The sequence below is a fragment of the Chenopodium album genome, chromosome 2 (assembly GCF_948465745.1).
Source record: "Chenopodium album chromosome 2, dcCheAlbu1.1, whole genome shotgun sequence".
Lineage (NCBI taxonomy): Eukaryota > Viridiplantae > Streptophyta > Magnoliopsida > Caryophyllales > Amaranthaceae > Chenopodium > Chenopodium album.
The window spans coordinates 72,810,334-72,882,422 of NC_137835.1; the positions used below are offsets into that span (position 1 = coordinate 72,810,334).

General features: G+C 36.3%; 2 protein-coding genes and 1 non-coding gene across 3 annotated transcripts; all 3 read left to right on the plus strand.

Annotated features, from left to right (window-relative positions):
• The first annotated feature begins 8,063 nt into the window (after positions 1-8,063).
• Positions 8,064-18,766, plus strand: LOC145587279 (sialyltransferase-like protein 2). The gene is made up of 12 exons (XM_081644017.1): positions 8,064-8,306; positions 8,392-8,465; positions 15,022-15,111; positions 15,230-15,307; positions 15,586-15,686; positions 16,235-16,427; positions 16,504-16,594; positions 16,667-16,731; positions 17,111-17,265; positions 17,374-17,455; positions 17,799-17,908; positions 18,129-18,766. The coding sequence occupies exons 1-12, from the start codon at positions 8,216-8,218 to the stop codon at positions 18,316-18,318; spliced, it is 1,320 nt and encodes a 439-aa protein (XP_081500143.1). The 5' UTR covers positions 8,064-8,215; the 3' UTR covers positions 18,319-18,766.
• A 3,213-nt stretch (positions 18,767-21,979) lies between these two features.
• Positions 21,980-26,429, plus strand: LOC145575355 (uncharacterized). The gene is made up of 6 exons (XM_081633237.1): positions 21,980-22,823; positions 23,012-23,229; positions 23,368-23,577; positions 24,180-24,843; positions 24,916-25,664; positions 26,010-26,429. The coding sequence occupies exons 1-6, from the start codon at positions 21,980-21,982 to the stop codon at positions 26,427-26,429; spliced, it is 3,105 nt and encodes a 1,034-aa protein (XP_081489363.1).
• A 34,800-nt stretch (positions 26,430-61,229) lies between these two features.
• LOC145607711 (small nucleolar RNA R71) lies at positions 61,230-61,336 on the plus strand. Its single transcript, XR_014105614.1, has one exon. It is a non-coding gene; the product is annotated as a small nucleolar RNA R71 (small nucleolar RNA).
• The last annotated feature ends 10,753 nt before the right edge of the window (positions 61,337-72,089 follow it).

The following is a 72,089-nucleotide window of genomic DNA, read 5'->3' on the forward strand; positions in this document are numbered from 1 at the left end:
AATAACGTATTAAAAACTCCGTTTTCATTCACCAATTCTTACGAATTCGCATCAACAATCAATTTTAATTAATTCTCACCTACAATCAGTTTTCATTGGCAATCATTAATTCTCCAATTCTCTTATTCATCCATCTTTCTCCTTCATTCATCTCTCTCTCTTTTCTAACCTTGCTTTTACATACAAAATTCCGCATTCACAAGATTTAGAAACACCTAGCCATATTCGAAGTTGCCTTCGCCCTAGACGTGAAAGGTTTAATTTCTGAGGGTTTGGTCTCAAATCTCTATTTCAATTATTTAATTTAATTGTTTTGATTATTATTTTCCTTGAAGTTACTAACGTGTGTATTTTGTTATTATAAAGAGGTACGAGGCATCAAAGTAAGTACTTTAATGTTTTTATTGATTTTATGATGTAGACATCATGTTTATATTGTTATTATGATATTCCTAGTATCATGTCTAGGGTAATTTTAATATTAAATATGATTGTTATGATGCTTCCTATGTTCTTCCTAATATTTATGATTGTTAGTATCATGTTAGGGTTAAAGATTTGATTTTTATTGCTTAGTGACATGCTAGGGCTTGTTATTAATCTTGTTAGTATCATGCCTAGGATCTTGCTATTATTATGCTTTAATATTAACATGAACATGATTATAATTGTTAGTATTATGATTATGAATATTATTATTATTATTATTATTATTATTATTATTATTATTATTATTATTATTATTATTATTATTATTATTATTATTATTATTATTATTATTATTATTATTATTATTATTATTATTATTATTATTATTCATGATATTGATGATTTATTATGTTGCTTGATGATATTTATTGTTATTGCTTGATCACACCTTTTATTGCATGTTTAAAGGGAATTTGTATTTGTAATTGCGCTTAATAAGATAATTAATAATCTTGTTTAGGGTTAATGTGATTATAATTTCAAGTGATCGCCAATAATAGTTTATTTGTGCATAATATTCAACCAACATAGATAAACAGGTTTATGGTTAATCCTATTGATTGCATGTTAATTAGAAAGCGCACATGAATACGATCAGAATAAAGTAAAGGCCTATTATTAGGGCAGGTTCAATCTCTTTTAGGTTGGATTTGTACCTTCATCCCCGAACCCTTATTTGGTTCAAGACCTTATGGAGTTGACGATCTCTTGGATCGTTAAGGGGTGTAATCTTCATCCTATGAACGGTTTACAAGTTCCTAAAACTTGTTGGCGACTCTTTTGCTCTATCTTCTTCCCTTTTGGGCGCCACCGTACTTTAGTGTATGATCACAGTGGGGTTCAAGCTAGGGGGATTAACGCTTGAAATTATTCCCTACAGATAAAATTTTACAATTATAAATATATATATTTAGACCATAATTTTTGTCAGTATATTAGATTATTATATGATATTTTTATAGTTGTACAGAATAGTAACGGATAAACCTACCTCTATAAAAGGCAGCCCGATTTCACAACAAATTCCTTATCCCTTCCTACTTTTTATCCAAAAATCACCTAAAATTTTTTCATCCCCTTCTTCTCCGATATGTTCCCCGCCGATGGCAACCAAAACACGCACACCTTCACTTTTGAGGAAGATTTAATGAAGATAAAACAATATTTTCTTCTAATTACGAGGCTTGTAGTTTTACTGTAGCAATTTTAATTTTTGTCATTATGTATAAGTAAAACTCACTTATTTTGTCGTTTTAGTATATTAAAAGCTTGGTTTTGTTTTATTTTGTTGGCTTGTTGTTATTAATCATCATTGTATAATATTACCGTTATCATTATAATTATTGTTACGACTATTATTGTTGTCATTTTGCTTTTTTTTTTTTTTTTTTTTTTTTTTTTTTTTTTGCAACTAGCATGATTGATTTTTGCTTAATCATATAATTACTCACAATAATAAACCAAAGGGGAGAAAATAAAAAAAAAAAATTATTTATGGTTTATTATTGATAAATTTAATTATTACTTATTTTATTAACCTAACCATAATTATGGAAGGACTAAACATATGTGTTGTACATAAAATTTGTTATTATAAACTAATTATCACTTAATTTATTGTAGCTAAAATGGGAGAACTTATGATTAGACAATTCAGCATCTTAGATTTACCTAGAAAGAAATTTCTGGAATGAAAAGTGGATGCAATGATGAATTTGAAAGCTCAAGGCTTGGAGCACACAGTTAAAGGAAATAAAATTCCCTCCGGTCAAACAACTGATGCTACCACTTTTGCAATGACGGTTCTAAAACCTATTACTAAACAAGATAAGGCAAAAGCCTTGGTGTTGTTAAGGCATAATTTACATGAATGCCTTAAAACTGAGTACATGATGGTTGAAGATCCCAAAGAATTATGGGATTGCCTTAATGAAAGATTTGGACACCACAAAAGGGTGCTCTTTCCTAAGGCATTATTTAACTGGACAAATTTCTGATTCCAGGATTTCAAATGATCTGTAATTGATTATAATACAACTATACATGAGATAGTATCTATATTGAGATACTGTGATCATCCAGTCATGGATGAACAGATCATTGAAAAAACACTCACTACCTTTCATGCAAGCAACATACTGTAGCAAGAACAATATCGTGAAAGAGGTTTCAAAAAGTTTAATGAATAAATGAGTGTATTGCTTGTTGCGGAATAAAATAGTGAACTTTTGTTGAAAAATCATAATCTTAGATCAACTGGGTCTTTGGCCACTCATCATGAGGCAAATGCAACAAATTCTTATCCACCCGAGTCAAATGCTACACGAAGAGGTGGACGTGGAAATTACAATGGTTGTGGAAATTATTGCAGCCGTGGGCATGTCGTGGTCGTGGTAGAAACAATTTTCAAAGAAACAATAATTTTGAAAATTTTGAAAAACAGAAGGGACAATCATTTGGAAGCCACAAACAAACTCCTTCGAAAGGAAAATACACATGCTACAGATGTGGCATGGCAGGGCATTGGGGACGTACTTGTCGTACGACCAAACATTTGGTGGACATTTACCAAGCTTCTGTAAAAGGCAAAGAGAAAAATGCAGAAGCAAATTATGTCAACGAAGAAAATGCTCCTTGTCCCAGCCTTAATGTATCTGATTATTTCATGGATAATGCTGAAATGGGAAATGATTTCATCCTTGGAGAAAATAATAATGCTTAGGTTTTCCATCTACTAATGTAACATATATTATGTTTTAATGTATTTTCTTTATGTCCTGTATTTTAAATTTCTAGTCATGTACTTTTAATCCCTATCATCAATAAAACTTTGTATGATATTATTCTAAACTAATTAATCTCAAATTTATTTTATGAAGATATGGATCTGCCTCAAGTTAGTTCCGAATATCAATGCCTTGTGGACAGTGGAACAACACATACTATCTTGAAGGATAGAATATTTTTCACAATTAAAGTTGTTTCAAGCAAATGTAAACACTATTTCCAGGTCAGCTAAATTAATTGAAGGATCTGAAAGGCTTGTATAATGCTTCCAAATGGAACAAAATTAATAATCAATAATGCTTTATATTCGAGTAAATCTCGAAGAAATCTCATAAGCTTTAAAGATGTACGCCAAAATGACTATCATCTAGAAACAATGACAATATATCAAAAAGAGTATATATGCCTCACGGCAGAAAAACATGGCAAGAAAATATATATGAGAAATTGCCAGCATATTCTTCGGGGTTATATCGTATAAACATACAACCCGTGTGAATCAATATGGTATCTAACCAGAAGTTAGATGACAAAAATTTGATTATTTTATGGCATGATCGTTTGGGGCATCCAACAACTAGGATGACGCAAAGAATAATAACACATTCAGTTGGACATTCAATAAGAAATGTCGAAATTCCTCGATCAGATGAATTAACATGCTTTGCATGTTCACTAGGTAAATTAATAATAAGGCCATCTATGAACAAAATTGCTACTAAATCTCCAAAATTCTTGGAAAGAATTCATGGAGATATATGTGGACCAATTAATCCGGCATGTGGACCATTTCGATATTTCATGGTTTTAATTGATGCTTCTACACGATGGTCACATGCCAGTATGCTTTCAAGTACAAATGTTGCCTTTGCAAAATTACTTGCCCAAATTATCAAATTAAGAGCACAATTCCCATATCATACAATACAGAAAATAAGGCTTGACAATGCTGGAGAATTTACATTCCAAACATTTGATGATTATTGTATATCAATTGGAATTGATGTTGAACACCCAGTAGCTCATGTTCATACACAAAATGGTCTAGCTGAATCACTAATTAAGAGATTACAATTGATTGCAAGGCCATTATTAATGAGGTCAAAATTGCTATCATCTGCTTGGGGACATGCTATAATACATGCAGCAACGCTAATTAGATTGAGACCTACGTACATCTTATCATAAATTCTCAACACTTTATATTGTTTGTGGTCGAGAACCAAGTATCTCACATCTAAAAATCTTTGGTTGTGATGTATATGTTCCCATTGCTCCACCCCAACGAACAAAAATGGGTCCACAAAGAAGGTTGGGAATTTATGTCGGGTTTGAATCCCCCTTTATGATTAAATATCTTGAACCATTGACTGGGGTGACTTATTTACGGCTAGATTTGCCGACTGTCACTTTAATGAAACAATATTCCCAACCTTAGGGGGAGAGAAAGCGGACCCACGTAAGAAAGAAATTGAACTTATTTGGAATGTAACACAACAGTTGATGTTAGACCCACGAACAAATATGTGTGAACAAGAAGTTAAGAAAATTGTTCATTTACAAAGTGTTGCAAATCAATTGCCTTATGCATTTGTAGACACGAAGAAGGTGACAAAATCACATATACCAGCAGAAAATTCCCCTGCACGTATTGAAATCCCAACTGGTAATAAGGCCATAGAAAATGAATCTCAAGCACGCAGAAAGCGTGGGAGACCACTTGGTTCAAAAGATTCTAAGCCAAGGAAATTGAAAAGATTGGATGAAATAGAAAATGAGACTAATGATGTTCCCCCGTTAGAAGGTCAAGAAAGACCAAATGTGGATGAAAGTAAAGAAAATGATGATAATCTAAAAGGGCACGAACAAAAAGACAACCCTACGGGAATGAACAAGACGTTCAAAACATCGATAACAATGAAATTTTAATGAATTACGTCTCTAACAAGACTCAATGGAATAGGAAAAATGTTACCATGAATGAAATATTTGCAAATTCAATCACAATCGACATTGTGTCTGATGAAAATGATGTTAAACCAAGAACAGCAGAAGAATGTCGACGTAGGAGTGATTGGCCAAAGTGGAATGAGGCAATGCTGGCTGAGTTGAACTCACTTGAAAAAAGAGAAGTTTTTGGAAAAATAACCCTTACACCAGCAGGTGTAAAACCTGTTGGATACAAATGGGTATTTGTGAGAAAATGTAATGAGAAAAATGAGATAGTTAGATACAAGCTAAGACTTGTAGCCCAAGGATTTTCTCAAATTCCAGGGATTGATTATGAAGAAACAAATTCTCCAGTAGTTGATGCAACTACATTAAGATTTCTGGTAAGTTTGACAGTCACAAAAGAACTGCAAATGCGATTAATGGATGTAGTGACTGCGTATTTGTATGGGTCACTCGATACAGACATTTACATGAAAGTCCTCGAAGGGCTAAAACTACCAGAAAACCACAAGCCGAGACAATTGCTTTCCATAAAACTAAAAAGGTCACTTTATGGATTGAAACAATATGGAAGGATGTGGTATAACTGTCTCAGTGAATACCTTATGGGAGAAGGATTCAAGAACAACCAAGTTAGTCCTTGTGTTTTCATAAAGCAATCACAATCAGGATTCGCTACCATTGTAGTTTTTATGTTGATGATTTGAATATCATTGGAACCCCAAATGAACTCGAGAAAACTGCAAAACGCTTGATGAAAGAATTTGAGATGAAAGACCTTGGGAAAACTAAATTTTTCCTTGGACTGCAAATTGAGCACTTGAGTCATGGTATTTTTGTCCATCAATCAAACTATACAGAAAGAGTTTTGAAAAGATTCTTCATGGACAAAGCAACTCCAACCAACTTCCCAATGGTTGTTCGTTCTTTGAATATGAAAAATGATCCATTCAGACCCCGAGAAGAAAATGAAAATATTCTGGGTCCAGAAGTATCGTACTTAAGTGCAATTGGAGCCTTAATGTACTTAGCTAACAACACTAGACCCGACATAGCTTTCTCTGTGAACTTGTTAGCCAGGCATAGCAATGCACCAACATATTGGCATTAATTGGAAGGGGGTTTGACACTTACTCCGGTACCTACGAGGGACACAAGACCTTGGTTTATATTATCAACCGAAACAAGATGCTGCTCTCATTGGGTACGCATGCGCTGGATACTTATCGGATCCTCAAAATGCCAAGTCACAAAATGGATATGTGTTCACTTATGGCGGCACTGCAATATCATGGAAATCAACAAAGCAGACATTGACCGCGACATCCTCAAATCATGCAGAATTGATACCCCTATATGAAGCAGGACGAGAATGTGTATGGCTGAGGTCGATGATCAGTAATATCCAAAAGGAGTGTGGAATGAACACAATAACAGAAGACCCAACCATCATATTTGAAGACAATACAACATGCATTGCTCAAGTAACTGAAGGATATATTAAGGGAGATAAAACAAAACATATTGCCCCAAAACTATTCTTCACACATGATCTGCAAAAGGACGAGAAAATAGATATCCAGCAAATTCAGTCTTATGACAATCTTGCCGACCTGTTCACCAAATCACTTCCTTCGAAGAAATTTGAGCAGTTAGTTCACAGAATCGAAATGCGACATCTTCGCAAATTATGCTGAAATCAGGGGGAGTATTATATGTACTGTACTCTTTTCCCCTTTGATTAGGTTTTTACCCCACTGGGTTTTTCTTGACAAGGTTTTTAACGAGGCAGTATACCAAAACATATAATAAAATATGATTGTACTCTTTTCCTAGGTATGGCTGTCATCCCATAAGGTTTTACCTATCAAGGTTTTTAATAAGGAAACAAATACCTTTTTATGTATAAGTATGGACATTCAAGGGGGAGTGTTAGAAGATAATGAATGCCAATTATTGATTTGATGTTATAATGGTCATATGAGTCCAAACCCTTGTGAACTCATATGGCTATATGTATGTAATTATTGTACTCCTAATTGAACACTCATGCTATATAAAGAGTGTCATGCAATTGTAAATGACACAAGAAAATTTACCGGAGCAACACTACCAATTTCTCTTAATAAAACTTGGGTATTTCTATATAGTAACCCTGTTTTTTTTTTTTTTTTTTTTTTTTTTTTTTTTTTTTTCACTTTTCTACGTTGTGCCCCAACATATATCACTTTCTACACTGTAACCCCAATATATTTTTTGTTTCCATACGGTAACCTTGCTGTTATCCTGCCGTTAAAAAATTCCATTAGTGGGGCCCACTCTCTATTATTAGTATTTTTTTATCGATTTGCGCGTTGAAAAATATTTCGTCAAAGGTTTCGGGGGCTGTTTTGGATCTTAGGGAACCAAATTGAGCTCAGATTTGGCAAAAAAATAACGTAAATGGCTCGTTTTGCTTATTAAGAAATGTCTCGATTTACGTGTTTATATTTTAACACACAAAACGAGGCATTTATGTTATTTTTTTTTTACCAAATCTGAGCTCAATTTGGACTCCTAAGAACCAAAATAGCCCTCAAAACCTTTGATGGAATATTTTTCAACTCGCAAATCGATAAAATAATGGAGAGTAGACCCCACTAATGGAATTTTTTAACGGTAAGATAACGACAAGGTTACCGTATGGAAACAAAAAATATGTTAGGATTACAGTGTAGAAAGTGATATATGTTGAGGCACAAAAGTGAAAAAAAACAGAGTTACTATACAGAAAAACCCATAAAACTTTCTATCGGTTAATATTTAACATTTATTTTGTACTATTAAAAATTCCATTTGCGTACCAGCGAAACAAGAAAGCCGAAGACTGGCCGATCTACCATCGACAAGCGCTCACTTCCTCGCTCACTCTACTCACTCAAATTCCAGAAAATCATCAATCAATTTTCAAACAAACAATTTCATCGAAAATTTTCAAGTTAATTTAATGATGAGGGTTCTGCCCTTTGGGTTACTGCTAGTTTTAGCTTCTGGGTTGTCAATCATTCTCATTTACATCAATGGAATCTCCAATATTGGTACTCCCTTTTTCTCTCTCCTCTCTTCTTCAATTTTCAATTGCAAGTTTGAAATTTGATTTTTAAATTCTGGGTATTTTTTTAGATTCAAAATCACGGCTTTCTGATAAGGATTTGGAGGCATTACTTGCTCTTCAGAATAGTTTTCAACAGTGTGTGGTAAGCTTCTTACTGTTTTATATACTGGCTTTTCGTTAAACTATGTTAATTCAAATCATTGTACTATGAATTGCATTTTCTTTTTGGGTTTTGCTTTGCCAAATCTTTCTGTTGCATTTAATGTCTTGAATGAATTAATTGTTGTTGAATAGTTGATAGTATAATTTGAACTAATTAAAATACGGATGAAGGTTGTATGAAATATATGGATATAGTTGGACGGTAGTATGATTATTATAAACTTGGTATAATGTGTATTAACTGGATGTTTTTCGCGTAAATGTGAGTGTCCCATTTTATGTTGGAGTGTTGAGTGTTAGGGTGTTTGTGGTGCTGTGATGTGCTATTGAATCGTACAACTTGTCCAATTAGGCTTTCTATTTTTTGTTTCCATCAAAACTAAGATAGACTACCTTGCTTCAACAACTTGTCTCAACAACTTTTCCATGATTGTTGGCAATAATTATATGTTTTCAATGGGGTACTAATTGTTGATTCGCACAATGTGTTGTGATCTGGCCTATTGCCTATCTTCTAAGGTTGATGTCAAAGTCATGTTGCTCAGCGTCATCAGAAAGTACTTGCTTTGATAAAAAAGAAGTTAGATTCATTGTCCACTTGTCCAGTTATTATGAACATATGTTTATAAATATGTGCCTATGCAGAGTATAATTTTGGGGGAAGAAGGTGGATAAAGCTTGGTACAAAGAGTAAAGAAAAAGATGCAACATCATGGACATAAGAAACCCCATCTGACAGACTATTAAAATATGCCTTGAATATGTTATTAGTTGTGAACGAGCAAGATTAGGGGAATGACGTACGTAAGGTTGAAGCTATAATTCGTGAGAGAGTGAGCTATCGTTCAGAGAGCCATTTTAGATTTGCAGTGGTGGATATATAATTATAGTCGAGTGAGCTATAGCTCTTGCATGCACATGGCACCAAAGAGTCATAATGATGGCTAATCTAACTATCTAAGATAGTGCTTTGAGTCTCTAGTGATCATCCATCTTTTGATCATTGATCATTCCAATCTGTTGATCATTCTGTTTAATCTATTGAGTGTTCTGGATCAAGTATGTAACTTGTATTTCCTTAAGAATATCTATGTCGTACAGTCTTGGATTTGTAGGTGTCTGATTTGGTGTCGGATCCTTTGACGCTCTAGATTTTATTATATTTCATATAAGACCACTATATATTTGGATGTCATGTCGTGACACTCTACGTACAATCGGGTGATAGAGAAACATAGATTAAGACCAATAAAACTTTTCTTGTGGACGTAGCCAACATGTTGGTGAACCACGTAATATGTGTGTTTCTTATTGATTTTGCTCATCTTTCTTACATCCGTTGTACCAAATTGTATAAAGAGCTAGGGTTTTTATTCTGGTGAAAAATTTGAAGATCGACAAGTTCATAGGGAGGAATGGTTTTTGTTTGTGGCAAATCAAGATGCAAGACAATCTTAATAATTATAGTGTCTCGCAGATTAAATCATTACCTAGGTTTTGTAGGAGGAAACCCCATTAGGTCTATGTATATGACGAAGTCTTTCACCAACAAGTTGTTTATGAATCAGTGTCTATTTAGTTTGCAAATGTTTGAAGGTACTCCTCTTAAGAAATACCTAGATCAATTACAATTTTAATTAGAATTGTATAATACTTTTGTTTCGTAATATTTGCAACACTTTTTTTTTTTAAAAAGCGTTCTGCCTTTTAATCAATCAATAAATCATAGCCTTAATCCCATAAGGGGGGTTTGCTTCATGAACCAATAATGATTATTTCGTTTAGTCAGCCTTATTTTTTAAAAAATATTTCTCTCCTCTACTAACAATTAAATGTATCCCTATTAACTAATTCCTTTTAATACTTGCAACACTTCCATAACACAGTAATGTCACAATACTTGCAACACTTCCATAACACAGTAATGTCACAATACTTGCAACACATTACAATTGGAAAGTTTTTTTTTTTGGTTTTTTTTTTTTTGTTGAAAGTTGTACTATAACCCTTATTTTAATCTCATGATCCACTAAATTATACACCTAACAATCTCTCACCCTTGTTTTAAGCGTATTAAAAAAGTGTGTTACAAATGTTAAAAAATGGAGGAAATATATACTATAAAATTTCCACTTTGGTCTCTTCTCATAATTTAAGTAAAACTTTGTGCAATATTTAGTGTTGTGATTATTACGAACGGAGGGAGTAGGCAGAGTACTGATGTTAGAGTCGAGGACAAGGATGCTGCCTTAATTATCTTTGTATCTATACCATTGTCATATGAGAATTTTGTGTAGTCTTGTATGATTGGTAAAGATAAAGTGACTCTAGAAAAGGAGGCTAGGTCTAGTTTTCATATTGTGAATCTAGCTATAAAATGTTTGGTTATAAGGTATAAAAGTGGAGGCAATGGAGAGGAGATTTTGGGGTGTAAATTCAAGAAACCATTTTTTAAGGGTTTTAGACCTAATAATGTTTGTAATGATTGTAAGGAGAAGGACATTAGAAATCTAATTGTCTTAAGAAGAGACCATAATATAATAAGCACCAATTTAGACAATGGTTGCTGATACACATCACTTCATTGTGTAGATGGGTGTCTTATTATATGTGTTTTGTGCAAAGAGTGCTTTATTGACTATGAGAGGTAAATGGAGATAGTGTTTACATGGCCAACATAAGTATGCAAGATAGATGGTATAGGTTTACTTAGAATATATGGACATATGATGGTAAATTTTGCATGTTTAATTGTGCTAGGCTATGTTACTCGTATTTGGGTACCCATTCCCTATACGGGTACGTGTCTAAGTGTCCGACTTGGTTATTTTGTGAAAATATTTCATGATTTCGAACTAAAATGAAGTATTTTAGTGTCCTACCTATATCCAAGTTTCGTGGGCCTAACAAAAATGATTAGCCCGTGTAAGGTTTAACATAGGTTTTAGGCTTGTTTCGCTCATGACAAAGGAGCTAATATCACTCAATCTATAAGACAATAAGGGATTCAGCTTAAGAGGTGAACATGGAGTGTTGTATGTCTGTTAGTGCTGAAAGGTCTTACCAGGAGACCAAGGGTCTACTTTTTTGGTCTACCGTTGTCTAGTGTTTGAAAAATGTGCGCCTAGGCTTCAAAGGTCATGCGCTTTTTATGGTATAGCCGTATATGCAAGGCGATTTCGATAAAGCGCACCGAGTAAGGCGCATTGAGGTGCACAAATGTTTTTTTTTTTTTTTTTTTTTTTTTTTTTCAAAATTTGTATTATAATTTATTATAAGTGCCTCATTTCAATGAGGAGGCGTGCCTTAGGCGCAAGGAACTTGGAAACGCCTATGGTGTGCCTTTCAGACTTTTTATACATTGATGTTGTCACATCGTAAGTCTTGTGGAGCAACTAGTCACTCATTCTCACATCAAGAGTGATGAGCCAGGAAGAAGTTAGTTATCACTTCCTAAAGGTACGATTGTGTAGACATGGTGGCTTTTGCACTACGTATTGATGAAGAGGTGGATAATTCTTAGTTGTTCAAGGGAGTTATTTTATATACTATATGCTCAATGGCTTGCCGCAATGGGAGATGATATGGAGTCACCTCATAGTGATTCGACTTGAGAACTTGTTTTAAGACTTTTAGAGAAAAAGATAGTCCCGTGTAGATGGGTGTCATGGGTCTTCAAAGGAAGGATTTAACCAAGTATAGTGCTTGCGTAATTGCAAGAAGGGTTCTTTAGAAAAGGGAATAGACTACAAGGAGATTATCTCACCGGTGGCTAGACATATTTCCGTCATGGTGCGACTAGTAATGCACATCAAAGTTTGGAGCTTAAGCAACTAGTCACAAAGTTCAACTACAACAGGAGTTCGTATAATTTTTTGTGTGTATTACAACAAGTTGAAAGGTGTGTTGTAGCTCGGTGACTCGGTGTATGCTAAGCTTTGCGCTAAGTCTATCCAATGTTACAAGGTACGTGGTTCGATTCGAAAGTGGTACGGAAACGGATACGTGAAACTTTACTCTTAGTGAATCCGGAACGATTGGATACGAAATAAATAATTAATATTATATTTTTAAGTAATTTTTTATTAACCAATAAGGGATAAGAACAAAATATATTTTAAGATATTATTTTTTAAAAATTTTTATTTTATAATTATTAATTAAATTTAAGGCTTTTTGGTCCAATTGACAGCCTCTGATCTAGTCCTATAAATTCGAATTTCACTAAAAAAAATATATTAAAGTACACTACACAGCTGTATAATACGGAGTACTAAATTAAAAGGTAAGATAAGAGGTCTAGAAAAGTACACGTGGGGTTGTTTAGGCCCACCCACTATCCCCACCTACCCAAAAGAAGATTTTTTAATAAAAAAAACGCTGCCAGCTGATGACCAACCCACTATCTCTCTCCTCTCACCTGCACAATTAGTTTCTCTCTCCTATTTCAAGAACTCTATCGATTTTAATGGAGGTTTCTCCATTTTTTCCCTTAAAAAGCTATGAAATCGGTTCGTGGACTCTAGCGACTCGAATCGCGACCTCCAGCACCTGAGTCGCGTTTGTACCGTGTTCCGGTACGAACGAACCAGGTCGCGGTTCGGGCCAACGTACCGCGAACCTTGTAACCCTGAGTCTATCCTTCCATATGCTTGGAAGGAACATTGACAAACTATGTGGTACCTTAACGGTACATTTAATGAATGTTCGAATTTAGAGTAAGTTCCAATGTTATTTAAACTCGCTAAATATTCGAAGATATTAGTTACCCTTTAGGATTCCTGCATTATAGAGTACTATATATACTTGGGTTTATCCCTAGCTGTCATGTTTTGGGAAAAATCTTGTAATCTTACTATTTCGCGATCATTTGTTGATCATTCAGAGTATGTTGATTATTCATTTGTTGGTAATTCTAGATATATTCTGTAATAAAATACGAAGGGAGTATAAAAAAACAAATGTTATTGTATAATACGTTGGATTTATCATAATGTATAATTTCATAATATCAATTTTTCTATAGTTTTACTAATAGTAGGGTTGAGCATAACAGGGTAGGGGTGAGCACAACAGGACCCTGTTGAAATTCCGGGAACTGGAACCGAACCTGTTGCAACAGGTTGGTGGAAACTGGAACCGGAACCTACAGGTTCCGGTTCCAATTCAGGGTACCCTGTCTTTCAATATATTATGTATTTTTTTGCAAAATTATTTCAAAATAAATTGGAAGGTCATAAACATACAACTCTTACAACTTGCAAATACATCAAACCAAATATATATAATTACCAAATTTAATACATATATTTATGACAATTGTTTATTTATTAGTTTATAAAAATCTGGACTTAATTTGATACATGATTTGGGTTTAAATAATACTTTTAATAGGTTACAGGGTACTCTACAGGTTCCGGTTCCCAAAAATCGAGAACCTGAACCGAAACCCCTTGCAAAGGGTTCCCCATTTTACTACCCGAAACCGGAAACTCTTGTACAGGTCCCGTTTTACGGAACCTGTGGTTCCTAACAGGTTTTGGTTCCGATTCAGTGTACCCTGATTTTCTGCTCACCCGTAACTAACGGGTAATTAGATAAATTAATGGAAAAGTTGTGTCTCAACATACGTGTTTGGTCAAAGTGTAATACTTCAAAAAACACTGATAGTGTAAATTGTTGCAAGTAAAAAAAAAAAACAAAGGAGGAAGTATATATTGTTTAAATATTGGGCTTGTATTAATTGGGCTTAATCGGCAATTTTGGTTTCAAGTACTCATAACCGGAGCCCGTATTTACAGCGTACCGAACCAAAATCGGAACCGGAACCAATTGCAACAGGTGCCCAATTTTATTACTCGAAATCAAAACTTGCTTTTAAAACCGGAACCTAATTAGGTTTTGGTTCTCATTCAGGGTACCCTAAATTCCCCCCCCCCCCAAAAAAAAAAAAAAACCCCAATGGTGAACCAAGTTTGTGTCCATTATAGCACAAACTTTGTAACTTTTCTTTTGTGTCGTATACTATTCTTCTATGCGAGTTTGTCTTGTTGACTGAAAGATGGGGTTAGTGTTTTCTGTAGGCCCTTCCTTTACACTTTGTTTGGATTGAAGGAAATAGAGGGAAAGGAAGGGAAGAGAAATTGAGGGATAGATAATCTCTCATTTGGATAGCAAATGAGGAACGAAGAGAATTGGAGGGGAAAGAAATGGAGGGATAGAATGGCAAGAAATTGATCTCTCCAAAAATGGAGAGATTTGGAAGGAAAACTCTTCATTCTTCCCTCCCCTCCCCTTCCCTTCCCTTCCCACCCCTTCTCCTCCCTCCCATTCTTTTCCTTCCCCTTAATCTATCCAAACACACTGTTAAGGTCGAATTCCTGAACTTGTAAAGCGCCCAAGTTGTCTTAATGAAAATAAACCTTGTTTAAATGGACCAGCATGGCTTACTTTACTATGTTTAAGACTCTTAGAATTGATGCCTTCAATTGCTGATTTTTCATAATTAATTTTGTGTCTGCTCTTTATTGTTGCAGAGTGCAAATGGCTTGGGTTTGAGAGCTGTATTTGAAAAACATAGTTGCAAAGTTACAATGAAATTTCCTGATGAAACTGTCTCCAAATGGGTAATTCTATTTAGTTGCTTTATGGGGCTGAAAATTTGTTTTATGTCCACATCATCTTCCCCATGTTATAATTCTTTAATTAAGTCTTGCTGCTAAAATGGCCTATAATTTTGTACAGAATGACCCTAAAACAGGAGAGGCTGAAGGCTTGTCTCATGAATTCAATCTTTGTGAAGCTGTGGCAACCTGGGAACAGGTTAGCTGACTTTTTCTTGTATCATTTATTCTTAAAACAGTAAGGAGGTAAAGAAAAATATTATGCACAATGTTGATTTAGAAGTTGTCATTCAAAAATTTCAATATTATATTGTTTCCCTGCTACAAGGAGGAGAAAGAAATGAAAAAAAAAAAAAAAACAAAGGTTCACAATCTTGTTTATGAATCATTTCAATGGTTGTTTTGTGGAGAACTTTCAGTCATTATTTAATTCGATGCTCTTCATTGATCTGTTATTTAGTGAGCTGAATTTCTCAGGTTAGAAATAGTACAACAGTCTTGACAAAAGAGTACATCGATGCTCTGCCTAATGGCTGGGAGGATTATGCATGGAAAAGGATCAACAAGGGAATCCAGCTGTAAGTTTTTTTTTACACTGAGAGATGCCATTGCCATCCTGATGTACTTATTATTGCAAAGTATATCACAGAAGATATATTGCCTTACCCTTTGGATTGAAGGAAATGGAGGGAAAGGAAGGGAGTTGGAGGAGGGATGGAGTATCTTTCATTTGTATAACAAATGAGGAAGGAAGGGAATTGGGGGGGGGGGGGGGGGGGGAGAGAGAGAGAGAAGTAGAGGAATTAAAATGTAAGAAATTGATTCTCCAACAGTGGAGAGATTAGGAAGGAATACTCATCATTCGTCCCTTCCCTTTCTCGACTTCTTTTCCTTGCCCATTCTTTATCCAAACAAACTTGTGATGATTAATTGCTAATGTCTCAAGTATGGACATTGTCTATTGAATGGAGTATAAGCAAGACATATCTGACTATTGTGGGGGGTTGGGGGCAGGAGAAGGGAATATATCAAATGTTCATTAATCAATTTGTGTCATGCAGTACCTGATATGCCTGATTGCCTTTCTGTAAAACCGCCAGTCCAACATGATTTTTTTGAGTGGCAGAAATAATTGTCGAAACAAGGCCCTTTGCATGGAGAAACTCTCTCTGGTTCTTCCTCTTACACCTCCTTATTATCCGAAGCAGTTTCACCGTTGTGCTGTGGTAGGGAATTCTGCAGATCTTCTGAAAACCAAGTTTGGCCAAGAGATAGACTCTTTTGATGCTGTTTTCCGACAGAATGGTGCACCTATTCAGGTCTTAAATCTTCTATAAAATGTACTTGATGTGCAATTATTCACTTCTAATTATTGGTTTCTTGGATATGCAACAGAATTATTCTGAATATGTAGGCTCAAAGAGTACATTCCGTCTTCTGAATAGAGGGTCTGCCAAAGCTCTAGATAAAGTTGCTGAGCTGTATGGTACAAACTTTACTTGACTTCTTTGAGGTTTAATCAATATGCTTTAGAGTATCTGATAGGAACGTCTTGCAGATGCTGGAAAGGAGGCCTTGATAGTTAAAACAACTATTCATGACATAATGAGAAAAATGATCCGGGTTTGTATTCATTCCCTTATTTCTTTTATTTGCCCCTTGGTTTAAGCGCAGTGATTTTTCCTTTAGTCAGTTGTAATTTGAGCCGACGCCCATCTCTTTCAGTCTAATTATACATACTTGGGAAATGGATACTTTATCCAATGGCTTTTCCCTTCATTTTAATTTTTGAAATTGCGAATTTGGTATGTAAAAGGGGGTGTGCTTTACAATAATAGTAGTGGAACTGTTTATAACAAACTCAAATTGATTTAAAAATGCTCATGATATCTGTGATTTTTTTGTTTCTTTGATTAACTATCACTGGTAGTGTGTTCTTGCTGTCCCTGAGCTATCTACACCTACTTTATTGCACTAAATTTGTTTTTCCTCCCTTTTGCAGGAAATTCCTATTCTCAATCCTGTATATCTCATGTTAGGTACATCCTTTGGCTCATCTGCTAAAGGAACGGGACTTAAAGCATTGGAGTTTGCACTTTCTATATGTGACACAGTGGATATCTATGGCTTTACTGTTGATCCGGGTTACGAAGAATGGTAATACTGAATAATGCTGTCATAATTATGAGCTTCCATTTTGCTTCATAAATCAGTAATTAAAGTGTATTAGCTCTTTTTCTGATTGACAATTGTTGACAATCTCAGGACTAGGTATTTTTCTGAATCCCGTGGAGGTCATACTCCTTTACATGGTCGAGCATACTACCAGATGATGGAGTGCTTGGGTGTGAGTGTCACATGCGATTTTCTTCTTATTATTTTTTTCTGCGCTCCATTCTCTTTCTTTCATTCTGAAGACTGTATTTATCAGACAAGAGAGCATTAGCCACTTTGATCTCCCTTAACATGAAAGTTACCTAAATTATTGTTTACATCCAATCTGAAGACAGTCCATTTTGTCACGTGGAAAATACAGTTGTGCTATGTTTCTCAGCTATTCAAAAACTGCATCTTTGTGCAGCTAGTATTAGTAATTCAGGCCAAGCTAAGATAATAAGAAATGACTTTCTTTCACCGACTTTATAAGAAAAAGAACGGTCGTTGACATTTTTGTTTTTTTCATTTTGTAGCTGATCAAAATTCATTCTCCCATGCGTGCTGACCCAAATCGTGCTGTGAAGTCGCTTCCCAGCCGCCGCATTATTGCTGCTGCAAGGATTGCATCTGAGAAGATATTGGCGTAAGTAATCTTGAAGGCATTTGCCTCTTCTATCTGCACTAAGATTTAAATCTAAGCTTGTTCCTTGGGCATATCTGCGTATTATTTGATGTCACATTGTCACCCTTGAAATTAATTTTAAAGTAAATGAAGGCTGAAGCTGAAGCATATGGATGCTTATGTTACTTGATGCTTAATATTGAGAAGTTCTCCCCCACATAACAGTTTCAATCCTTTACAGGAGAGTTGGAGCTGGCTCGACCGATCCACTAAGCCAATGTTCCATGATAAAGAAGCAGCAATTTGATCGGAAGCCTAAAACAACCCTCCGGAAGGCAGCTCTTGAGCACCAAAAATATGTCAAAGGGGCAACAATGTATCCTGTGGAGCATAATCCTGGCCATGGCTTGCTTTGCACAGTACCCCAGTAATTAGTTTTGCTCTGACCATGTTTTGAACAGACAAGACAGTAATTCTGTTTAAAACCAAAAAAAAAAAAAAAAAAAAAAAAAAACTAACCTGGTGGATTTATGGGCAATTGAGTTTTTTTGGACCACTATTTTTATAACCTGGTGAGGTATAAGGGACCACATTTTTTGTCATTGATTTCACTGTACTTAAGCTGTAATACTGTAATTGTTTTTAATACATAGAAACAATGCGTGGCCTGGACAATGCTTTAGGTTTTTACTTAGAACAATTGTTGGATAGACATTCATTTTTTTTTTTTTTTTTTTCCAATCTATTTACTTGTAGCTTTTCATTTTACCTATGAATATATTTATATATTAGCTTAGCTTGTGAATTGTATGAATTTAAATAATTATCCTCGTCTTTTTGGAGGTTGTCTATTTATGGAGAATATATACGTTCACTGTCTTGATGTGATTCAAGTATGTTCAATCGTTATTAATTATCGGATAATATGTTGTAATGTACAATGATCTATATTTTGGAATCAAAGACAATAATCAAAATAAATGAAAAGCAAAATTGTTTTACAATAATATTTAAGTTGTCTTCTATATGTAACTGGATTTACTTTGATAAATATTAGAAAATATGACGTAATTTAATTGATTTAAAAAAATATCTCAAATTAAATGTTTTTTAATCCATATATAAAAGTATATACTACCGCCATTTCGTAGTGATCAATACAATTTGGCTTTTGCACTATTTATGTGTTTTTTTTTTTTTTTTTTTTTTTTTTTTTTTTTTTTTTATTGTTCTTTTTACCAATGTATGATAAACATATATTGCCATGTAATTATTTTTGGACTAGTCATAACGTATATTTTCATTATACTAGCCCTTTATATTTTTAAATAGTTATGCATTGACACATTTGTTATTCAATGTGTTGTGACTATTATGAATCAGAACGGAGGGAGTATATATGAGTCCAGTATAAAATCATGATGCCCTTGGGAGAATCAGTAGTAAATTAAGCAAACATTATAAAAAGTAAAGAAATTTGATTTTAAAAAAAAAAAACCATAAAGCATATTATAGTTTATACACATAAATAAAAGAAATCAATAGACAATGAACATAGTTATCAGTTATCACAAAATAAAACAACACATTATATTATACAATGGGAAATTCCAAGTTTATCTTCATGATTAACGTTTTTTGTCACTCTAAGGGTATATATGGTATTTCACCTACATTAGTTGAGGATATTCTTGTCAATTCCTTGTGCTGATTGGATAAACTTGGAATGACTAAGCTTCCAGCATGTGCACAAAGAAGCCTTGTTGGACTTAACGGCACATGCCCCACGCCTTGTTGGATTTCACGGAATCCATCAAGGATTTTCTTCCGTCAGTGATTCATCCTCTTCATTAGTTTCATGCAAGTTTGTTGACATGTAATTACCCCACAAGTGGCAGAATATGATTTTGCAAGAATATGTGCAGAATATTATTTATTTGTATATTTGCTTTTCTTCATTTGTATGACTTCAGTAAAATTGTAAATAATGTGTTATAGAAAATTTGATATGGTAATTCGGTTACTTTCTTTATTTGTATAAATCAGCATCTTTCCAAAGTATAGTTACTTTCTTTATTTGTATAAATCAATATCTAAATTAATATTGTAGTTAAATTTGTAAGGTGTTATAATTATCATTTAAAAAAAAACGTAATATACTGACATCCAGCCACGTTAATCTTCAACATGTGACTGGGCTGCTGACATGACTGCTGACTGGACTTCCTCAAAGCCATCATGCTGACGTGGCTGTGAAGATTGACAAAAAACGTTAATCATGAAGATTAACTGGGCAGCCCTCTAATACAATAGTAATAAGGGACACTAAACCACGTACAACGTACAACAACACATGCATGAATTAATTAATTAAAAGCAGTAAATATAGAGTATGTGAAATGACCATAAAAGATGGTTCAAAACAAACATACAAGATATTCTACTATGATAAAGTAGGACGTACTACTACAAAAGTAGCTTATTTAACTAACATACAAGCATACATGCATATAGCTAGGTTGATCAATCTACGAGTCTACGACACACATGTACCGCTGAAGTAGCGGTTGCAGGTTGAGCCGGAACAACACCAATTATTTGGTAGAATATCACAGGCTTCTCCGGCTGCTGCGCACGACAATGGTACGCTCTGGGCAGCCGCACCATAGGCCATCATCAAAATGATGGCCATAGTAAGCAGCAAGAGAGCCTCAACACATTTCTTTGTATTCATCTTTATTTTATTATATCATATATTGATGTGTCTTTTAATTTGTTTACTTTTTGGTGCTATTTTGCATCCTTTTTATAGCCGTTCATAACAAAATGTCCTACTTCTTATAACGATGTCACTTGTAATAATGAATGCAATCAAAATCCACTATTCAACATGTGTTTAACATCGCTCGTCATTGCTACTGCTAGATGCTCTTCTTTGAAGTCGGTAATGTTCAATAATTATTATTATTAGATTATTATTACTAATTAATGACTTTGTTAGGATGGTCAGATTTGTTTAATGAAGCGTAATTTTGTTAGCTACTCTAATTTATTTAAATAATAACTAGGGCGGCTAATGCAAATGCGAGCGGCAAAACTAGCCATTTCTTTTTTTTTTTTTTTTTTTTTTTTTTTTTTTTGGTATTATATGACCTTATATTAGCTTCAAAATCTTCTTAAAGTATATTGAACATTGATAATGCATCAATTTTCAATTAAAAATAGTCAATAAAATGGGGATAATCATGACTTGGCCGTGATGTTTTGTTAATTTATAAGTCCCCAAATATTTTCTCCAGCTCATCTACCATACAACCAATTGTTCCCTACAAGGGACAACCGATGACAAATGGGTGAATACTGAAATTTTTATGGTAAGGCATGGTGCACCTAGAAATATGAATATTTTAAAGAACATGGACAAAAAAAAAAAAAAAAAAAAAGAATAATATAGACATTTATAAAGCACGCGAGCATAATTGTTATTTGAGTTTGATCATTATGTTCTTTGAGTTTGAGCTATATGTTCTTTACATTATACAATATGACCACTTAAGTAATCATGAAAAAAACATGTTTTCTAATGTATTATCATGTTCTTTGTATTGCCATGTTTTTTATCAAACACAAACATGTTCTTTTGTCAAACACATATTTATTCATTTTCATACACTAGTATGTTCTTTTTGCCTTTTTAAGTTCTACCGGTTGCACTATGCATACCTGGGTGCACAGATCAAACACTATTGAGGAAAATAGGATATATTTTCCAAATATCTTAGGATATCTTTGATAGCATATTTTAGGTAGTTAATAATATCTTTTGATACTTTCCTAGTTCTATCTTGATTGGGATTGTTTTAGCTTGTATTATATATTTTTTTTTGGTGTTTAGAGAGCCACAAGGGAGGGGGTGAGAATTGATCCCAGGATCTCCTAGAATCGGGAGGGAAGCTCTAACCACTTGAGCTATCCATCACTCTCAGCTTGTATTATATATGGTGGTTCTCTGAGAAATAATATTCAAGCTTTCTGTTTCATTAATTCTACATGGTATAAGAGCCAGAGTTTTTTTTCTCATAAAATTTAGCCATGCCCGGTGATGATACACCACCACCACCGCCACCACAAAAAATAGAAGCTAATTCACCATTCTATCTAGGGGCGCATGATAGACCTGGTGACTTTATCACTCCAATTCGGTTAAAACTTGACAATTTTGATTTGTGGTCTCATGCAATCTTTGTTGCTCTTTCGTCTCGGAGGAAGTTTGGGTTTTTGGATGGTACTATCACTGATTGTGTGCCGCCTGCAACCAAGGAGGATTGGGTTGTGGTGCACTGTATGCTCGTTTCATGGCTCATGAACACGATTGATCCGGAGGTAAAATCTATGCTTTCTAATTATGATAATGCAAAAATTTTGTGGGATGATTTGCATGAAAGATTTTGTGTTGTTAATGGTCCTCGTATTCAAAATTTGAAGGCTCAAATAAATAGATGTGAGCAAACTAAAAATATGTCAGTGGCTATTTACTTTGGCAAATTAAAAGTTTTGTGGGATGAACTTGCTAAACTTGAACCATTAATTAATTGCAAGTGTGGGAAGTGTACATGTAATGTTGGTAGGCAACATGAGAAAAGGCGTGAAGATGATAGGCTCCAACAATTTTTATTAGGTCTTTGTTCTGATTATTTTGCTCAAACTAGATCTAATATATTGGCACAAGACCCTCTGCCCACATTAAATAAAGCTTATCAACAAGTCTCACAAGATGAGCTTGTACGAGGCCTTGATAGGGTTCGAGAGGAACCGCAACAGGCTGTCGGTTTTGCTGTTCGTGGAGGTGGTGCTCGAGGTCGTGAAGGGTCTGATCGCACCTCTAGTGGTTCAGTGTGTGCTAAGTGCAAGAAGGGTGGTCATGAGACTTCTCGGTGTTGGTCAGATAAAATATGCAATCATTGCAAAAAAAGGGGGCACATAGAGAGCAAGTGCTTCGAGCTTCATGGGTATCCCCCAGGCACGAGTGATAGTAGCCAGGGGGGACAGCCTCGGCTGGTCGTAGTCAAGGCTCGGCACGGGCTAATGCAATCTTGGGTTCGGATGCTCCTTCTCATGGTCAAGCTTTCACATTTGAGCAATGGAAGGCGATCACGGGTTTATTTGGTAAAGCCAATGAAAATCGTTTGAATGGTAAGTTTGATGTTACTTCATGGATTATTGACACCGGAGCCACTCACCATGTCACCGGCAAAGACTCTTGGTTGTTTGATACTCGTTCTTTTGAGTGTCCTGTTGGATTACCTAACGGGGACACAGTGGTTGCCTCTTTAGTTGGTTCCGTTCGTTTATCGGACAAGATCACCCTCACCGGTGTTCTTTATGTCCCCTATTTGAGTTGTAATTTGATTTCAGTATCTCAACTTACTGATGAGCTTAATTGTTTTGTCCAATTTAATTCTTATATGTGTGCTATACAGGACCAAGCGAAGGAGCTGATTGGAATGGGAGCTAGGAGAGACGGACTATATTATTTTAGCAATTCGGATTCGGTGCATCTTGTAGGCGTTGTTGAAGCATCATCAGATTTGGAGTTGTGGCATCGTCGAATGGGTCATCCTTCCGAGAAAGTAGTTAAGTTACTTCCTCATGTTAGTAGCAATAAAGCTTGTTTAGATAAAGGGTGTGAAGTATGTATGCGTGCTAAACATCCTCGAAATAAATTTCCTTTAAGTGATAGTAGAGCTTCTAGGATTTTGAGAAAGTACATTGTGATTTGTGGGGTCCATATCGACATGTTTCGTCGTGTGGAGCTCGGTATTTTTTTACTATTGTGGATGATTATTCTCGGGCAGTTTGGATTTATTTATTAATTGATAAAACTGATCAGGTTTTAAGAACTTTTTTGGCTTTTGTTGCAATGGTGGATAGACAATTTTCCCAAACCATAAAAATTGTGCAGAGTGACAATGGTACAAAATTTAATTGTTTGTTTGATTATTTTCGTGCCACTGGAATTATTTTTCAAACCTCTTGTGTGGGTACTCCTCAGCAAAATGGAAGGGTTGAGCGTAAACACAAACACATTCTTGAAGTTGGGAGAGCATTAAGGTTTCAAGCCAAATTGCCTATTTCTTTTTGGGGGGAGTGTGTTCTTGCCGCAGCTCACCTAATTAACCGTACTCCCACTCCCTTGCTTCAAAATAAAACACCTTTCGAACTATTATTTGATAAACCACCCTTGTTTGATGCAATTCGTACCTTTGGTTGTCTTTGTTTTGCTCATAATCAGAAAACTAATGGAGACAAATTTGCGAGTCAGAGTAGAAAATGTGTGTTTTTGGGTTATCCTTTTGGGAAGAAGGGATGGAAGTTGTATGATCTTGAGTCGAAATTTTTTTTTGTCTCTCGAGATGTGAAGTTTGTTGAGGATGTGTTTCCTTTTGGTACTCCGGAAGATGTGAACATAGTGCCGGAATTAATTGACACAAATATTGAAGTTCATGGGGATTTTTTGGAGTACGAGATATTTGATGATGAAAATGGTGATATTGATGGCTTCAATGAGGAAGAGCAAGCTGCCCCGGGTCAGCCACACTCAGGGCAGCCTGCTAGAGAGGCTACGACAGTTCACCCCGCAGCCAGGCCGCAGCCACAGGACACAGCCCGCAGCCAGGCCGCAGAGCAGTCTGCTGCACACCCAGACGCTGCCTGGCAGACCCCTGTCAGGCCACATAGCAGCAGCAACATGACTGCCGAGCCTCACAGCAGCAGCAGCAGCATGGGTGCCGAGCAGCACCATGCTTCTCCTGAGCATCTTGAGGTGCGTGAACATGAGGAGTTAGGTCGCGGTTTTCGTGAAAAAATTCCATCTGTCAAGCTTCGTGATTATGTGACTCACTCCGTTTTTGCTAATAGTCCGTCTCTGTCCACTCCATCCTCCAACGCTCCTTCAGGTACTCCTTATCCTTTAGCACATTATATAAATTGTGACAAATTTTCTGTGAATTATCGCAAGTTTCTTGCAGCCATTGTTCATGACAAAGAACCTAAGTCTTTCAAAGAGGCTATGAAGTATGAGGGGTGGAAGCAATCCATGAAAGAAGAAATAAAAGCTTTAGAAGATAATGGCACATGGACTTTAGAACATCTTCCTCCAGGGAAGAAAGCTTTAGGAAGTCAATGGGTGTACAAGACAAAATTTTTGTCTAATGGTCAAGTTGAGCGACTCAAGTCTCGCTTAGTTGTTTTTGGTAATCATCAGCAGGAAGGCATCGATTATGGTGAAACTTTTGCTCCCGTGGCTAAGATGACTACAATTCGAGCTTTTCTTGCAATAGCGGCTTCTAAAAATTGGGATCTTCATCAGATGAATGTTCACAATGCCTTCTTACATGGTGATCTCGATGAGGAGGTGTACATGAAATTGCCCCCCGGGTTTGAGAGTTCTGATCCATCCTTGGTGTGTCGTTTGAGGAAGTCGTTGTATGGGTTGAAACAGGCTCCGCGGTGTTGGTTTGCAAAGCTAACGACGGCTTTAAAAGGGTATGGTTTCATTCAATCCTACTCTGATTACTCTCTTTTTACATACACTAGAGGCAATGTTCAGATTAATGTCTTGGTGTACGTAGATGATCTTATTCTTTCTGGGAACGATTCCGCTGCATTGACTGTGTTTAAAGCTTACCTTGGTGACTGTTTTAAGATGAAGGACCTTGATCCCTTGAAGTATTTTTTGGGTATAGAAGTGGCTCGTTGGATATTATTTCTGAAGCAGGTTTGTTAGGGGCAAAGCCGAGTGGTTTTCCTATTCCACAAAACCATAAGCTCGGCCTTGCTAATGGTGAATTGCTCAAGGACCCTGCATCCTATCGAAGATTAGTGGGAAGATTGATTTATCTTTCGGTTACACGACCGGAATTGGCTTATTCAGTGCATGTTTTGTCTCAATTTATGCAAGAGCCGCGTCTTGAGCACTGGGAAGCGGCCTTGCGTGTGGTTCGATATTTGAAAGGTACCCCGGGTCAAGGAATTCTGTTGAGTGAAACTAGTGATCTAACCTTGCAGGGTTGGTGTGATTCGGATTGGGCGGCATGTCCTCTCACTCGTCGTTCATTGACAGGATGGCTTGTTTTTTCTTGGTCATTCTCCAATTTCTTGGAAAACCAAGAAGCAACCTACGGTGGCTACTTCATCGTCTGAGGCAGAGTATAGATCCATGTGTTCCGCTACGTTGGAGTTGAAATGGTTAAAGTCCTTGTTATTGAGTTTAAGGATTGAACATCCTCAGGCAATCAAGTTGTTTTGTGATAGTCAATCGGCCCTTCATATTGCTAAAAATCCAGTGTTTCATGAACGCACCAAACACATTGAAGTTGACTGTCATTTTGTCCGTGATGCAATCAATGAAGGGTTAATATCTCCATCCTATGTGCCTACTTCTTTCCAGTTAGCAGATATATTCACCAAGGGACTTGGGAAATCACAGTTTGATTTTCTTCTTTCCAAGTTGGGCATCTTTGATCCGAGTGCTCCAACTTGAGGGGGGGTATTGAGGAAAATAGGATATATTTTCCAAATATCTTAGGATATCTTTGATAGCATATTTTAGGTAGTTAATAATATCTTTTGATACTTTCCTAATTCTATCTTGATTGGGATTGTTTTAGCTTGTATTATATATGGTGGTTCGCTGAGAAATAATATTCAAGCTTTCTGTTTCATTAATTCTACAAACACTCAGTGAATACTACATATAAGCAAACTGTGCATAACTTGAAATAATTATGAACTAAAATTTAATTTTATTATTTCTTTATAATTGTAAATGAGTAAAATAATGCCTATACATGGAAATTGAGAGTAATTGTTTAGGTTAATTTTTTGTCATTGTTATTGCCTTTGTTTGGAATGATACTGAAATCACGTGTGTATTCATGGCTCATATTTAGAGTGGAGAGATTGGAAGAAGGGTATGGACAAATGAGCTCAATTACAGCAAATGACTAAATGAGCAAAACAAAATATGTGATCATCTTCTACAATTTTACAGAAAAAATCTTTACTTTGTTTTGCTCCTCAAAATTCTCATTTAGGTATTCAATTTCAAAATATTAAGATAACTAACAGCAAAAGTAAAGAAAAAAAAAAAGGTAAAATAGAAGGAATTAAAGGGAAAAAAAAATCCAAACATGGTGGATGGAGTTTTATAGTAAAAAAAAAAAAAGAAAAAGACTAAAATAACTTTAGAATTTTTTTGTCAATTACCACTAGAGCTGTCAAAAACTGACCTGACTCGAGAACACGGCCTGGACTGGTAATGACCCAAACCTTACCTTTACTCGAACAATAGGGTGAAACTAGTGACCTGTAACCCGACCTGAACCTGACCCGATCTTAACCGAAAACCGATTTGATCCAATACTTTATGACCTGAACCCGAACCTGCACCCGACCTAATAGTAACCGTCAACTGATTTAATCCGACCCGACAACAATCCGAACCCAAACTAGTACCCGACCCAATTAAAACCTGTACCCGAGTCATGGAAGCTAAGGTTTAATAAAATTTTATATACCTTTTGTTCAGCTTATATACTGGTACAATTCTGTAAACCCTCAATCCGGTTTAATAAAATCTTTTGTTTAGCTTATATACCTTTTGTTCTCTATTACTCATATATAGGTTTAATATAATCTTGATGATGCTTGATCAATTTATGAAAAGGCGTAATTATGTAGTTCAACTTAATTGACCACATCGATATTTATTAGAATTGAACTTGAACCAAAATCCGACTCAACACTAACCCGAACCCGAATGTACCATCTTATTAACCCATCCAAACCCGACTCAACACAGTACAAACCGAACCTGAAATTGAACCCGATCTGAATTTGACTCGAATTGAACCCGACCTATATCCAAAAAGATAAACAACCCGTTATAACCTGAACTGAAATTGACCTGACATGAACCCGGACCTGATCTGAAGCTAGATTGACCCGACAACACTTAATCTTGATTTAACCCGAAACCTGATTTGACCCGACCCAAATCCGACTTGGATACCCGAATTGACAGCTCTAATTACCACCTACAATTGTTGTTGTTTTAACAATTACCCTCTATAATTTTTTTATATAAAAAAAATTTATCACCTAATATTTTTTATAACATCAAAATTTTCCAACTATTTGGTTCTGAATTGAATTGTAATGTCATGTGGGGCATACTAAGGACTTGTTCTCATTGACTGAACTCAGCTGAACTGAACTGAACTGAACTGAACTAAACTAAGCTGAACTGAACTAAACTGAACTGAACTGAACTGAACTGAATATTTTATAAGAGAAGGAAATTAGGAGTTGAGCTGAACTGAATTTCAACGTAAGAGAACAGGCCCTAACTACCTTACCCTATTTCCCTCCTTTTCTTTCTTTCTTTCTCAAAATTGGGGAAAAATTTTAAATTAAATTACATATTCATGTTAATTATTTCACAAATTGAACTTTTTCCCCAATTTAAAGAGGTGTACAATGGAATAAGAAATCAAGTGAGAAAGAAAGAAAATGAGGGAAAAAGGGTTGGAAGGTAGTTAGTGGGCCCCACATGACGTCACATTTGAGTTGATAGCCAAGTAGGTGAGAATTTTTTGATGTTTAAAAAAAAGTAGGTTTGGTGAAATTCAAAAAAATAAAATAAAAAAATGTAAGTGGTAATTGCTAAAATAGCAGTAATTGTAGGTGATAATTATCAAATTTTCTATAATTTTATAATTAAAAAGAAAGACATTAGAGAAATACTACTCTTATGAATTTAAATTTATTAGGGTTTGTTCACATTTACTGAACTGAGCTGAACTGAACTGAATTGAATAGAGCTGAAATGAATATTTTATAAGAGAAAGAAATTAAAAGCTAAAGTGAACTGAACTGAAATGAAATGAGGTGTGCCACATCTATTACGCTACCGAGGCTTATCCGAGGCTTTTTTCATCTCCACACACCTTTGTGAATTACTTATTACTATTCTACTAAGGTGTGCCTAAAGATGGGCACGGGCCGTGTCGGAGGTGCCGGCACGGGTGGCACGACTCCGGCACGACACGACCACTGGCACGACACTGCACGGCACGACGACCCATTTGTGGGCCGTAGGCCGTGCTGTGAACACAAATGTTGAAAATTGGCATGGCATGATCGTCGGCACGCCGACACGACCCGCCAGCAGGTTATTTTTATAATATATTATATAATCGTGGTGGCCGTAGCCCGGCACGACACGACTCGCTAGGCACGTGAGTCGTGTCGTGCCATGGGCTGGGGTGTGCCAAAACTTGGCACGACACGACACGCCGCCAAGCCGGCATGGCACGAGCCCCACCCCAGCCCGGCCCAGGCACAGCCTGAAATGACACGGTAGAACACGACATGATGCCCATCTTTAGGTGTGCCACATCTGTTACGCTACGAACACTTGTTAGAATTATCGTATTCTAAGAGGACTACACGTTACCTTAATTTACCGATAGACTCAAATTGAATTGGAGATACTTACCATCTCCATGCAAATCCCCCCGTTAAAATTATAGCTGTAAAAAATTGACCCGACCCGAAATACCGATCCGAACCTGATTATTAACCGACCCATCTGAATCCGAAAAAATGGTGACCCAAACTTGACCTGACCCGACCTGAATCCAATCCTAGACTCGATTTGACTCGAGTATGTGAGACCCGAACCCGAACCCAAACATGAACCTACCTGGAGATGACCGACCCGAATGTAACCCGTAAATTATTAACCTGAACCGAACCCGATTTGAACTAAAATTGACCCAAAACTGTTTTAACCTGTCAAAACCCGAATTAAACCCGACTTGTTACTAACCCGACCTAAATTCAACCCGACCCTTTCCTAACTCAACTCGAATTTAACCCGACCTATTACAAACCTAACCCGAAATCGATCAACCTGACTTGTTATTGACCCGACCCAATTCAACCCAACTTGTTATTGACCCGACCCAAATATTACCCGAACTATTACTAACCCGACCCAAAACTTCAACCCGATCGTTCACTAACCCGACTCGAAATCAACACGACTTGTCACGTTATTGACCCGACCTAAATTCAACCCTTTGTTCTTGACCCGATTTCAAATCACCTTAAATTCAATTTAGACCACCTTATTATTGTTGATCAAAGTATTTTGTCTAGGGAGATCAAGTCGGTCCAGGCCAGCAAAAGAAAGGAGCATCATCCCCAAATTTAAGTGTTAAATATAGTATATATTTATTTTATGGTCAAAGGAGATAATTATCTTCCTATATTATAGACTATAGTTCATTAGCATGTTGCCACATACGAAGTATATTATAGTCAAAGGAAATAATTAGCTTTATAAAAATGATAATTATCTATTTATAATTAGTTGAAACCGAATATGACCCGACTTAGAAATGACCCGACCTGATTGTAACCCGCAAATTATTGACTTGAACATAACCCAATTTAAACCCGAGAATGACCCGACTTGGAAATGACCTAACCTAATTATAACCCGCAAATTATTGACTTGAACTGAACCCGAGAATTACGCCTTGAAAATGACCCGACCTTATTATAATCCGTAAATTATTGACTTGAACCGAACCCGACTCAACTCGAGAATGACTCGACCTGATTCTAACACGCAAATTATTGACTCGAACTGAACCTGACTCGAACCCGAGAATTGCCCTAACACGTTTTAACCCGTGAAAACATGAATTAAACCCGACCTATTATTGACCCAACCCAAATAACCCGACATGTTATTAACCCAACTTAAACCTGACCCAAATCCGGTAAGATGTATGACCCGACGTGACCCGACTCAAGCATGACCCAACCCGAACCGACCCACATAGGTTACGACATTAACCCGAATTGACCCGACCCAAGATGACCCCACCCACTCTTATCCGACCCAAATCCGACCCGTTTACCCAAATTGACAGCTCTGGTTAAAATCTCAAATTAATGTTAAGGTCAAAATATGGCAACTAAAAAAATACAAAGACGGTATCATATGATAACTACTCCGTATTGAATTCTTCTGACTTTGGCTTAAAACAATGCTTCTTTAAAGATAATTGACCATCCCAACAAAGTCGTTAATTAGTAATAATAATCTAATTAATACGAAGTAATAATATTTGAACGTAGGCAACCCTAAAGAAGAGCATCTAATTAGACACCTCGAAGAGTGGACTTTGATGCATTATTCAGAAGTGACATCGTTATAAGACGTAGGACATTTTGTTTTCAGGGTTATAAAAAGGGACTTAAATCAGCTCCAAAAAGTAAACAATAGACACTTATCATACAATCAAATAATAAATATGAATACAAAGAAATGTGTTGAGGTTCTCTTGCTTCTTACTATTGCCATCATTTTTATGATGGCCTCTTGTGCGACTGCCCAGCAGGAAGCCTGCTCAGCAGCCGGGGAGTCTTGTAACATAGTACCGGGCTATTGGTGTTGCGCCGGCTCATCCTGCAACCGCTTCTTTAGCGGTACATGTGTGTCGTAGATCAACCTATTGGATGCTACACCACCATGCATGCGGCCATACATGCATGCCTTTATGCTAAGTTTGTCTATCTATCAAAATAAATAAGCTACCTTTGTAGTTTTGTAGTACTACTTATCATAGTAGGAGATCTAGTATGTGGTTTTGAACCATCTTTTATGCTCTTTTATATGCTATATATTTACTGCTTCTAATTAATTCATGTACAAGTATATTGTTGTGATTCAATATACGTCCATACCGTGAGTCTGTGTTTCATACCATATTATTATTATTGTATCATGTGCTGTTTGATTTTGTGATATAATACGTATACTATTGGTTAATCATTTTTTGTCATGGACGAAACATATTATTGTTGTTAATCTATTTTTTAAATCTTTCAAGAATTTAAGCAGAACCATGCATTAACAACAATGAACGTTAGTTTACAACCATATACCGTTATTACCTACCAATTTAAGTACCTTGGTTCTTGTAAGGGACTTGAAAGTTAAGTTAAAATTTATACTCGTAAGTTAAAGTGTGAAAAAAAGGGGAATGTCAACGCATCTGGAAAAAAACGATTGATTTGTATTAATGTACAGGCTAAAGACCCAAACCATAAAGTACTTAGGACCGGTGCCACGGAAAGGTATATATGTTTTGAAATCTCGTACGAGACAACAAATTGAGAATGTGCCGAATTGTTATATTTATGTATTAGGATTCTTATTTAGCTCTTCTCCGGTTAATTCTTATTTGATTTTGTTAAATATATTTTCATTATTGTTAATTGTAGTTGTTGTATGACTTTAATTGATGAAATCTAATGTCCTTTAAAAAAAATTTCGTTGTTTCCTCGTTATAATTTCTATGCAACTTTAGTCAACAAGTACTTTGTACAGATTCGTAAATTTATAATAAATCATCTTTAAATAATTTTAAGTTTCTTTATATTTCTTTTGGTTAAACAAATAAAAAAATAAAAAAAATAAAAAACCTTGCCTCTATACATTGCTAGTTTTTATAGTGTTATCAGGTCATACTCCAAGTTTACCATTCTAAATGTATCTTTAGAGAGGTTTAGAGTAGCAATAAGTCCTGTGTAAGACGGGTGTATATTAATTTAATTTTAAGACGGTCAGTTTGAGCCTTTGAGGGTAACTTTAACTATTTTTTATAATTTTAACCCCTTAAAGGCTAACTTTTATTTTATAGTTGCTTTGAATTTTATTTTAATGTGTAATTTCTTACAAAGTCATGATTACATACTATAAAGGCTAATGTGATTATTCTGTTACATTATAAGTTTTTGCAAGTTAAAATTTATTATTAGAAAAATAATAACACTTGTAGTATAAAAGGTAACTTTAAATATTAATAAAATAATTTTAACCCATCTTACAATAAATTAACGTACACTCGCCGTTTTAGTGAATTTGTGGTCGATTAGACTTTGGAAATGAAGTATAATACTACTTTATGGATAAAAACGGGAGATTCTAAAATATTTTAGGTATGAAACAATTTATGTATTCAAATATCAGTGGTTTTTGTCAAATTATAAGATGTTTGTAATTCGTCCATTCAATTTGAAAATGCTAGCTCTGCCACTACTCCTAATAATATAAAATATATTACACAAATACTTTTAAATATTGATTTTATCTCATATCTCTAATAGTATTTGTTGTAAAAAATATTGATTAATATGTGATATATAATTAGAGGGCTCCCAAATTAAAGCATATCAACCGCACGAGGTGTGAATCCCTTGCATTTGTAATGAGACAAAATATTGACATGGATCGCATCATCTGACATGGGTATGTGAAGAGGTGTCAAAACCGAACCGACTCGAAAAAAATTATCCGTTTCAAACTGTAACCGATTTGATTTGATCCGAGAAAATCAAGACCCAAATCCGATCTGCAATCGAATTGAACTCGATCCGAATCCGAACTTGACTCGATTTGAACTTAACCCGGCACCGATTTGATCCAAGCTAAACACAATCCGAATCCGATTTGACTCAACCTGAACTCAAATCGAATCGATTTGATCCGACCCGAGCTTAACCCGATCAGAAATTGACCCGAAAAATAACTGATTTAATCCGATCTATTTTGACATGAATTGATATCAATCCGACCCGATTTTAGCTCGATTTGATTTTTATCCGATTCGAATTTAACCCGACCATAATTAATTATCGTCCTTTTTATTCCAGTTCTTATACTACTATATTTACTAATTATCAAGGAAAATCTAATTATAATAATCCAACCTTTGCACAGTCCTATTTTATTAATCCGACCTTTTGAATATTCCACAATAATTCAAGCTTTAGAGGGTGTTCTATTCTATTAGGCCAAAGTAACCTACAACCGTTATTCACGTAAATATTTTTAATTAAAAAATAACAAAATTGAATAGCAGCTTTCCTCCATGGATTCCTGCCAACCTCTCCTCCTTCCCTCTCTTTCCATCATTCCGGCGAGCCAATTCCTTGCCGCCCTCCCTCCCAACCATCTCCTTGCCCCCCAACCACAACCACAACCACCCTACCCCTTAACCAATCACCACCATAACTCGTCCCGACACCCTCAAAATCGTTACGATAACCACTCCAAAACCCAAAAATCGACGGTGGGGTGGGGATTTTCGATGGTTTCGAGCAAGGTTTTGAGGGAGGTCTCGCACCATTAGGGGTGTCCGTTCGGTTTTCGGTTTGGATTTAGTCCAAATCCGATCCAATCCGAAATATAATTCGGTTTTCAATTTTCCAATCCGATCCGATCCGAATTTCTCTCTTGATCCAATCCAATCCAATCCGAATTAAAATTCGGTTATTTGGATCCGATCCGAAAATCCGAATTATAATACATTATTTTTTAGCGCCTAATACAATTATAAAAATAAAGCTTTACTATAAATAAAAGTCTTCAAAATCATGATTAAAATAAATAGTTCAACGTCAATATGTAGTAGTAAGTATTTAAGCTAAACTTCAAAATATACAAAAATCCATATTTATACAAGCTTAATTTTATAATTCGGTTTTCGGTTTGGATTGGATCCAATTAGGGTCAATCCGATCCAATCCGAAAATCCGAATTTCCAAAAAATCTCAATCCGATCCGATCTGATTTAAAGTTTGGATCCAATCCGAATAAATAATTCGATTTGGATTAGATTGGATTTCGGTTTTTATCCGAATTATGGACACCCCTACGCACCATGGTGGATGGGGGTTTCTTGGTTCGAGGGCCTGGTTTTAACAGAGATGGTGGCTGGGGTTTCTGGGTTCGAGGTTTGGGTTTCAACGAAGGTGGAGATGTGGAATTCCATTATACCGTGTTTTGACGGTGGTGGGGGTGGTGGCTGGCCTGGTTGGGTAGGATTCCTTGCTGCCGAAGGTGGAGGGATTGTGGGCGGATGTCTGGCGGAAATGGAAGCCATTCATGGAGTAGCGACACGTGGCAGGTGACCTATTGTTTTAGATTAAGTGACCTGCTTGACCAGAAGAATAGAACACCCCCCAAAGCTTGGATTATTGTGGAATAATCAAAAGGTCGGAATAATAAAATTGGACCATGCAGAGGGTTGATTATTAGAATCAAAATTTCCAATTATTAATAAGTTAATTTATTTTACTACAAAGAAATAATTCGGAGTAACAAGTTTACTTCATGTACATACCAATTATATAAAATTACTTTCTAAGCTTCATATTCGTCTCATCTAAAAGATGACATTGAAGATTTATAATAACCTTAAAAAGATAGACATTTTTATTTGTTTATATCACCATATGTAACTATCATTTGTCAATATATCACTAGTTCATTAAGATAAAAAAATTTCATAACTTGATCAAAAGAGAAAACTAAAACTTCATACTTCATAATTAATGATCAAAAGATAAAAATATATGATATGACTTGATATTAACCCAACAATAAGGTAAAAACTCAATAATAACTCTAGTTTAAAAATTACCTTATTTGGATATGAATTTGGTCAATTCGACCAAAATCCAGCTACACAGAAAGGAATTGAATCGAAATTGACCAATTAATGAATCAATGGATCAACTTTATCTTAATCAAACCAAACTTGACCGAATCGAAATCATCCGAACTGAATCAACCTGACCTAAATCCATTCGACTTGAAATTAACGTGGTCAAACCCGTTTTGAACTCGATCCGAATTTATCCGAACCGAAAGTGAACCGATCTGGAGTTAATCTGACCCGACCCATATCCAACCTGGAATTGATAGATCATGACCCGAATTCGACCCCACCTGACCCGATCCGAGTTAAAAGAATAATTTTGACCCAAACATATCCGATCCAAATATACCCGATTCGAATAGACCCGATCCAAACTCTATCTGGTTATTCAAATTGACACCTCTAGGTATGTGTCCATTTGTTCAACTATGCTATTTTGCTTGTTGCAAGGATTTCACTTTGGATAAAAAAAAGTGAGTGAATTAGGGTAAATGGTTTGTTATGTTGAGCTTAAAAATAAAACTGCTTAGAGTAGGAAAGGACATAGATTGCTTAAGAAATCGATCAAACGCCATTCAATCTCCTTGCCTAGCTTAGTACTCAAAAATAAATTGTTCATGAAAAATAATTATAGAGCAAAACATAATATACACTTAAGATTTATACGCAACTGAAAAAAAGATAAGCACGCACTAGGCACACTTTAACTCATAAAATTAAACAATACTTTGTATGTGTTGGTAAAAATACCTGTTGATTCCAATAACAAAAATGGAGAAGATGAAAGGGAAAAAACTTGATTGAAGATTTCAACTCACAGTCGCGCCGTGGAACAATAATCCACTGCCTTAGAAGCGAAATACGCCACCACCGGTACAGGTTTCCTGATGACGCACGCCCCCCAAGTTTAACGCAACTCTCCTTTGTAATTCGTGTACCCGAACCCGAAGCGTGGAATTACTCAAGAACTGTTCAGATCTCAAAGGGTAGGTTTTGTTTTGTGTTTAGGTTCCAGAGATAACAAAACTGTGTATATCTCAATTTGAGGGTTTAGGAGGCTATATATATATGTGTACAAAAGAAAGGATATAAACGAAGCAAACAAGGCCTCCACAATAAGCCCACGAGCAACCGAGCTCTCGCTCTCATATGAGCGAGCTATCGCTCGGCCCTGCCGTAAGCAATAAACGTAGTGAGCTAGCACGCGAGCTATAGCTCGCATCTACCGCAAGCAACAAGTGCAGCGAGCTAGCATGCGAGCTATAGCTCGCACCTGCCATAAGCAGAGCGACCATACGAGCTACCATCCGAGCTATAGCTCGGACTTGCAGTAGCTCATATGCCATGTGAGCTATAGCTCTAACGCTAGCTCGACCTTGCGTAGTCTACTTGCCATGCCATCTATAGCTCTCTCGCTAGCTCCATTGCTAGCTCGGTCTCGCGCAACTCACTAACTTGCTTGACACAACACTCCATCATCAACTCCTTGCACACTCACTTGGTAAACCTCCGATTTGCATTACTAGAATTGTAAAAACTCCAACAATCCCCCACTAATGCAAAACGGACATGAGATCATGAAATCTGAACAGTAAAATGAAAGGTTAGGTACTTAAGCACTAGTATCCATAAGGTTTGAACTAACACCTTAGTGACACAGGTATTCAACACTCTTCTGGTGAGTATCCAAAGGTTTGAACTCCCAGGAGCGAGCAAGGAACATGTATCACATACTTCACCTTTTGAACTTGAGCAACTCCGCCAATCTTGGCCTACACCTTGGGCTCTCATGAGTACTTCAGGAAAATTACACCACAATTTTCCCTTGAAGGAGGCCACCCCTCGTACTCACGTAGGTGTTCCGTCTGTGTATAAAATACACATTCCCAGCACATCTAGAGTCTTTCCATGCAGTCTTAAAACACATTCAAGAACCTTGCAAACCTAAGATTTTCTGTGCAATGGAATAAGAACATTAAGAACAAAAAGTTCAACCCTATCAACTCGACGGTGTATCTATCAATCCACTGCTCAATGAGCTCTTAGGCTAGATGCATTAAGGGATACTCCCAACCTCAGTCATTCGGTACCACTATCGTTCCCTACTCGAGAAGTATCAGGGCTAGTGATTCTAATTTATTTAAGAATCACTATCGTTCCCACCTCTCAAGCAACTGGGCTAGTGGTATTAAGAGCAAGTAATGCTCAACCTTCCACTTTCGGTGTCATTATCAATCCTAATTTAAGAGCCACTGGGCTAATGGTCTTAAATCCACTTAAGAACCATTATCAATCCTTGCTCAAAGAATAACTGGACAAATGACATTAAGAGACACGCTCAACCTTACTGAATCTAACTACCTGGTCAACAGACCATAAAAAGAGTTATAGATTCAATAAACATATATGGTGTAAATCCAGCAATGAGTCAACCAAAACAAGGCTCCAGACCCATTCCGAACAAAAGTTCAATAAATTAAAATACTTTGGTGTGTCCATGTAAGCTGTCTCAATTGACCACCCAATCTGGGTTATGGACATAACAACCTGCAACATCAAGCAACAAGTCTACCAAAGTATCTCATAACCATATAAATTAGAGGGTTATTAAGCCAGATCACTTCATGATGTAGACTCAGTTTTTAAACTTCGTCACTAGAATAATTTTAAAATACCCCACAGGATCTTAAATATATTCTCTTAGACAATCAAGCACTTACCTGTGCTTCATCCTAGTATAGGGACCTGCTTGATTCTTCTTTGCTTTCACGTACTCTAACATGAGTACATCTCCACAAGATCTGTCTAACTTTGTCACTACATCTGTAGTTCCTGACAACATACATAGACACTTGTGAAAAATAATGTAGAGAACATGAGGATCAACTTACCCCCACAATGGACAAACTTCCAGAGATTAATTTTTGCAACAATCATCTTCTTGACCATGTCATCCAATCTAATGAACATTTGCTTCATAATGGATAGTGTACAACAATTTGTTTTGTAGCTCACTCGAAAAAGAGCACCACCCTTCATCATGTAAAAATCATACACTGAAGAGGTTCAACTAATCATCGTTGTTCATTCAATCATTGTCTCTTATAATTTACCGGATAGGTACTTGAGAAACTTTCTCACTTTAACCTTCATCCCTGTACTAACTGAAACTCAAACAATAATTGAGTAATTCTCTCTTGACAAACAGAATGAACAATATAGTTTACAACAAAACCACTACACGTCAAGAATAGTTTGTTCATCATTTAGATTGCAAATCATTAGCACATTTGAATCAAACATCAAGGCCAAATCATGAAAAATAACTCTGGCTTAGACATGATAAATATAATTTATCAAACCACTTTCTCTACATCACAATAATGAGATTGATGCGTACCTTTGTTAGTTCATCGGCATACTGCCTAGAACCATTCTGCTTATCACATTATCTTGTACTTGTTTCTTGGCTTAGAGACACACATACATCTTTATCTCAATTAACAACATGCATGTGAAGTTAACAACCTATGATCATTCTAGCAAATGAACTCTATCAATGCGAACCATAGTAACATCACACATACATCAAGAAGTTCAACTCACATGCCAAGAAAAACTTAACATAACAAGTTAGAGTATTCAAATCTAACCCCCACTCACCATACATATCACAAAGGATATAACATCATGAGCAAAAAATACCTCATCTTCTAAGTTGTCACCAGTGCATGCGTTTTAAAATACACACCCTTGATTTACAATCAATCATGCTAGGAAGCTTAAGCAACCTCACTGCAAACCAGACAAGCTTAGAACAAAACAGGTGAGTCATAAGAGTTGGTCAGCACCAAACTTACAGAATAAATCCTAACAACATAGTATCTTACCTTTAGCCCATTTCCAATCAACCACCTTTCAAATCACCTTGAAAGATACTTACAACAGATGGATTTCTAATAGCAAGGCAAGATAAACTCTTCTCAAACATATCAGACTCAAAGAGAGCGCACAACTCGCGTTAACATGCTCCTTTCCACAACTAGTCAATCAGGTTTATCCATATGGTTCAGGATTTTTCCATTCACCACTACATGAATATATACCACACAACAAACATCTACATACAACTTTCGATCAAGAAAGTAAAACCAAGATGATATAACACTAGATTAAGCTTTAATCCAATACACCTTAGATGAAGAACTCATCAACTTTACTGGTAGAATAAAGCTTAGGAAGCAAGAACAAATCCTATGAACGAGCAAAACTAACATGTCATGTCATAGGAAAACATATACTTGAGACACTTCAAGGATTTAACATATCAAGCTCGTACATGAAAAACGTAGCAGATATTCAGCATACATATCACCCACAGTCCCACAAGCCTTCATGCCTTACGTGAAACATATCTAGAAGTCAATTCTTTATTATTGGAAACCCCCACATCATGAATACCACATGAAAATAATCATGAATCAGGTAACAAATTAGGGAGTATCAACCAGATTCTTGGGTGAAATACTTACTAAACAAATAAACAACTGATACATATCTGCAACCCACACAATACTAACATTCACAGAATATTAATAGTTTTTAAAGACATATAGAATGTTAATTCCCATCCTTACCTCATGTGGGGCACTTACACTTCAAACTTGCACGACCATTCTAGCTTTGCTAAGTCAAGCCTTTTTAATTCTGCTAATAAGCACGGAAATCAACCCGGTCTCATCTAGACCATCAACAAGAAAAATAATTGCTACACCTCTAGCCAATTACATACATTTCAAGTTCGTGAACAAAGCTGATTAAGATCACAAGAATTAAAAGAAACAATAATACTAAATCCCTTTTTAATCTAAAAAGGAGACACTTACAAGCTTATCACATACTCCGTACTCAACAAAACATTGTCCATGATTAGGAAAAATAACAATAAAAACACTATCATAAGATAGAACACATGTCATCCCTAATCTAGTAGGACAAAACACATTAAAGTCCAGGAACATAAATAAATTACCATTGGACGTAACATACATTAGCAGAAATAAATTACTTGCAAAACAACAAGTCAACAAACAGATAGCCACAGATAAACGTCTTTTTTACGGAGACCTTCCTCCTCAAAACCACTCATTTTACAAGAGTAAAACTAACATACTAGTCAGTTACAAGATCTAACTCAAAACACCCCCACATTGCTACACAATACATTATAATAATTAAATTATGCATACTTGGGGCACATATAATAAACATATTATATAAAGTTAGTAACTTATAATGAGGTAATCAAATAAGTTGAGAAGGAACTTAGCTTGTTCAACCCTTACGGGCTACGACATCTATGTGACATTGATCACTCTTGACTGGTGTCCGCTACTCGCATAGCCATATAGCTCAAACCTTTTGCTACACGTACACTCTACCAAACTTGGCACGAGCTACCCGCAAACTTCATCAGGCTAACCCATTGCCGCTGCTAACTGGCACACGAACCCGCGTCCAAGAGTCGTACAACACCACCAAAAATTGATAATGAAAGGTTACAGAGTATGATCAAATGATGATTGCATCAACCCCTCAACACCTCTGACCACCATTATAGTTGACTAAAGCACACTAACCACACGCATAATACCACTTAAGGCTTGAAATTTTGGTGGGGTTAGTCCTTGTAAATCCAAGAATTCATACTCTGACACTAATCCATTAAAGATCCTTGCTAGAATAAAAAAAAAAAAAAAAAGGTAGCCGATTAACATATAAAATCATGGCTTTAGCGCACAGTTCTAATTTGCAAAACCAAATACTCATGATTCCCACCAAAAACAATAAGAAAATCAAGAGTGCTCTTTTTATCATAGATCAGCTAAGAAATCAAGGGCTAGCTTGACACTTGTCATGAGAATCGATGTATACATTTAATCATGAAATTAAATATCCAAGCAGCACCTCTTCGATCAAAAAGCTTCCGAAATATATCATGTTTTTGGAACAGATTTAATCGTAGTGCCTAGTTTATGTCACATAAAATAATTTAATTCGGTAACTCAATTGCATCACCATGGCGTAAAATCTTGAAGCCCAAATCGGTATCCGAAATCTGACAATCAACTCAGACTGTCCCCAACAAATAACAACTTTGTCGATTGCTTCGTCATATACACCTCTAATAAATCATAATTATTTTTTTTTCTTGATACAAAAACTTCGTCCGAATAATACTTTTCTCAAATTGTTTAGGAATCAACAGTATAATAAATTAATATATTTCGCTTTTAAATTGTTGGTAAAAGTACCTGTTGATTCCAATAACAAAAATAGAGAAGATGAAAGGGAAAAAACTTGATTGAAGATTTCAACTCACAGTCGCGCCGTGGAACAATAATCCACTGCCTTAGAAGCGAAATACGCCACCACCGGTACAGGTTTCCTGATGACGCACGCCCCCCAAGTTTAACGCAACTCTCCTTTGTAATTCGTGTACCCGAACCCGAAGCGTGGAATTACTCAAGAACTGTTTAGATCTCAAAGGGTAGGTTTTGTTTTGTGTTTAGGTTCCAGAGATAACAAAACTGTGTATATCTCAATTTGAGGGTTTAGGAGGCTATATATATATATATGTGTACAAAAGAAAGGATATAAACGAAGCAAACAAGGCCTCCACAATAAGCCCACGAGCGGCCGAGCTCTCGCTCTCATATGAGCGAGCTATCGCTCGGCCCTGCCGTAAGCAATAAACGTAGTGAGCTAGCACGCGAGCTATAGCTCGCATCTACCGCAAGCAACAAGTGCAGCGAGCTAGCATGCGAGCTATAGCTCGCACCTGCCATAAGCAGAGCGACCATACGAGCTACCATCCGAGCTATAGCTCGGACTTGCAGTAGCTCATATGCCATGTGAGCTATAGCTCTAACGCTAGCTCGACCTTGCGTAGTCTACTTGTCATGCCATCTATAGCTCTCTCGCTAGCTCCATTGCTAGCTCGGTCTCGCGCAACTCACTAACTTGCTTGACACACCACTCCATCATCAACTCCTTGCACACTCACTTGGTAAACCTCCGATTTGCATTACTAGAATTGTAAAAACTCCAACAGTATGTCACAAGACAAAATTTAATTAACAACAGCAAAAGTACACATAAATTTAAAAAGTACTTTAGTGATCACGTATACTTCGTATGACACATTTTAACAATACTTCGTATGACACATGTAAAACTCTAGGAGTAATTTATTGATCACGTATGCAACCGGGCATATAGAGATGGATGGACTTCATAAGTCGATCTATGACTACATGCACGTACCACTATACCAAGGTTGGCAAGACAAGCTGCCACAGCACCAAAGGCCTGGTGCTGGGTTACAATACTCCCCAAGATTTGAGCAGCCTATCTCCTGGGCAGTCGCGCCGGTGGCCATCATCAGAATAATGGCTATGGTAAACAGCAAGAGTACCTCCACACATTTCTTTGTGTTCATCTTTGCTGAGTTGCTGCTATTAATGTATGTATAAGTGCTTTTTTGTTATTAATTGGTGCTGAAATGAATCCCCTTTTATAACAACTTCACTTGTTAATAATGCTACTATAGTCAACTCTTTCACACGTATCTAACATATCATTAGCACATGCACTTCTTTGGAGCCGGTTTTAATCAAATTATGTTAAATAAGAGTCTGGGCCATGCTGTTATCGAGAGAGAATCTACTTTGCAGGTTCAAGTCCAAAAAAATTTCATTGCAAAACCATATGACAAATTGACAATGATAGGAATAGTAGCCCTTATTAGTCTTATAAAATATTTAACTCTCTTATCTTTTATCAATATGAGACATCTATGTGTTATTTGGGAAATTAAATCATTATCACATGAATAATAATTTGTAAATAATATTGCCCGGCTAACGTTCTTTCAAAAAAAAAAAAAATAATAATTTGTAAATTTCTTCATGATGTTTCTTTATAGAATGCTCAATTCATAAATTCATAGAAAAATTCACGCTAAAATTTTCTCAAAAAATCTATGAGAGAAAACATATTCATCATCTCAATATTTACCTTATAAAAATCAATATTTTATTAAATATTTCTATGGTACGTGATTAAAATTATTGAGATTCTTTCGGAAAATAAATATATTGAGGTTCAAGCAATGTATTAAAGATTGTTCAAAAACAATTTAGTGCATTCGATTATTCGGGAATAATGTAGTATGTAATTGTTATTAATGACTTTGTTTGGAGGTCGCATTAGTTTAATAAAATTTTGTAGCAAGCCCATGTTATAGGAAACCTTTCCCCCTTTTTTATGTATCTATTGCAGATTTGCAGTCTATAATTAATGAGAATTATTAACCAATATTATTGGTTAAACTAATTAAACTAACAAAACTATATAGAATTGTATTGATTGAGAAGTTAATCCCCCTCTCCCACCATTCATACAATTATATTTTACTCCCTTCGTTTCAAAACGGTTTCTCACTTTAACTCTACACATTTGTCAACACATTATTTTAAGTATAAATATTTTTATCTACACAGTAGTAAAATACATACGTAACAATTAAATTTTACTATAGTACGTACTTTCATCGTCAAGATTCCAAATGAGAAGATATTTTTGAAACAGAGGGAGTCTGGTTGTACATACACTAAGCAAAATTTCATGAATTATATACATATCACCTAAACAAGATCACATGCATACTCATAATATGGATCAAATGGAAGGTTTAAAAATTACAACTTTTGAAGTGTGATTTTCTAGTGTTCTTCTTCGTCATCGCGCCGAGATTAGAGCTCCAATCGTTGCATTGCTCTTCTACGGTTGGTACACAAGCACATGTCGAATTTCCACCGATTTAGTTTAGAAGGAAGAATTAATCTCTTTCATGAGAATGTCCCTTAGCCCGTAGGTCCTGACACAATGTTAGAGTTCTAGCTCTTCTAGAGAAGGAGTAGGGCATTGGGTATGGATTTTGGGTTGAAAATGAGTTCAAAACCTGAAAAATATGAGTTGGGCCGGGTTTGGGTAATTGGCATATTCTTAACTGCATCACCTTCTCAAACGCAGAACATACTTGATGAAACACAACTGCACCCTTCTTCCTAAAAATTCCTTAACCTTCTTCTTGCAAGAACGAACCTTCCTTTTTCTTAATTTTTTCTTTCCTTTTCTATGACTCACTTACTTTAATTTCATATTATAATTTTGATCACAATTTTCTCTCTCCTCTTTCATTCAATATTTTCTCTCTCCTCTTTCTTCTCTTTCATTGGACATTTTCTCTGTCCTCGGTTCTTTGTATATCATGGATTTGGTTGTTAAATTTTATTTTTTTTTTTTTTGTTTTTTTGTGGTGAATTTGTGTTTAATTCTGATTGATTATGTTTTATCTGTTTTTTGAATTCACATGAATTGAATTTTGTTAGCTTCGATCAATTTCATCTGTGTATGAATTTCATCTAATTTTCTACATTTTTTTTATCAATGAACATAATCATGCAAAATATGAACATATACATAGGTTCCCTTAAATGTGAACATTAGCTTTTCAAAAAATGAACATAGTCATAAAAAAATATGAACATACGCATTTAAGAAGTGAACATAACAATTCAATATATGAACGTAAGCATTGGTTTCCTAAAAGTAAATATAAGCATTTAAAAGGTGAATATATGTGTAAAAAAAATGAACTTATGCATTTAAAAAAGAGAACATATGCATTAACAAACTTAATGAGAATATTTCATGAACAACACATATATACATCATGAATATTTGAAATTATAGAACATATAAAATATTATTATGAATATAAGGCATTTAATTATGAACATAAAACTGAAGAAATAAAAAAAATGATTATGAAACATATGCATTATAAGTATTAAAAATATGTACACATTAAAAAAATGTAAATATATAAATTCCAGAAAAAGAACATAATCATGCAAAATATGAACATATTCATAGGTTCCCTTAAATGTGAACAATAGCAGAGAGTGAACATAGGCATAAGAAATATGAACATATGCATTTTAGAAAGTGAACATCATCATTTAAAATATGAACATAAGCATTGGTTTCCTAATATGATTATGAAACAAAAAATTCGTAAAGAGTATCAAAACATTCGGACGAAAATTAACGACGATAGTCAGTGATATTCATAAAAATTTACATAAATTCGGACAAAAATCAGAGAAAAATTACCCTTTTTTAGGACAATTTTTTTTTATTTTGCATCTCTTCTCGTATATCCATTGTTGATTTTCAGTTTTTAGTAAAGTAAAATCATATAGAGGAGAGAGAATGGAGTTTGGAGAGAGAAAATCAGAGAAATTAATTGCAGAATTTTATTTTTGAAAAAAATAATGAGGGGTCGCGATCCTTTTTACTGTTTTTTTAAAGCGGAAGTTCACCTACTCATTTAAAGAAAGGAATGCTTGGGGGGGGGGGGGGGGCGTAGGCTTACAGCACAAGGATGGGGACGCTACTCCCGCAAAACATTCGGGCACTCCTTTTTTCTAACTCCATGTTAGCAATCTTCCTCCTAGTCGTGAGAATCTACCACCGCGAAGCAGACTCCTCCCCTGGCTCTCTATCGAGATCTACCGCTTTGCCGAGGTAATGGATACCCGAGAAAAAATCAGAGAAATTAATTGCAAAATTTTATTTTTGAAAAAAATAATTAGAAGTCAAACTGTTTTAAATTAAATTGAAAACCAAAATATGAATTTGGAGTAGGTCACGTTTGGGAAGTGAAGGTTTGGGTTGGGTCATGTTTTCGTTTTGGGGTATTTGGGCGAGTTTAGCAACTGGGCTACTTATTTATTGGGCTGGTGTTGCATGTATCCTAGCTGCATAAGGATGCATGTAAGACCAATTGGGGTAATTGGGTTGGATATCCTTATTGGGTTAAATTTTGACATGTTTAAAATTTATATCAATGGGAATTAGTGAAAATAAAAAAGAATGATGAAGATGGTGAGTAACTATTAGGGCCAATTAACCAGATTGGTAAATAAAAAAGACCCATATCGACAATTTGGTAAAAAAATAACTCCGACGACAATATAGTAAATAAAAGTTAACTCCAACCGATAATTAGGTAAAAAAAATAAGTAAATAATCTCAGGCGACATATAGACCAATATATCTATTTTTCCGATAAAGTTTTCAAATTTCCTAATTTAATACGTTATTGTATTTTAAAAATTATTTTTCCCATTTTAAAAATAAAATTATTATGTCATCTCCTTTTACTATGCTAATCTCGATATCAAATTTATTTCTAAAATCTTTTTTTAAAAAATTCAATAATAGGAGGTAGGAAAATTATGTCAAAATTATTATATAAACAATAATTTTTCTTCAAATTGTTAATTCAGACAAAAAGGTTGGAAAATTGGGTAAAAGAACCATGAAAAACGATTAAATTAAGAATTTGAGTAGTTTGTCGGTATTTTTCGTATATATTTGATTAATTGTCTCCTGAAATGATTTTTTTAACTAAATTGTTGCTTAAGGTTAGTTTTTTTTTTTTTTTTTTACCAAATTGTCATCGGAGCTATTTTATTTACCAAATTGTCTCTAAAGAGTCTTTTTTATTTACCAATTTGGTCAATTGGCCATAACTATATTGACTATTGCTCCATTCTATCAAAATGAGGGTAATAGTTCTCAAATTCTTCTCTTTTCTTCATAAAATCATTACCTCATCAACTCATCTTTACCACATCTTTCACTTTTAATGTCAAATCGTTGTAAATAATATGAAATAGAGGTAATATATTTATGCTCTATGAGACCTTATGAAACTATTTGGTAAGAGTTTTTTTGTTGATAATGAATTCAATTAAACATAGTAACATACATTATCGTTAGAAGCTAAGTTTTGGCCAATTTGTTACCCATAAAACCTAAGGTAAAATACTCTTATGGGATTTTTGGTATGTGGGATTATGGGTCGGGAATGGGAATAATATAATCCCTAGTCTTCATAAACACCCATATTTGGTTGGCGGGAATTATCATATAAAGTTGGAATAGGCTTGGGAATAATTAGCTTGTATTCCCTACATTTTATTATCTAAATTAAAAAGACAATATTACCCCCTCTTTTGTGATATTATATAATTTTAATATGCAATGATAAAAGGACAATTTTGTAAAATTTGCTTTTAATCCCTCTATTATTCTCACATCCAACAAAGGATTTAAAATTTTCCAATTGTATATCCAATATATGTCAAACAAGGAATTGAGATTATTTCATAGGCCCCTTACCAATTCCCACTCCCACCCTGTATTCTCCAAAATCCCATTCCCTTGTGCCAAACGCCCGTTACTCTCCTCAAACAAAACAAAAGAGAGTTAAGTTTAAATAATTTATTTCCATGATTAAATCTTATAAATAAATGGGTATTGCTTATTTTTTAGTATTAAGTTAGGAATTTATCAACAATTCACGAGTAAATCGGTGTAATAAATGTTTATTTATTGTCAATTCTTTCCATTTTTAGCTCCTTACTCTTATATGTTTCTGTTTCATTATGGGCTTATTTGGTAAATTGCTTTTCATTGGCTTTTTTATTGGCTTTTGACTTTTTCATTTGATCAAACATCCAAAATTTGTGTTTGGTAAATGGCTTTTCCACCTGAAAAGCTGGCTTTTAAGCCAAAATTAAAAAGCTACTTGGAGTAGCTTTTGGCTTTTGGCTACCTAAGTTACAAATAACATCCAACAGCCAATTTTACCAAACATGTTTTTAGACTAATACAAAGTCAAACTATAAGGAGGGTGTGCCCATCGTAAGGGATCCTTCCCTTGAAATATCCATGGCCTTTTAAAAGCCTAGGACTTTACACTTGTTAGGGCGTATTAGGATTTGAATTCCTAACTGTTTGGGGGACCTTGAATTAGAATTGTATCTATCATTACACTTTTTTGTAAGAAACAAGTAGGAGTCGAAAACTCATAAATCTCGTTCATGCCTTTCTCCCAAGTAGAGTTCAAGGGATATTTAGCACAAATCATAAGTTTACCCATGCCCAAATTGGTCTACGTGTACTAGAATTGAGTTCGGGAGCGAGGGTACTAAAATAACATTCCTTTTAGGGGGGAATCGCTATCCTAGCCCTAGTACGACCTCTAATAGCTCTTCATTTTTCACTATTTCATCACCAAACTATATATGCAACGTGATACCTAAAACTAAGTTAGTTGATTTTATTTACAAACATCAGTAACGTAGGAATTACATTTCAATGGTCGTTATTCTTATTTAATCAATATTCGTGAAAAGAACAAAAATAAACAAGATTCACCTTGACTTAGGTGATCAATCAACAATTAATTATTTAATTCTATTCTTTATTTAACATAAGATACTATGTGCAATTAATTAATTAAAACTTCGTTTAAAGTGATCAAACAACACTAATTAATTAATTAAAAGTTATTCAAGTGCTCAGGAATTTACCCCTTTTCCTTGCTAGATCTTCGTTTAGAACACTTATGAACTCCTTGTTCGGGAACATCCATCGTAGTAACAAGTATTGAGAGGGGTAAGTGTTTAGGACAAGAGGGTTAAGAGTTCACAAGTTTACAAAGTTTCTGCCAACGTTTAGGTTAATTTATAGGAAAAATTAGAAAAAATAATCCCAACTTTCTTCAATTTTCGTAGAATAATCCCAACTTTCAATTATTCTGGAATAATCCGAACTTTGGGGGGTCTTCTTTTTCTTCAATCCCAAACCGGTCAACGAAAGTCAATGACCTGCTGTAATAGGTTATGTGCCACGTGTCAAACTGCAATTGGTCCAAAAACAAATAATTTAATTTTAAAAAAAAAAAAACAAAAAAACCCTTAATACCCTGCATGCCACCGTAACCCCCACCACCACCACCAACTGCCACCGCCAGCCGCGCCAACCCCTCCCTTCCCCTGCCCAAAATGTGCGCCCCTTTCCCCCCAAACCCTCTGTGCCGGTGTTTCGACCCACCTCCACCCCCAATCTCCTCCTTTTCCATTCGAAACCCCTCCCGAAAACCCCCAACAACCACTTCCTCACCGTCGAAAACCCTAGCGGCTAGGATTTTCGATGGTGGGGGAAGGGTGTTTAGAGGTTTTCGGGAGTTGGGGAGACATTTAAAGGAAGTTTCGAGTGCTTGTGGTGGCTGGAAAAGGAGTTGCGATTGGTGGTGGCGGCGGAAATGGAGAGGAGGAGATTGAGTCGCATCACCAGCGTTTGGATAGGGGGAAACTGGCGCAGGGGAGGGGGGAAGGAAACCGGCGCAGGGGAGGGGGGAAACCAGCTTCGGGGTTTGGGAGCCCCCGAAGATGGCTCGAATCACCAGCGCAGGGTGGCCGGATTTGGGGTTTTGCTGATTTTTTTTTATTTTGTTTTTTTTTTAATTTTTTTGTTTTTATATTTTTTAACCAATTAACGCGTGACACGTATCACTTTAAATTTAAAAAAAAACCAGGAAACCCATTCAACCGGTAACCGGTGTTTGGGATTGAAGAAAAAGAAGACCCCCCAAAGTTCGGATTATTCCAGAATAAATGAAAGTTGGGATTATTCTACGAAAATTGAAGAAAGTTGGGATTATTTTTTCTAATTTTTCCTAATTTATATCTGTTCTAGCCTCGTATTAAATCTCTATTTATAGGGAATGGATGCATTTAGGGTTTCGGGGATTCAGCCGCAGCAGGTGTCGCGCGCATCAAATGGGTTGCGCGCGACGACCCAGCGCAAGAGATTTAGATGCTCTGCTCAAGGCAACACAACTAGATGTCTTGCGCGCGGTATTATGGTAAGATTCGATTTTATATTTTTATGAAATTCTGAATCTTCCGCAAGCGCATCACTAGAGGTTGCGCAGGTTGTCACGTGCAACCTTGTGAGTTGCGTGTGCTAGACCAACACGACTCATTGAGATGCGCGCGGATTTCTCTGCGGAAGCATTGATTTTTAACCTAAGTGCCTCTTAATTCGTCATAATTAGGTTTTAACCTCGGGCTTAAGCCTAATTATGATCGGGCTTAGTCGACTTGGACCTTAATTCATTTGTTTTGGGTTTGGCTAGTTATTTTGCATTTTGTGACTTAATTAGTTGTCCATAAGCATTCCTCACGTTGATCCAACACAAAGATGACTTTATTTATCGTCATATTTCTACCTGTCGGGACAGGAGGCCAAAAGTAGATGTCTACACAAACAGCCAATAAAATAGCCAATACAAACAGCCAGTCTAACCGGCCAATCAAAACAGCCGACAGCCAACAGCCAGTAGCCAATTGCCGCCAAACAAGGCCTATGTTTACAATGGTCGCACCAACGTCCCCTTGACCCCTTGTAAATATGTTTAAGATCGAGTTCTTCTATTCTTTAAGTTTTTTCTTCCCTTAGACAATATCTAGAATACAATCTCACATATCGAAGGTCAAATCAATTGAGGGACGGAGGCATTTGATTTTGACCCAAGTAAAAAGAATGAATTTCGCTTGTGGTATTCTAACTATTAGACTACCTAAACTAAGACTAAGTAGATCTTCTAGAACGACTACCGGATCATTTCATTCACTGTCTTCTTCTCAACCTCTTCTCTCCTCAGTTACTCTAAACTACTAAGCCAATCTCTAGTCGAATGTAGTTTATTACTTGCTCACTTCAGAGTGGGTAAATTTAAGTTTCTCTTTGATAAGATAAATATGTGAATATATCTCCTCTTACAATATAATTATCTTTTATTTTTTAAAAGATAAAATGAAAATAATAAAGCATCACAGAAATCAACGCATAAAGTTGTAAGAGGAGATATACTGAAATGTTAATCTCTGAGATTAAGTGGGACTCCCTCAGTTTTGCCTACTTATCTAACCACCCGTTTTTGCAAGAGTCGCTTCGTCACTATTCAATTATTCATAGCTCCTTATTTAGACGACCCTCCCTTCCCCAATAGCCCACTAGCTCACGACTTTCGCTAAAGAAGTGATATTCACCCTTAACTTCATGTATCGGACTATCGGATAGACCCTTGGGCTAAGCTTGAGTGAGATCGTTTAAGTGAACGAATGCCATGGCCGGCGAGCCTGTTAATTGCCCGTGAAGCCTTTAGGAGAATATTGATCTTACAATTTACAAATTGTAGTTTCCGATTATGAGCTGTTCTTCACTTGAAAAAAGTGTTTGGTTTGATTTTAGTAACGATTGAATATGGTCTTATTTGATTTTATGGTTAGACTAAAAGTTCACTATATACGTTTGTTGAAGCATAATGGTTTTGATGATGAGGAACTTGAACTAAAAGCAAACTCAACTAATTAATAAAGATTCTCTAGTGTGTGATTAGTCAAGGTGCAGAATAATCTTGGTGATTGAAGAACCATTTGAATCTAAGAAGACATGAAGAAGATCTTTATTGAAGAAGTTAAACAAATCAAAGGAAGAGTTCTCTAACAAGAACTAAGTTCCCTAACAGGAACTTGAAGACTAGCAGTTAAGTTCTTTAGTGGAACTTGATATGCTTGGAGCCCAAGTAATTCATCTGATCAGAGTGCGGCGCAACAATAATAGTTAAGGTTTTATTCTTAGAAATTATTGTTAATATGGTAAGTAGGTTAGTGCACGAAATTTATTAGAAACGTGATAAGTTTGCTTGGTAAATAAAATAAATATGGAAAATAATAAAAGATAGATTTTAGGAAAAGATTTTCTAAAAAGATTATTTTTCTCTAAAGTCGGTTTTATTAAGATAAGTCTTCTTAATAAATATCTTTTTATTCTTATTTTAGGAAAAGATTTTATTCCACTTGATTTGCTAAAACCGTGTTTAAAAGATAAGTTAAGTTAACATATTTATCGTTTTAGAAAACATACTTTCTATACAAGTGTTACTTGTATAAATAGTAGAGAGCAAAAGGGATTTAGGTTTTTTGTGAGTTTATGCGTGGAGAAATCACAGTGTTTTAACTGAGTAAGTTTACCAAGCTTTTAACTTATCATATTAGTTTCGGATTTCGTGCATTGCTTACCTATCATAATAGGCGTCTTATATTTGTATTGGTTGGGTTATTTGGGTGATATTTATAGTTTGTATTACATACAGTTTTGCGTTAGCTTCTTGGTGAGGCTGTGAGTTTTGTACTTGGGTGGTACGAGTGTTTTGTGCTTTGGCAGTAAGAGTTGTACTTTGGTGGTAAGAGTGAATCTAAGTGTGGTGCTTAGATTGGGTAGGATAGGGTCCTATCAAGTAGCAAGTCCAGTGAGGAACTTGTGAAATAAAGGTCTGTGACTAATAGGTTGTAACTCGGTGTTTGCCCTATAATAGTGAAGTGTTTTGTGTTTGAAATCCCTAAGGTAGGGTCGAGGTTTTACTTCCAATTGGGCCCTGGAAGATTTCCTCGTAAAATATGTGTGTTTTCTTAAGTTCCTATACGCATTGTTTATTTATCCGCAAAAAGTAGTCATTAGGAAGTTAATACAATTCACCCCCCCTCTTGTATTAATCGTCTCAACTAACAGTTGGTATCAGAGCAAGGTACTCTCGTATAAGCGAATAACTTTGCTGAGTAAGTTCCTGGAGAGATGAATTACAAAGAGAAACTTGTAGAAGGGTACTCTACCCAACGTCCACCCATGTTCAATGGTAAGTTCTACACCTACTGGAAGAACAGGATGGAGATCTTTATTAAGGCAGAAAATTACCAGGTTTGGCGTGTTATTGAAGCTGGTGATTTTGAAATAACCATAACCAATGAAAAGAAAGAGGTAGTTCCTAAACCTATTTCTGATTATGATAAAGAAGATTATCAGAAACTTGAACTGAATGCTTTAGCCATAAAGTATTTGCATTGTGGACTTGGACCTCATGAACATAATCGTATCATGGGATGCAAGTCTGCTAAACAGATTTGGGATCTACTAGAAGTAACTCATGAAGGTACAAATGAGGTAAAACGTTTGACAGGGTAAAGTCGTATCCCCTAATCAAAAATAATTCCTAAGTCCTCTAACTAAAGTAGATGGGGAAGTAGGGTCGATCTCCACAGGGAAACAAGTCTTTTTACACCTAATTAATTATTATAATCTAAATTATCTAAGTAACCAATATTTATATTTGAGTATGAAACTAAACTACAAAGAATAAGAATAGGGAGAAAACAATATATAAAAGGATCTAGGGCATAGGTTCACCAATAAGTAATACTCCAGGGTAAAACATAATAATCAAACATTGACATTGCATAAATAACATGATTAACAGGCTCTCGCAATTTACTAGATCTAAGTTCTCATTGAAAATAGCCTTTAATATCAAATTAACATCTGCTCGATTCATCAATTTAATATTGATATACTTTTACAAGCCGCAATTGTAAAACGTTAAAACAATTCAATAAGAAATTATCATGCAATACCAATAGTCAATCATCAATGCATCAATTAACCAGATTTTAAAGGGATTTCGCTACGTATTACAATCACACAATTAATTTACCGGTATTAAATCTCATCTCTCGAATCTCGACTTAACCATTTATAAATTAATCTGCCTATTATATTGAAACTAGACCTAAACATCAACTCTCATCTCTTGAATCTCGAATCAATGTTGTCAAACTCATGCATAAAAGATAGGCCTAATCTAGTCACAGAGCATTAAATCAATCAACAGGAAATTAATCTAGCATTGATAATTAACAACAATAAATTACCCCTTCATATTATTTATGGATCCCCACAAACCCTAGAAAGAAAACTACTCACACATAATCAAAACTAAACTAATCAAAGAAATAAAATAAGTCATGATGAAAGGAATAAAATAAACAACTAAGATTAAGAGAAGAGAAATCGTTACCAAAATAAATCTGGAATTAAGAGTAGATTAAGAACAAATGTTTAGGAGAAAGAAATCTAAGAGAACAATTAAGAGAGTGAGGAAAGAGTAAAAGAAAAAGAGAAGGAGACAAGAGATCATATTACGGAGGAGTATTTATACTCCGTACAAAAATCCTAAACTAAAACAAATTAAAACGACGCTAATCGTCAACTAATAAATACACGCGCCCGATCGGGCGAGGCACCGCCCAATCGGGTGCGCCTTTTTATCCCTTCTACTAATCTCGCGCCCGGTCGGGCGCGTCACCGGGCACCAGCCCAACTTCTCCCGCCCGGCCGGGGGCGCCTCCGGACGCCAGCCTCTTTGGCCGGGCGGTTCACTTGGGCCACTATTTGGACTACGATTGGGCTCCAATTCTTCGGGCCAATCTGGGTTTCCTCTTCCGGTCTTGAATACTTGGTCCAAATGCCCCGGTATCACTTATGTCGAGCCCTTAATCACTGGTTCGATGGTTCTAACCGGCCCTGGGCTATAGAATCTGGTCGTGCTTCTCCAATGTTCGTGATTGCTCCAAAATATCTCGGGAAAATACTCCAAAAGCATAAATCCCTGCAAAAGTCAACCAAATCTACGAAAACACTAGAAACACCAATTAGTAATAAAAGTGGCTCTAAAGAGCCAAAAACACTACTAATTATGACCAAGCGATGGGGGTAAAATACTATATAAAATAGACACATCAAACTCCCCCAAGCCAAACCTTTGCTTGTCCCTAAGCAAAGATATCATCAATGAATCAATAAATATGCTTCACCCCAAAAGTAAAAATCAAGTACAAACGATCCAGGGTAAAACCGGTAAATCAAATAAACATGCTTCAAAGTCAACCAATCAAATCCATCTAATTACCAATCTTCCCTAACATTTGTCAAACAGACCAAACCACAAGAGCATATAGAATTCAAGACTAGTGCTCACGCACTCAACTCTCATTTTTGTGGCGAGTAAAAGATGTACTCGATCGCTCTCCATCCAACCCCTTTATGTGAACAATGCCCTCCCAACTCACACTCTCGTGTGTATAAAACAATGAACGCTCAATTCTACTAGTCGACTTGAAATATGTCAAATCATAACTTGCATTGATAAACAACACTTTCACATTCATACAATTCTATCCACAAAGGTCATAAGGTCTTTAAAGCTTGTAATGTAAGCCTAGGGTAAAGGGTAGGATAAATTTGGGAATAAGTGAGAGAAAAGCTATGCTTAAAGGAGCCATATCCTAATAAAACCCATGATCAAAATAAATAATGATCATACATCTCCTACATAACCAACTCTAACATCAACCAAATATACTCCAATCATAATAAATAATCCCAACTCTTACAATTTCACTCATAAGATATAATAATGAAGAAATAGAGTGAATAAACAAACTTTATTTCCAAACTTGAATACTTTTTCATTGAAGCTCTATTATTTTTCTTTGATCAACCTCCAACTAGAACATTTGAACACTTTTTTTTTTCTTTTGAAGTTCACTTATTTTTTCACATTTTTTTTTCTTTGAACTCCCTTTTTTTTCATAATATCATGCTTTATTTTTTTTCAAGAAAATATAACTCTCAAACTCATCAAAAATAAACATGATCAACAACAAAACGACTTCTCAAAAGCCCACCCAAGTTGTGCAAATAATAAGCACACTACAAACTCCCTCACCTCACTCACTAATAGCTTCCCCAAGCCAAGCTTGGGACTAGTAACCAATGGGGCAAAATAGGCTTGTAATATGGATAATAAAACAACAAAAAGTCAAGGCAACAACATGGGTAGAAGGAAGGGAACAAATGTATCTACAATATCTGGAGGCTACCTAAAAGAACAAATGCCTTCGTCCTCCTCAATGTGCATAATAATGAATCATATAAATATTACTAATAGTTGCAAACCAATACTCAAATTCAATGACATACCAGGAAATATGGAACTATCACACATTCCTAACCAAATCAACTAGTCAAGCACTATATTCACAAGTAGTTGGGCAAAATTGACGCATGTTAAGGTTTCAAGGCAATCAAACATCAAATCATGATCAACTAATCCACAATGCTTATCATCAAATACCAAGAATCAAAACAAATTTCTCAAGTAAGGGGCACAGGGAAACATAATTTACAATTCATTGGTACGTATTTTTGGATTTTTTATTTTTCAATTTTTTTGTATTATTTATTTATATATATAAGAAAGCAATAAAAACTAACCTAGAAAGCAAGATATCTAACCTAAGAAAATACACCAAAAATAAAAGAAAAGAGAAAAAGAAATATACCAAATCAAAATCTCCCCCAAGCCAGAATCAGACAATGTCCTCATTGGCTCAGGAACTAGCCCAGCACAGCTAGTCCTGATCATCCTCATCCATCGAGCCGAAACCCGCACCTCCACTGCCACCTGCACCAGAAAAGCTACCACCAAAATAATCAGCGTGAAAAATCCCCCCCCCCCCCCGCCGGTCCCCCGAAAGGAATGTCCTGGCCGTACCCGAAGAAAGAAGAATAGTCAGTGTAAATACCACGGGCAGTGGGATCCCTATCGTATCCCTGGGGTGGAGGCTGAAACCAGTCAGGGTGAATAGCGTCGTCGGGAATGTTGCCCCGACGAGCATAATCATCGTACATAGGGTAAAGAGCTCTACCCTGGTTTCTCTCTAGGTACCCTAACCTCTGGTCTAAGGAGCCTACCATCCTCCTAAGGTCAGTATGGGAATGCTCGATACGTCCTAAGGCCTGACCAATACTCTGAAGATTCCAAACTGGGTCAGAGTCGACATGAGGGACAGAGTGGGACATACGAGGTGGAGAGAAAGCCACCTCAGGCTGAGGCTGGGGTGGTGGAACTAGTGGTGGTGGTGCCTGCCCCCTAGCGTTGGCAACTAAAACATCATAAGTGTAAGAAGGTTGCCCTGGGGGAAAGGCGGACAAGTCAGGACTGGGTAGGGGAAAAATGGGCAAAGGTTGCTCGCTCCCAGTCCGAATACACCAAAAGGGTGTCTGCTCGCTATCCGGTCTAACCCACCCCAACTCCTCAAAATACCTAGCAGTCATATAGGTATCTGATCCACAGTTGGTCAGCTGGTGGGGTCCGTCCACTACAAAACCGGCCTTTTTTACTGCTATTCGAGTGATAAGGCCACCTAAACGGATAGGGGTCTTGGATGTGGTGCTGGCCGTGGCATGCCTACTCAAATGGTGAACTATAAACCTGCCTATGTTCAATTTCCCGTACCCATACACATAGTGTCCTATGACAGCTAGTTCGTTAGTTTGGGCATTATGGGGCTCGGCCCTACCTAAAAAACACAAACCCGCAAATCTTTGCCAGATTTTTAGGACAGGGTGGTGAATAGGTTTGGTACTAGCATGTTGGGGGTCAGGGGTAGGCAAACCAGTCAAAGCATTATATATGTCACCCATTTTATAGTCCGCATGCCATTGGTGAGATAATTCAGAATTTAATTCAAAAATTTTACAAAATTCTACAAAAGTTAAACTAATATTTCTATTGTTCAACCTGAAAAATAAATTTGGCCCCTTTCTACTACTAACAACATGGAAAGTAGATAGGAATTCACAAGTAAGTTCTCAGAAAGTAGGATAGTGCATATCAACAAATTTTCTCATGCCAATGTCATTCAAAAATCATTTTACAAAATCATACAAACCAAATGATTCTAGGGTAGAGCGGTGTAGCCACCGAGAAGGAATTACCTCACAACCGATTAAGTGCTCTAGCCGCTCCTTTTGCTCTCGGCTCGCAATCCGAATCGTCGGCCAGTACGGAAGTTGCAAGTCTGGGTCGTATTCCTCCCTCGAACTAGAGCTCCTACCGAAAATGGACCTAGCCCTCTTTGAAGCCATATAAGGAAATGGGTTTGAAAATTTATTGAATTAAATCTGAGAAATTTTTATATGGGAATGTAGAGGATGAAGAGAGGATCACAAATATGTAAAGAGCTTTGAATTTAGGTGAGAAATGGAGGAGAAATCTTAGAGAGAAGACAGAGAGAATTTGAGTTTTAGAGAGAGAAAGTAATAGAGGAAAGAAGAAATTGAGGAAGAAAGAAGAAGAAGGGGGCGGACGCCGCTCGCGCCCGGTCGGGCGGTGGGTCGCCCGGTCGGGCGATCTGATATTTTTATTTTGCTAAGCTCTCGCGCCTGGTCGGGCGCCGTTTGCCCGATCGGGCGATCTATGGTCCAATTTTGTCCAACTCTCGCGCCCGTTCGGGCGCCCATCGCCCGGCCGGGCGATCTAATGTTTAAATTTTTGCCTCTTCTCGCGCCCGGTCGGGCGAGAGTCGCCCGATCGGGCAGATAATTAAGTCTGTATACGACGAGTTTCGTGCCCGGTCGGGCGAGTTTCGCCCGATCGGGCGAAAATACTTAATTTTTGGACCCTTGCTCTCGCGCCCGGTCGGGCGAGCTTCGCCCGGTCGGGCCTGAGGCTAAATCGGCGAAATATTATTTTTCTTCTTTTCTCCAAAATTTGGCTAACTCTTTTCCTTCAAACCTGTACAAACACTCATAAAACTCGTTAAATTCCCTCATCTCTCCTCTCATAAGAAAAAGGAAAGAAAAACTAGTCTAAAAAGCATTAAAAATACGGGTTTCCTCCCGCAAAGCGCTGGTTTATCTAGGTCCCGCACGACCTTCTTACCAAGTACAATAACTAGGACCCTTGGCCTAACGCTTGATCGGGTGGTTTCTCACCCGGTCTAGCGATGTTTAGGCTGCGATGCTGCTTTCTAACATACCCCGTGGGACGCCAAATCACCTTATGTGTTGGATCCTCCTTGACTTGGAATGGTGGATCTTCAATGCTACGCACTAAAGATCCTTCTTTGATCGAGGATTGCTTCAAATTTTCTTTGCATGCAACACTTGCAACTCGATCTGGCGGAACACTTACCGTAGGCTCAAATTGCACAACTTGATTGATCGGTTCCACCTTTTCAACCTCAATACCAAGACCAATATTGTAGAATGCTCTTTCTATTGCATCGACTTCCTTCTGCCATTTGTCTATCTCATCTGAAAAGGATGCAACACAAGATACCGCCTCCAAGGGATCTTTTTCAAGAGTTTGGGGCTTGTTAGAATAATTTTCAACCACATTAACACTGAAACATTTCTCCTCAGTTATGGAGCTCTTAGGGGCATTATTCAGATTAAAAACAACTTTATCATCCCCTACTGATAATGTTAACTTACCACTTCTTACATCTATGACTGCTCCTGCAGTGTTAAGGAATGGTCTACCCAAAATAATTGGGGTTTGCATATCCTCAGACATATCAAGAACAACAAAATCTACAGGTATATAAAATTTACCAACTCTAACGGGGACATCCTCTAAAACACCTAAGGGGTATTTGAAAGAACGGTCGGCCATTTGTAGAGTTATATTGGTAGCTTTTAATTTACCCATATTCAACTTAGAACACACAGATAATGGCATGACGCTAACACTAGCACCCAAATCATATAATGCATTATCAATCAAGAGATTGCCAATATGACAAGGGATAGAAAAACTACCCGGATCTTTTAATTTAGGTGGAGACTTATTTTGAAGTATGGGACTACACTCTGCAGTGAAAGCTACTGTCTCTACCTCACTAATAGACCTTTTCCTCGTCAATATTTCATTCATAAATTTTGCATACGAGGGGATTTGTGTGATTAATTCATTGAAGGGAACTGTTACCTTCAAATCTTTTACCACCTCCAGGAACTTACCAAACTGCTTATCCAAGTTTGTCTTCAATTGACGATTGGGGAATGGAAGTTTGATAATTGGCTTTGGAACATTGTTACTCTTATCTAGATTAGCCACCTTCTCTGAAGTCGTACCCTGCAATGTAGAATTAGATATGTTAGTACTATCCTTTAGCCCTGCAGGGCTATCAACTACATTGTTTGGTTTAACGGAATCAAGATTAGCATTATTTAATAAAACAGGTTCATCAACTCTGGGCATAGGGGGTCCTTCATAGTTTGAACCACTCCTTAGAGTAATTGCAAATGCTTGATCCGTAGGCCTAGTCGGCTGTGCCGGCAGAGCTCCCTGTTGGCGGGCTTGTAGGGTAGCAGAGAGTTGCGCAATTTGATTATCTACAATTTTATTATGCGCTAGAATTTGATCAATTGTCGCATCTCTACTCTCCATGTGCTTTTGAATATTTACTAACATTGCTCTAATTTCCACCAGAGATGGGTCAGAAGATGAGGAGGGTTGTTGTGGTTGGTTCTTCTGGCTAGCATTGGGATGATAATATTTCTGCTGCTGTTGCTGTGGCGTCTGTGGTTCTTGTGGTGGTGGATTTTGAACATTAGTGCTCCGGTAGGAAAGGTACGGATGATTCCGGTATCCAGGATTGTAGGTGTTGGAGTATGGGTTATTCTGCCTATAAGCTTGGAAGGCATTAACTTGCTCCACGGAAGTCCTGCAATCTTGCTCCCAGTGACCTACAATACCACAATTTTCACAGAAAGCCTCATTAGAATTATTATTAATCGCAGAAACATTAGCTACATTAGCAGTGCTCAGATTATCTAATTTTTGGCAAATAGAGGTTAGTTGAGCTTGTAAAAAGGATACAGAGTCGACACTATGCTTCCCCTTGTTAGAAAATCCTCTAGGGTTCCCATATTGGGAACTGTGTATCGCCATGTCTTCAATAACCTGACCTGCATCATCAACATTAAGATTCATAAATCTCCCACTAGCTGCAGAATCTAAAATTATTCTAGAGGAATTTCCAATGCCGTTATAAAAGGCTTGGATTAACTGCCATTGTGCTAAATTATGGTGAGGGCATTCTCTTTGTAAGTCCTCGAACCTCTCCCAAGCCTCATATAAAGACTCATCGGCTTCTTGGGCAAAGTTCTGAATCGCACTCCGTAGTACGGCTGTTCTCTCTGCAGGATAATACTTGTTATAGAAATTCAAAACAAGAGTTTCCCAGTCAGTTATACCAAGTGTAGTTCTATTTAAGCCATTAAACCACAATTTAGCTTTTCCAGTTAAAGAGAAGGGAAAGAGAATCTCCCTGATTTGGTCTTTAGTGACCCCAGCTTGCCTGATGGTGTTACAATATTGACAATAAGCGGCAATGTGAAGATTCGGGTCTTCACCCTTGGCTCCACTAAATTGCTTCCTCTCTATCATCGTTATAAATTGAGGTTTAATTTAAAATTGAATTGAACCCCATCAAGAGCCGAAGTAGGGGTGAGATGTGGAAAATCCGTAAGCTTTGGTTGTGAATAATCACTAAGCTTCTTTGGAGCCGTCATCTCTGATTCTGCATCAGATGATGTCTCTGAATCGCTAGAACCAGTCGGAGGATCGCGGTGATTATTGTTATTATCACCAGAATCCTCCAGGATTTGCTTGTAGAAATTTTTCTGTCTATGGAAGGAACGTTTGATCTCAGGATCGAATGGGATGTAACCTGATCTGGAACACCTAGGCATAAACAAAAACTAGAAGCAAATGTGAGATTTGTCTCAGAGAACTAACGCTCTCTGAGACAAAAGGGAAATAATCTAGACTACAAAAACAATCAGAAATAAAAATAAAATCGTTTCCCCGGCAACGACGCCAAATTTTGACAGGGTAAAGTCGTATCCCCTAATCAAAAATAATTCCTAAGTCCTCCAAATAAAGTAGACGGGGAAGTAGGGTCGATCTCCACAGGGAAACAAGTCTTTTTACTCCTAATTAATTATTATAATCTAAATTATCTAAGTAACCAATATTTATATTTGAGTATGAAACTAACTACAAAAAATAAGAATAGGGAGAAAACAATATATAAAAGGATCTAGGGCATAGGTTCACCAATAAATAATACTCCAGGGTAAAACATAATAATCAAACATTGACATTGCATAAATAACATGATTAACAGGCTCTCGCAATTTACTAGATCTAAGTTCTCATTGAAAATAGCCTTTAATATCAAATTAACATCTGCTCGATTCATCAATTTAATATTGATATACTTTTACAAGCCGCAATTGTAAAACGTTAAAACAATTCAATAAGAAATTATCATGCAATACCAATAGTCAATCATCAATGCATCAATTAACCAGATTGTAAAGGGATTTCGCTACGTATTACAATCACACAATTAATTTACCGGTATTAAATCTCATCTCTCGAATCTCGACTTAACCATTTATAAATTAATCTGCCTATTGATTCTAGACCTAAACATCAACTCTCGTCTCTCGAATCAATGTTGTCAAACTCATGCATAAAAGATAGGCCTAATCTAGTCACAGAGCATTAAATCAATCAACAGGAAATTAATCTAGCATTGATAATTAACAACAATAAATTACCCCTTCATATTATTTATGGATCCCCACAAACCCTAGAAAGAAAACTACTCACACATAATCAAAACTAAACTAATCAAAGCAATAAAATAAGTCATGATGAAAGGAATAAAATAAACAACTAAGATTAAGAGAAGAGAAATCGTTACCAAAATAAATCTGGAATTAAGAGTAGATTAAGAACAAAGGTTTAGGAGAAAGAAATCTAAGAGAACAATTAAGAGAGTAAGGAAAGAGTAAAAGAAAAAGAGAAGGAGACAAGAGATCATATTACGGAGGAGTATTTATACTCCGTACAAAAATCCTAAACTAAAACAAATTAAAACGACGCTAATCGTCAACTAATAAATACACGCGCCCGATCGGGCGAGGCACCGCCCGATCGGGCGCGCCTTTTTATCCCTTATACTAATCTCGCGCCCGGCCGGGCGCGTCACCGGGCGCCAGCCTTAACTTCTCCCGCCCGGCCGGGGGCGCCTCCGGGCGCCAGCCTCTTTGGCCGGGCGGCTCACTTGGGCCACTATTTGGACTACGATTGGGCTCCAATTCTTCGGGCCAATCTGGGTTTCCTCTTCCGGTCTTGAATACTTGGTCTTAATGCCCCAGTATCACCTATGCCGAGCCCTTAATCACCGGTTCGATGGCTCTAACCGGCCCTGGGCTATAGAATCTGGTCGTGCTTCATCAATGTTCGTGATTGCTCCAAAATATCTCGGGAAAATACTCCAAAAGCATAAATCTCTGCAAAAGTCAACCAAATCTACGAAAACACTAGAAACCACCAATTAGTAATAAAAGTGGCTCTAAAGAGCCAAAAACACTACTAATTATGACCAAGGGACGGGGGTAAAATACTATATAAAATAGACACATCAACGTTCTAAGATTGATTTGTTGATGTCTAGATATGAAAGGTTTGAATTCCCTTGGCAGACACATTCCGATTGATGAACAGGCTAGGAAGATCTTGAGGAGTCTACCACAAGATGAACGATGGAGATCAAAGGTTACTGCTATGCAGGAAGCTAAGGACTTCACAAAGTTCAACATGGAACAACTAGCTGGATCATTGATGACTCATGAACTACATCTGAGTTCCAACTCTATCTGAAAGTTCCAAAAACAAGAGTCTGGCTCTTAAGGCTCAAGACTCAGAGGAATCAGAAGCTGATGAGGAAGAAATGGCAATGCTAGTCAGAAAGTTTAAAAGGATGATGAACTACAAGAAGTTCGATAGGAACAAGAAATATGCAAGTTCCAGAAACACAACTTGTTTCAAGTGTGGCTCGAAAGATCACTTCATTAAAGATTGTCCATTACCAGACGGTGAGAAAGGAAAGACTAAGGGCAAAAAGTAATCCAAAGAGTCAAGAGTCTACAAACCTTTCTTCACCAAGGACAACGTGAAGAAAGCCATGTTAGCTGCTTGGGGAGATTCAGATTCTGAGGAAAAGGAAGAACAACCACCAGAGGAAACTGCCCATCTATGCTTGATGGCCAAAATTGATGAAAAGGCAAAACTGAAGGAACTAGAGTCTGAGGTATGGTTTTCTCGAAAAGAATTTAGACATTTCTCTAAAGAAAACTTAATATTAGCTGTCTTGGAAATTCAAGAAGAACTTAAATATTTGCATAAAGCTAAACATAAAAGTGATGAAGCTTTGGTTACTTTTAAGGAAAACAGTCAGTGGGTTGACAATCTGAAATTTTATATTCAATATAGATTCTTTAGTCTGTTTGATGATAATAATTATTTAAAAGAAACTATAGACAGGTTAAAGCATGATAACATAATGTTGAATGTGGAACTATCCTTGATGAAACTCTGTCTTAATGCCCCTGATTCTGAAGTTCCTCCGCTAGCTCAATATCCGAATTTTGAAAAACTAAAATCTGATTTGGAAAATATAAAAGCGGATAAAGCAAGACTTGAGGGGGAACTTGAGAAAGCCAGGAAAGGCAAACAACCTGTAGATTACAGAGTTCCTGACTGGATCACCAAAGCTCAAACCAAAAGAATTGAAGGTTTGGGTTTCAATAAGAAGTTCCACAAAGAAAAGAAATATGTTGATCTGCCTAGTAGTATAGTTTGTTATTTCTGTGGAAATACTGGACACAAACAAGTTAAGTGTCCTAAGAAAGAAAAGAGTACACAGAAAAACAAAAAGCATGTAGAACAGATTTGGATTGAAAAGAATAAACCTACTGTTGTTACACAGGAACCCAAGGAAACCTGGGTTCCTAAACCTAATGTTTGATTTCTCATGCAGGTTCCAGTGAGGGGGAACAACACTTGGTACCTCGACAGTGGTTGTTCTAAGAACATGACTGGAGACAAATCTAGATTTCTCTCACTGGATGCCTACTATGGGGGAACTGTAACCTTTGGTGATAACATGATTGGAGATATAGTTGCTATTGGCAAAGTAGGAAGGTCAAGTTCCCATGAAATTGATAATGTATTTTTGGTCGAGGGTCTTAAACACAATTTGTTGAGTATTTCACAATTTTGTGACAAAGGTAATTCCGTAAGCTTTACTTCTAATAAGTGCAAAATCATTCACAATGACACTGGGAATATCATCTTAGAAGGAACTCGTAAAGGAAACACATATGTTGTTGATCTTAACGAAGTTCCTAATAGCAGTTTAACATGTCTTAGTGTCATTGAGAATGATTCTTTATTATGGCACAAAAGATTTGGACATGCAAGCTTTACTCTACTTGATAAATTGAGATCTAAGGAACTAGTGGAAGGACTTCCATGTATTAAGTTCCTGTATGACAAAGTGTGTGATGCTTGTGTTAGAGGAAAACAGACTCGAGTTTCTTTTAAGTCCAAGAAAATGGTAAGTACCAAAAGACCTTTGGAACTGGTTCATATGGATCTAGCTATGTGGTCCTATGAGAATCCAAAGTAGAAGTGGTAAGAGATATGTTATGGTTATTGTTGATGACTTTTCAAGGTTTACTTGGGTTTTCTTTCTTGTGAGTAAAGATGAAACGTTTGATGAATTTGTAGCTTTTGTAAAGAAAGAACAGAGAAGAATAGGCAATCCATTGATACACCTCAGATCAAATCATGGCACGGAATTCGAAAATTCAAAATTTGATGAATTTTGTACTGAACATGGAATGGATCACAACTTCTCTGCCCCTAGGACTCCTCAACAAAATGGAGTGGTGGAACGCAAGAACAGAAGCCTTGAAGATATGGCTAGAACAATGCTGATCTCAAGCGACTTGCCTAGGAACTTCTGGGCAGAAGCAGTGAATACAACATGATATATTCTTAACAGAGTATCAGTTAGAGCCATTACCAACAGAACTCCTTATGAGCTGATCAAAGGGAGAAAACCTAATATTTCTTATTTTAGATCTTTTGGTTGTAAATGTTTTGTTCATAACAATGGTAAAAGGAACTTGGGAAAGCTTGATAAACGTAGTGATGAGGCTGTATTCTTAGGATATGCCTCTAATAGTAAAGCATATAGAGTTTATAAAAAAAGGACAATGTGTGTTGAGGAATCTGTACATATTATATTTGATGAAACTGAACAGTCTTTAAATGATGTACAGGAGTGTGATAATGATTTTGAAATTGGACTTGTCCGCAAGACAGATCCAGACGAAAAATCAACATCATTGCAGAAGCAGCAAGTGGAAATTGGTGAGCAAACGAATCTGGAAGCAAATGAAGAACCGGAAACGGAGAATGCTCCAGGAACTCCTGCTCAAGAACAAAATCAAAATCATAATGAGGATAATCCTGTTGAGGTTCCAGCTGAGGCTCAAGAACAAGTTCCTACAGAAGAACCAGTCAACAATGATCAGGAAAAATTGTATCCAGTTAAGGACTTTACACCTAAACGATGGAAACATCAGAAATCACATCATGTTGATGCAATCATGAGTGATATTACAAAAGGAACTCAGACTAGATCTCAACTTAGGAACTTCTATGCATTCTATGCATTCCTTTCTTCTATGGAACCTAAGAATTATGTTGAAGCTTTAACTGATGCAGACTGGATTAATGCTATGCAAGCTAAACTAAATGAGTTTGAAAGAAATAAAGTATGGCATCTGGAACCTAGACCCAAAGATAAGAAGACAATAGGTCTAAAGTGGGTGTTTAGGAACAAGCTATATGAGCATGGCATTATTGTCATAAATAAAGCAAGACTGGTTGTACAAGGTTTCAATCAACAAGAAGGAATAGACTATGAAGAAACATTTGCTCCAGTAGCCAGGTTAGAGGCTATTCGTTTACTTATTGCTTTTGCTGCTTATATGGGATTCACGTTGTTCCAGATGGATGTAAAATGTGCTTTTCTAAATGGATTTCTAAATGAAGAAGTCTATGTGGAACAACCTCCTGGATTTGAAAATCCGGAGTTCCCAAACCATGTCTACAAGCTTGACAAAGCTCTCTATGGATTGAAGCAAGCTCCTAGAGCATGGTATGAAAGATTGTCAAAGTTCCTATTACAAAATGGTTTTAAACGTGGCAAAATAGATAAAACTTTGTTTTTAAAATCAAATGGAACTGACATATTAGTTGTACAAATTTATGTTGATGATATTTTGTTTGGTGCAACTAATGAATCTTTGTGCAAGTATTTTGCTGACCTTATGAGTGGAGAATTTGAAATGAGCATGATGGGAGAATTAAATTTCTTCCTCGGACTGCAAATAAAGCAATCTGAGAAAGGAATCATGATCCATCAACAAAAGTATATCAAGGAATTGATCAAGAAATACAATCTTGAAAATGCTAAGTCAAATGATACTCCAATGGGTATTGCAACCAGATTGGATGATGATCCATCTGGAACTTGTGTTGATCAACCTATGTTCAGAGGTATGATAGGATCTTTACTTTACTTAACAACTAGTAGACCTGACATATCTTTCAGTGTAGGTTTGTGTGCCAGGTTCCAAGCAAACCCAAAGGAGTCTCACCTGAAAGCAGTAAAGAGAATCCTTAGATACTTGAAAGGAACTGATGACTTGTGTCTCTTCTATCCTAGAAGTGACTCATTTGATTTACATGGATTTACTGATGCTGACTATGCAGGTGATTTGGTGAATAGAAAAAGCACTTCAGGTATGGTACAGTTTTTAGGACCTTGTTTAGTTTCTTGGGGTTCCAAGAAGCAAAACACAGTTGTTTTTATCTACAACTGAAGCTGAATACGTGGCAGCAGCAGCATGTTGTTCACAAGTACTTTGGATAAAACAACAGGTTAGAGATTTTGGTCTTATTTTTTAATGTGTACCTATCTACTGTGACAACACAAGTGCTATATGTATTTCTAAAGATCCAGTTCAGCACTCTAAGGTAAAACACATCCACATTAGGCATCACTTTCTAAAAGATAATGTGGATCAAGGGAATATTAAATTGGAATTTTGTAATACGGAATATCAACTTGCAGATATTTTGACCAAACCCTTGAATAGAGAAAGATTTGAGAAATTGAGACTGGAACTTGGAATGATCAAGCTGAATTGATTGCTTCTGAAGTTCCTAGATATGGCAAAGTCAAAAATAATGGAAATAGAGCAAAAAGAGCATCTAACACAATTTTGGTGTGATAAGCATAGCTGAAGTGTCACCGTTGTTAACTACCAAAGGTAAGTTCATTAAATTGCTTAACTGTGTAAGTTATTAAATATGTACATTGCACATATGTAAAAAGCGTGTTCCAATTGTGTTTTTATAGAAATTTCTTTTAAATTGAATGAATTTGAAAAGAAAAGTTTTTTTTTAAAGATTCATCCAGTAATTTCAAAATTGAAAAATTAATTGAATTTGTTCAATTAATGACTGAACAGTGAAACCTCTTAAATTCCTTCACACCGCTTCATTAATTATAAAACCTGATTTCACCCACTTCTTTCACCTCACTATCAAATCAATTAAACCCTTCTCATTAAAAACTCTTTCAAACTTTAAAAACCTTCCCTAAAACAACAATGGTGATCATTGCTGAAATCGTCTCCTCAGAAAACTCTCAAAACTCCGAAAATACAATTCAAGAAGAAACATCTCCCTTAGCCATGGTGAACTACAAGTCATCTTCTACTTCAAACAAAACTCCTGAAAACCCTAGAAAATCACCTCCGAAACCTAAAGAAGTCGAAAGTAAGAGTGATCAAGGAGAATCCTGTGTTTCAAGTATTCTTCAACGACTAAAAGAGTGGAAAGAGAAGAAACAAAGTGGGAAGTCTCTTGAAGAGCAAATCGAGGAAGTTGACGATTTTGCTCAAGGTAAAAATTCAGAAGAGACAAAAGAGGAGAACGAAGAGGAAGAAGAGATGAGTGAGGGAGAAGAAGATAAAGAAGATGAGAAAAATTCAGAAAAGGAAGAATCTGAAAAAGAAGATGAAGAAGAGGAGATAACTGATCAAGCGAAACTTGAGTCACAGGCATGAAGGTATGTAGTAGGACATCGCATTGATGTAGTTTGGTGTAGGAAAGCAAGATTTTTAGAATTTCTTGATTTAATTAAGTTTCAAGGTTGGGAATTCCTGTTGTCGAGAGTTTCAGCAAACTATCTGTACCCTATTGCTATGACTGAATTTTGTCAAAATTTTCAAGCAAAATTAGGGGTAATTTCGAGTGTTGTTAATGGGGTAAAAATTGAATTGAACATTGAAACCCTAGGTAAAATTCTGAAAACACCTACTGAGGGATATGAATCTTATATCAAAGGAAAGGGAAGTTTCAAAGTAGGTAACTATTTGACAGGCGACATTGTTGAGGCCTTAGGTGGTCAAAGGGGGAAGAAGGTCATGAGTCACAATGATCTAAGTCCCTTAAACAAATTGCTGTTTAATCTTGTGAAGAAGACTATTTTGCCTAGAACTGCTAAGAAAGGGGAAGCATGTCTGATGGATATGGCTGTAATTTTCTGTTTGTCTAAGAAAATTAAAGTCAACTTTCCTGCATTGATGTACCAGCATTTGGCACATTGTGTTCCTAGTAGGACAAAAGTGGGGTATGGAGCCATTTTGTCTACTGTGTTTGAAAATGCTGGAGTGGTGCTGAAGGGTAAATATGGGGCTTTGGATGAAAAGCCAGAAAATGTGATCAATGAGGAAACTTTAGCTGGGTTAAGTTTGGAGGTTGTGCAAGGAAAAATTCAAAAAATAGAGAAGGGAGAGAAAAAGAAAGAGAAAGTGACAGGGAAGAGGAAGGAAAAGGCTGTGTCTGAGCAGCCTGTGAGAAAGAGCAGGAGGATTTCTGGCACTACTGTTCCTCAAACCAGTATGGAACAACCACTGGAGTTGGATGTTGAGGAAAGCATCCTCAATGGGCAAGTTGCTGAATTGGTGGACAGGATGGAAAAGGTTGAGAATCAAGTGAAGGATTCTACTGGAAAACTTTAGATGCTGACCCTGGAAAAGTTGGTGCAGGAGCAGGGGAAGGAGTTAAAGGAACTCAAGAAGCTGGTCCTAAAACAGAACAAGGAACTTCAAGAGCAAAAGAAGTTTCAAGAGCAAGAACTGATCAAGGCTCTACAGGAACAGAAGGAGGAGTTCCTGGTGAAACTCAAGGGTCTTGAAGATAATCTGGAAGCCTCTGCACAACAGACAAAGGAGGACTACAAGAAAATTCTGGAGTTTCTTGAAACATAGACTACCCTATTCCTTTTCAATCTATATTTAGCCTAGCCTATTTTCTCTGTCTCAGTCATGAACAACTTTAATTTCTGTTTTTAGTATTTGAACAATTAATTTTGATTGTAAATTTTCTAAATAGTTCAACTGCATGATAAATCTTTTGGTTTTTAATGAATAGTTGGAACTTTGCTTATACTTGTGTGTTTATGTCTATATTGAACACTTATGCAGAAAGGTAGAATTTGCTTGAGGTAGCTTAGCAGCGCTGCCTTCAGTTTCCCACACTCGATGAATTGCTTGTGGGGCTGTGGTTAGATGCTTAATACTTTGAAAAACAGGACTTTTTGATAATGCCAAAAGGGGGAAAAGAAGAAGCAAACTTGGAGGATATAGTTGTTCTGGGTTTTAGTTGATAAAGTATCAGAAATCTCTCTGATATGATGCTTGAGTAGTTTAGTTAGTTTTTATTTCTGTTTTTGCTTATTTTTGTTTTATTGATTTTTGTTTTTTTTTTTTTTTTGGTTCTGTGAGTGTTTACTTTCTGTCAATTAAAAAAATATATCAAAAATACGACCTTCTATTTTGTTTAACTTGTTCTAGAATTTGCTTAAGTTTGTCATCATCAAAAAGGGGGAAATTGTTGAAGCATAATGGTTTTGATGATGAGGAACTTGAACTAAAAGCAAACTCAACTAATTAATAAAGATTCTCTAGTGTGTGATTAGTCAAGGTGCAGAATAATCTTGGTGATTGAAGAACCATTTGAATCTAAGAAGACATGAAGAAGATCTTTATTGAAGAAGTTAAACAAATCAGAGGAAGAGTTCTCTAACAAGAACTAAGTTCCCTAACATGAACGTTCACTAACAAGAACTTGAAGACTAGCAGTTAAGTTCTTTGGTGGAACTTGATATGCTTGGAGCCCAAGTAATTCATCTGATCAGAGTGCGGCGCAACAATAATAGTTAAGGTTTTATTCTTAGAAATTATTGTTAATATGGTAAGTAGGTTGTGCACGAAATTTATTAGAAACGTGATAAGTTTGCTTGGTAATAAAATAAATATGGAAAATAATAAAAGATAGATTTTAGGAAAAGATTTTCTAAAAAGATTATTTTTCTCTAAAGTCGGTTTTATTAAGATAAGTCTTCTTAATAAATATCTTTTTATTCTTATTTTCGGAAAAGATTTTATTCCACTTGATTTGCTAAAACCGTGTTTAAAAGATAAGTTAAGTTAACATATTTATCTTTTTAGAAAACATACTTTCTATACAAGTGTTACTTGTATAAATAGTAGAGAGCAAAAAGGATTTAGGTTTTTTGTGAGTTTATGCGTGGAGAAATCACAGTGTTTTAACTGAGTAAGTTTACTAAGCTTTTAACTTATCATATTAGTTTCGGATTTCGTGCATTGCTTACCTATCATAATAGGCGTCTTATATTTGTATTGGTTGGGTTATTTGGGTGATATTTATAGTTTGTATTACATACAGTTTTGTGTTAGCTTCTTGGTGAGGCTGTGAGTTTTGTACTGGGGTGGTACGAGTGTTTTGTGCTTTGGTAATACGAGTTGTACTTTGGTGGTACGAGTGAATCTAAGTGTGGTGCTTAGATTGGGTAGGATAGGGTCCTATCAAGTAGCAAGTCCAGTGAGGAACTTGTGAAATAAAGGTCTGCGAC

Bases quoted from the DNA above. Each gene is read 5' to 3' on its own strand.
- LOC145587279 (XM_081644017.1), top strand. From the start codon at position 8,216: ATGATGAGGGTTCTGCCCTTTGGGTTACTGCTAGTTTTAGCTTCTGGG. The intron at 15,687-16,234 runs GTAAGTTTTTTT...TTTGAGTGGCAG, and splicing joins ATCAACAAGGGAATCCAGCT to AAATAATTGTCGAAACAAGG. The intron at 17,909-18,128 runs GTAAGTAATCTT...AATCCTTTACAG, and splicing joins GCATCTGAGAAGATATTGGC to GAGAGTTGGAGCTGGCTCGA.
- LOC145575355 (XM_081633237.1), top strand. From the start codon at position 21,980: ATGCCCGGTGATGATACACCACCACCACCGCCACCACAAAAAATAGAA. The intron at 22,824-23,011 runs GTTGGTCAGATA...CTCATGGTCAAG, and splicing joins TGGTCATGAGACTTCTCGGT to CTTTCACATTTGAGCAATGG. The intron at 25,665-26,009 runs GTTTGTTAGGGG...GTTCATTGACAG, and splicing joins GGATATTATTTCTGAAGCAG to GATGGCTTGTTTTTTCTTGG.